The sequence below is a fragment of the Orbicella franksi genome, chromosome 15 (assembly GCF_964199315.1).
Source record: "Orbicella franksi chromosome 15, jaOrbFran1.1, whole genome shotgun sequence".
NCBI classification, from domain to species: domain Eukaryota; kingdom Metazoa; phylum Cnidaria; class Anthozoa; order Scleractinia; family Merulinidae; genus Orbicella; species Orbicella franksi.
Genome location: NC_138159.1, coordinates 58,046 through 130,134, shown reverse-complemented (window position 1 = coordinate 130,134; position 72,089 = coordinate 58,046). Strand labels below are relative to the sequence as shown.

Here is a 72,089-nt window from a genome sequence, read left to right as displayed (position 1 = left end):
TCGCGAGTTCCTGAGTGAACAGAAAATTAGAAAGGTAGGTTGAAAGGAGAGCGTCAACTATGCAACAGTTTTACTTCTTGTTTCCTCTGATAACGAAGCGAAGAAGTGCAATCAAAGGTGTCGTCTAATGATGTTAAAAGGACATGTGCAAGTTATTGTGTCTGAACCACATGTACTTCGCCAATCACAGTTTATAATTTGTGGAAGCAGATTTTTAAGTGATGCCAAAATTTCGCCGGGCGACCAACTTGTTTATGCAGAGGATGTTGAATTATTAATCGATAAACAACTGAACTGAGTGGTGGATGGCAACGTACCTAACAATTTTGAGATATATCTCTTACAACGCCGCGTTTCGCGATTGCCTTCGAAATTTTCCAAGGAAAATTCCTGTTGAAAGTTACCAATTTGCTTTCGATTGTTTCATAAAACAGTGGAATGAAATGGGTAACTTTATAGCTTGCACATGCGCTGAGCCGTGAATCCAGTCTCTCGATTTGTCTCATATTCTGTAACAGATGCTGCTATGGTTCGCACGGCTGCGATAAAGTTGATACGTGTATCCATTTTATCCGCGCTGGCCATGTTAGTAGGTGTAGGTAAAGCAATAAAAGGGAAGAAATTCAACGTAACAATTTAACAGCAGTAAGTAAATTCATTTTAGATTTTAAGGGCAATTTTAGAACTCGAAGGAGATCATGACAGTTTCTTTAGGAATTAGCCAGTTTGACCTCTGGTTTAAGATTTTAATTTTAGTGAAGTGCTGGTTTTAACTTCATCGCAGATAAACTTGACGGCATCCGACCACTGAAGGGCAAGAGGAGGAGAGAGGAGTCGCCCCCATTCCCTCTCAGCGATGATGATGACCCATACGACGAACGCGAAGAAGACATGCGCATTGGCAAGAAGAGGGTGAGCAGTCAGAATATTATTTTTACGGGCCTTCTTTCTGTGGTTATGTGATACGGTGGAGAGGGTAACAACGCATATATACGTAGTAACAGGCTAAAAGCATGTGTAAATGTAGCAAAGACCAGTAAAAGATCGACATTACCAGTGAATGATTTACTCAATACTTGTGAGTGCATGCGTGTGAGCGCACGAGGCTACATTCGTACGTAGGGGCATTTTGTGGGTGGGTGTGTCAGGGCCTTTGAAGATGTGACCTTCTTATATTCCTCAGGTTCGGTGGGCGGACCTCGAGGAGAAGAAAGAGTTAGAGCATAGAAGAAGAATCGGCTTTTGCATAGGTACCGACTGGAGCTTGTTAACGGATCCTCACGCTGAAATCCCCCGTATGTAGGGAATTAGTATGGTGAGTTTAATATTCCTGAGCTGCGTCTGTGGCCAGGAAGAGATGGGTTTGTTTGGAATCCTGCGAGTATTTTAATACCGTATGGGGTATTTTCGCGTAAGTTTAATTCATGTTACTCCCTTGTTGTGGGAGCAGGTTTCATGACCATGTTTCGAAGGCCTATTCATCATGCAGTGAACAAATCGTGCAAAATAAATGAAGTTGCTTGCCATGACGTGACAAGGAAATGTCCCTCAGGGCCGGTGTTTTCTCACGATCAATTCAGTGAGTTTGCGAGACAACGAGTTTATGAAAGTACTACGTAACGCAACAGTATTGCGTGAAACGTACGTCATAATCAAGTGGTGTGACATGGTCGCCTTAAGGCGGCGAAATAGGAGATACAAAAACCCTCAACTTGTCGCGCAACATTGTTTCGTCGCAAGTTTGGGTTGATGTTTCGTGATTTTCACCTTGCGTGATCAACTTGACGCGCAACAAAAACATTTGTTGCGGGTTGAAATGCAGCGCGCTGATTGGTTGATTTGCTTGAGCGTGAGCAAATTTGTTGCGTGACAAGTTGTGAGTTTGATGAAAAACGAGCAACTCTACTTTTCGCAGCAATTTTCTTCGACAAGTTGATCACGCAAGGTGAAAAACGCGAAACATCGACCCGAAACTTGCAACGAAACAATGTTGGGCGACAAGTTGAGGGGTTTTGTATTTCGTATTTCGCCGCCCTTAGGAAAGCTTCCTTGCTTTTTTTGCGAGAATCACGTAGCTAAAATATCACTGCACTTAAATAAGCAAATTTCTAAAGCAAAGTTTACGTGAAAAGTTCACATCTTGCAAGTCACTGTAACCTTCTGCACCTTGAGCGCTGTTGTTGTTAGTAATACTCGAATGTGATATTTTTTTCATTTTTTTGTAACACCTTCAGGTACCTTTGAAGAACCGCCCAAGACAGAGCATTCGTCCGAAGAACAAGACAAAAAATCAGAGAAACCGCTTCGTTGGGACTTTTTCATTTAACCGTTTGACCCCTGGGTTGAAAACTGTGCCAAGATGATAATATAATTTTGAACGACTCTCATCCACGCGCAGTGAAGGTTTTCCTGTACACTCCCTTCTACAGCATGAAAATAGTACAACAGCGTTCGCTTGAAAACGGCCACAGTCCACTTACTTGTTTTAATGTATTGAAAAAATGAGTCTTTTTTACACAGTATTAAGAAATTTAAAGAAAACCATTGTCATGCAAATTTAATAACCGAGTTACGCCAGTCTCACATAAATTGTTCGCAAATCTTTCATAGGATTTTTTTTTAATAAATGTAGAAAATGTGTTGTGTGTACTGCTGCGGCGGTAATGTTCATCGGTGAAGATGCTGCGCGCTTTCAGACCACAAGTTTGTACGGTGTGAGCTTTTTTTTTTCATACAAAGACGATAATTAATATTGATGAGGAAAACGAAAATACCGCTTGCACCTGCTTGGTTTGTAGCGACAATGTATTGAAGCAAATAAAGTCAAACTTTCTTCCACTGTTATTCACAACAATCTTCAAAACTAAACACAGCAAAACGTCGTTTGAACAGTGTAATAAACCGAATAACATACTGTGTTACGAAGTTACATCCTGTCCGAATTATTGGAATCAAAATTCGAAATTAATTCCTCGTGTTTCTTTGCGATTTAATAATTTAAACATTTTACTAACAGATACATACAGAACTTGGTTCCCAAATGTTTTACCGTATTGCTACCCGGCTCAGGGAAATTTTCCCACCGTTTTTGTGGTATTCTGTAGAACGATGAGTAAATAATCGTGCTCTGGTGCCAGCATTATTTCGTATTTCTTTGTTCGTATCCGGAAGAACTGTATATCATCCGTTGGATCAGTCTCTCTTATCGTACTTCTAGCGATAGCTGTCAACGCAGTACAGTGCTGGATATAGTAACTTGTTTCCATTGCATCCAAAGTACTGTGAAGTGCTTGTCCGTCTCTATCCGCAATGATTACCCCGACAACGTTCTGGTGATCTTCGATGCGCTTCAGCACGTCTCTGACTTCCTTGGTACTATGTTCAGCCATTGTTAAAATAACTGACCTATTTATATGCAAGCAAAATCAAATTATTACTGTAATCTTTTTACATGAAAGAGTCTTATATAATGTGCTCACCTTTCTTTGGCGTTTGTTTCCGATCACTTCTCAAGATGCTGTCCAGTTCGTTTTGTATGGTTCGGCGTAACAGTAAAATTCCACCTGATTTTATATCGCGATCGTAAACTTCACCGAATGAAAATTATTCACACAAACGGGACCGCCTGTGTGTTATCTGGAGTAAGTGCTTAAGCTGTTGATTGGCGGAGTGTCCTCATATCTCCTTGTATTCAACAATTTAAGACAAGCTCTTGCTCGCAGTCCGGCCGAAGATATGGTGCTTTTACTTACGTTTCCATGGTTTGAATATATTAAGATTGTTATGATCAAAGGTGTGAAAGGTTTTTACGATTAATCGTCAACTAACGCTTTCCTCAAAACGAAAAATTCTTCGGTAATCACATACCCTAATTACCCATTCGAAAGAAAAAGAGTGATTTAGTTTTTCGTTTCGTTCAAGTTCTCCAAACATCATTTGCGTATACTGGAAGTTATGCTAATCCGTACAATTTGTACATTTAGACAATTTTAAAGGTACTTGTATAAGTAAGTTTACGTTATTCAATTTTTATTTTGAAAAAAAATGGAAGCTGCTGTATTGCAGATTTTTTTGAAATATACTTGATGTTATGAAAATGTTCCCCCAAATTACTAACGATGTAATGTTTGTTATTGGAGGTCGTTGAATTGAAGAACGAAGTGCCTTTTCTGCCAAACAAGTTGTGTGTACAGGTGGCTCAATATCGTCCAAGGCAGTTACCGTTTCCCGGCAATTTTGAAGTTTTTCTCTCATGCGTGTTTTTGTTTTGTTTTGTTGTTGTACAATTATTTGTAGCGACGGTTTATTGCTGTCAAGCTTAACCCAAAGTAACCCAGAAAACAAAAAGCGAAATGGACCAATGTTAAATCACCAGTATTCACGACTTGAACTGAGCGAATGGGTGCCGCACGCAAGAAAAGATGCAGATGCCAAGTTAACTTCACCTGATTGGCGAAGAATAAAACCAGGAACATGGCGGGTTTCCTTGGGTAAAGCTCTGAAGATAAAGCTCATTATAGAAAATGCCTCCCGCCCCCTCCGAAAAAACAAAGAGCCAATAAAAGCTCAACTCATCGTGGTCAGTGCTCCGTTTAAAGCACTCCCTCACAAAGAAAATCACTTCCTAAATAACAAGCAATGCCGGGAATACAGATGTAATAATAAAGGTTACTAAGTTGTTTATAAGTTGGCATTATAAACTTACAACCCTCCCCACCAAAGAAAATTGTTTCCGAAAATGACACCAATAACATTTTGCAGGCAAATAATTCAACAAGAATAAAATAAGAGAAATTTTAAAAAGATGCTAAAAATGCATCTCATTGTTCATGAGTCCTTGTAAATTTTCTTTCATTTCCTGTAGTTCTTATGACTTGTCATGAGCTGACTAAACTGATGGCTTATGTGAACATAACGAGGGATACATCAGAAATAAAACACGCGAGGTGAGAGCGTGACAAACGCCGCATTTTGTCCTGTCCATAGAAAGGGAAGCGGTCCCAAGAGAAAGGAAACATTTTCCTCGCCAAACGAGAATTTTTACCCAAATGTTGAAATGGGAAAATGACGAAAAGAAGCTATTGTATGACGATATATACCGTGATCAAACCGGTCGGAAAGTGGAGATACCAAAATAGTCAAGCAACACTCGAAATCTGATGTCATTTGTTATTATGTTCAATGTTGAATCTTTCGTGAAAATCACAGAACGCATGGTATAAAAGGAAATTCACACGTTTTGACAGAAATGGGGAGCATTGAAGTACGCCAATTTTATGCCGCCTCTCTCTCTCTCCGTTAAATCATTTCCCTACTGAAAGAGTTTGCCAGCTGGTAAGGAGACGTGAAACTGTACTTCAGAAACCGTTTGATCGAAATTGTCATTGCAACTGGAAGATTTCGTGGCACGGTTCGGAAACTTATCATCCTGAATATTGAAATGTCCATCTCGTAGACTCGCTGTGTATTTCGTGTCCATTAAATCAATAAATCCGAGCTAGACGTTTGGTGGGTTATCACTCCTCTGAGAAACCGCCGTGCCTATTGCCTCGCAGCTTTCTAAGCCGCACAGTCGTTATCTCCTCGGCTTGTATATAAATATAAAATTGAACTTGTATTATTGGTCTTATTCGGAGGGGAACACGGGCTGTCTCACAGCCAAGCGCTTGGGCGCAATGCTCAGGTTTTGTGAAAAGCAAAACTACAAAACTCCGACTTTATTTTGAAAGGAATAAACTCGTGCGCAACTCGTGCGCATTCACGAGCTAAAACCTGTGTCTGATCTGTCTTTCAATACGGCAGCAATACAACCCTCTCTTGTACTGTTGTCACACTCGCGCGAACAGAACCAACACGGAAGCGACACGCTCATATTACTTCAAAGAGAGACGACTGGGAAATATCTAACTAAATTACCAAAAAGGCGAGGCGGCAAAGCAAGGTGGAAGCGCCAAAGGAGGATCAAGGAACGTGGTTTATCATGCACATTTCCTATGTTGCAAAGAGAACTACACTGACCATTTACAGAAATCGTTGCCGAGAAATCCCACAGTGTTATAAACAAAGCCAAACCATCTAAAGGAAGTTATGTGCAAATAACCACACCCACATTAACAACCAAACCCATCCAGGCGAGCCTTTCTTTCTTACATGCTTAGGCTCCGTCGGCTAACACACACATGGGCTCCGGGAACAATGATGGTCACAGCTCTAGTTCCAGAGCCTTTGGTTCTCTTAGTCTGGAGACCATCTGCTAAAAGAATCGTAAGACAAAAGGTGGTTTGACATTTCTTGAATCTCACAGGAGATTTGAATTCTCTGTCTGCCTTTGTCCTTGCTGATCTTTTCTAGCTGGCCCCAATCTCGGAAAATAAATTGACAGACACGTCATCAAAATCTTGCTCAAGCCTGGTTAAAAACGATAGATAACACTGTTCGTGCTCTGGTCTTAAGCCCTGGTCGCGCGTGTCTCACGTTCGCGTGGCGCTCTTGTTGGACAGATACCCGGTCTCTATTCTAATGAGAAAACTCTAAACCCTAATGTTGTGATGACAGCATTATCTTTCCTTAACCAAGTGACCCCGGAGAAACTTGATTAAACTTAATTAATCCATTTCTAAGAGAGAATCGCATCCAAACGCGAGCTTCGAATAGTCGGGAGCTCTATTCACCAATTAGAGCAACCCTGTGAGTTGTTTCAATGCGAAACAAAAAGTTAAGGATCCTCTTGCATTATATCTTAAACTTTATTTGTGGAGTACAGTTTGAAGATGACAATATTCTTAAGCGCTGATTTGTTTTAACCACGCCCTTTTTTTTTTGCTTGCCAATTAAACTCGTTATATAGACAGTCGGGAATGATTGGGTAAGTATAGATCGAAGGTTGTAAGGCCAAACGTCGTGCTAATGCCGTGCCAAACTCAAATGAATTTGGCCCAGCAGTGACATGACAAAAGAGCGGCAGTAGTTTCAAACGTCGAATTTCGTCCAGTCGCGGAAGATCGGAAGAAGTTTGCTTTGCTGAAGGCCATTTGAAATGGTAGAAAGCAGCGGCAGCCGATGCAGTAAGCTGTGAATTCAGTTGGGCACGGCAAGAGCACGCCGTTTGAGGCCAAGTCGTGCTAATACCGCGCGGCATGGACAAGGCCTGCCGTGCTACGTAATCGTGCTGAACATAATTCAGCCTACTTTGACCCTTGTGAATGTTTTTTATTACCATTTTTTGTCACGGTCTAGGGAATTGATTCCGCGACACCAACAAATTTCTAACGCGACGAAAAATAACGCCATCTAAGAAAGATTTCAAAACCAGACTTCAAAATTCCTCCGTCACGTGTGATCGTGTTCAATCTTATGGCATGATGAAGGAAAGGAGAGCAGTCTCGAGCCCAGAACCTTACTTTTTGTGATGCGAGGGCTCTGGGAAATCGAGGCCATGAATGTAAGTAAGAAACTTTATTTTATGAGGGTAACACTCAACAGTAATTAAAATTACATACAAACTTGTGGCCCTCTAAAAGTAAAATACAATTCAATCAAAAACCTACACCTAATAATAAGGCCGAGGTCTCAAAAGAGATCAGTTAGCCTCTGGGAAACGTAAACGTAACCAAACATTCCAGTCCATAAACAAAATGGTATCCGGAGGTTCTGGATCTGTAAAGTCGTAGATTTGGTAGAAACTTCGACGTTTTAATAAAAAAGCAGTCACGGTTTTGATATTCCTCCATAATGAAAGCATATACTTAGGAAACCCTGCGACTGTCGTAAAGTTGTTATTTCGATGTACTTCCCCTTTCCTTGGATTGTTCCGGATATTTTAAACTCTTTTTCTCCCGTTCTTTTGAATGTAATGACAAGATTATGTCGTCACATGTGTGCCTTTTTCGTGCTTTCTTTTATCGCTGCTTTTCTGTCAACGTTTTTCATTTTCTACCCAGGGTTTGTATTTGCCAATCGCCGGTCCCCAGGAAAGGTTGCGCCTTAAATTCATTTTTTTTTCGCTTAATGATCGGAAACGTTGACAATTGTTTCAATCGAAAATCAAAGCCATACTCGTACTGCCTTGCGTGTCAAGTATGCATTCTCTTCTTGAATTTTCTTTCTTACCTACTAGCTTGGTGCCACCCAGTTTGTATCAACTATTATGTGACATAAGTCTTCAATGCCATCCTTTTATCTATATTTTACAAGATTTTATTTCCGTCCATATTCTCAGAGGTCACTAGGTTTTGTGCCCGTTGCCTTCAAAACATTTTTTGAGTTCTTTTTCAGGTTACACGACATCTTACGTCCTTACCTCGGTTAGGAACAATTTTGCGTTTATTTAAAGAACATATAAGGGAACGCTTTACTTCTTCACTGAACATATTCTTGCGCTATACTGATAAACTTATCCTACTTGTATTTAACTCCGCCTAGACGTTCCTTAGGAACATCTAGCCGGTCCCAAGCCCGGATAAAGGAGGAGGGTTGGACGTGTGGTTGACGACCCCACCCCGTAAAATACGACCTTTATTTAGAAACAGTACATTCAAGTCAAGCAACTGTGGGGAAACAAGGTACTCCGAGTAGAAGGTAGCACCCCGTACAAAGGGTGTTGACTGGCGGACGGAACACTATCTGATTCTTGTATTCTTTGACGTTATCAATAAATAAACAAGGCCTAGTGGTTTAATGGCGGCTGTGCAGATTATATTTGACTTCCTAGCCCCTTCTCTTCAGTTATAGGATCAGTCAGACGGGGAACTTCCTACGGCATCGACAACGAGAACGTAGCAGAGAAAACGTTAAATGAGCAGTGCAACGGCCCTGAAAATGAACTAGGCATATTTGAACATTTTCCTAGCAGTGATCGGCGAGACGACAAGCAAAAGGTCAGAAATTCCACCTTCAGGGCAAAAAGGGGTTATGTCTGGAATGGATATTTAATTTAGCGGCGCTTATCAGAGTAACTCAACAGCGTTTCAACCCCCTGTTACAGAAGAAGAATTTTCCAAGAGACATAGCACATTTCGAAGCTAGTCCACCTAATAATTTTTTCTAGCTCGCGGGAAACCTTGCGGGAATTCTGTGGAAAGAATCCCTAGGGTGACCCTTTAATTAGCCTCAGTTTCTTTCTTACCCAGTTACCGGCTCATAACATTCCGTTTTCTAAGCTCGCTTTCAATACCCGAGTATAAGATTTCCCGTTTATAAGTCCAGTTAAAAGAAATTGATTTGTATTCCCAACGCTTCTAACCAACAGGAAAGCACTAGTAAAAAGGCAAAAACGTCCCTTACAGTCAGAAAAATACAACACTGGTCAGGTTGTTGGCCATCAGAAAGTTCTTTTCCGCTTCGGATAGGCTGCTAACCCAGACGGATTACTAACATTCTCATGACGTAACATTGTTTTACGCAAAACACCTTCAACGGGAATCGCAGCACAAATGTTTTTGTGGAAGACTTTACGGTTAGAATTGATACTGCTACAACCATTGGTAAACTGGTTTTATTTTCTCAGCAGACTCGGTAAATACAGAAACCAGAAGTAACATCAGACGTGGAAATAAGTTATCAGCGCGAAACTTCTACTTGGCCGCGGCAATTATCCCAGCAACACCTGAAAAATAACGACATTAAACTCGGTTTGTGAGACGAGACTCTACAGAACACTTACACGCGGTAAGCGGCTTTTTTTGTAGTCGCAACCGTTGAGTGAGTGGACATAACTGGGCAACAGGACTGTAAAACCCCACCCATCTCTCCCCTCATGCATAAGATTGCAGTTTTGTTGAGCGCATAGTGTCTTGAAATGTGCAAATGAGAACTCGGCACATCAAAACAATATCCCCAAATTGACGAGTTTCCTCAAAATTTCTTATTTCCTCTGCTTTATGTGTTGATCAAGGAAAAATAGTGTCATTCATAATTTGTTCATTTAATTGGTCAGTAGAACTTACTCTCAAAGTCAATTTTCTCTGCAATATTCTTGGACTTGATATGAGCTTCCTGGTTGCAAACATATACTTTTCCGTCGTCCTTGATTGTCCAGTTTTGAGCTTTTATCCAGTCATCAAGTTCTTCACCTGAAAATTGTTAACATAAACCACATGTAACAGAACCACTTCATAGATTGCTCTGAAATAAACTATGCTTTTTCAGCTCCATCCAGCCTGATGTAATTTTGTAATTTTATCTCTTGTAATTTTTTAATTTCAATTTTCTTTCGTTTAAAGTTATTTTTCTCGGTAAATTAGCATAATCTTGCTAGAGGCCTAATCAGCCTCATCATCCCGAGTTGAAATAAAGTTTATCTATCGATCTGTCTGTCTGTCTGTCTGTCTGTCTGTCTGTCTCTGTCTGTCTGTCTGTCTGTCTGTCTGTCTGTCTCTCTGTCTCTATCTATCTATCTGTCTATCTATCTATCTATCTATCTATCTATCTATCTATCTATCTATCTACCAATATGTGGAAAAGGAACACTATGATGGCGACACTAAACCATGAACTGGCCTGCATGTTTAATCAACAGTCCAAGAACACTCGTTACTCATCACTGTGAATGAAAACCACTTCAACAATGGCCAGTTTACAGTTCTGTGAAATGTGTAACTGAGCCTCTGCATGAAAGTGAGGCCATGGTTGACGAGATTAGAAACTACAATAGCTAGCATGAGAACTGGATAAATTACATTTGAAAAGTTACAAATTTTGTATCATAACAATGTCAACTCTAGCCTTGCTTCTACTCAAAGGCCTGATCACCAAACACAGACCTGAAAAATGGGGCATTGCATTGTCAATAGACAATAGTCCTGGGGAAAATTAAGAACATACCCTGAAAGTGAAATGACGGCAAAATAGACAAACAAAAATTGTACAAAATATGTAAACTGGTCTCAACACAAACACTTCTGTCAGTGAAATGTTAATCTGTTGACAGTGATGAAACATACCTTGCAACCCTCCAAGAAGTTCTGATATAAGGTTTTTATCTATTGTTTGATATGTTATTCCTATGACATAACTGGCATCTATCAAAAAAAAAAAAGTTGTGAGCTAAAAATTAATACTACAAAAGGTAAGAAAGAGGTTCCTACTTGATCTAAACAAATGCAAACAATTAACTCTTTGGGAACCATTTAGAAAGCTCCTTTTCTCCATGGAACTGTTAGCCAGTATACTACAAATTGTAATGCTCATTCTACGTGGCATTGTTCCAGGTGGGATATCCAGAAAAAGTTATGATTTGATCTTAATTGTAACATTTATCTCAAAGTAACAAAATACGTAATTGGTAGCCACTGAAGTCCAGAAGAATTGGTGTTATTTGACTAAACCTGGCTTAGTTGGAATGAACATCTGGCTACCACACTGATCAGCCTCTTGTTTTCATTTGTGGCAATCCAATAGTGAGCTGTTGCACTTGTTAATCCAGTTACCATCATCTACATGTAGTGTTTCAGGGGAGCTACCTGATAAGCATTTCCTAATTTGTTTGACATTATGAAGACAACAGAATAACTTGTTTGTAATATGCTTATAATCAACAACATACCACTACAGTGGAATCCCGATTTCTCAAACTTTCGATTTTTTGAACCTCCTGATAACTCAAACCAAAAGTCTCCCTCTCCTCAGTCAAACACTGTAATTTTACCCCTGATTTCATGAACTATCTGATTTTTCGAACCAGTTCTTGTTTCCCTTGGAGGTTCGAAAATCAGGAATCCACTGTACTTTCATCACAATACTCACATTTTCTTATTGCATCATGAAATCCTACAATGCCATCCACAAGTGAACTCTCTTCCTCTAAGTATTTCTGAAAAAAAGACCTAATTCTTACTTGCAACAACAGTTTGACCTCCCCTTGAAAGAAAGATTGAATTACTTTACTCATTAGTGCCCTGTACATGATTATTGTTTGTATAAAACTCCTACCCAGGCCTCCAAAAAATTACATGTTTCCAGTAGCTCTGCGAGTCTAATGACACGTGCTATAGCTGGATCTTGTTGCTGAAATTCAATGTCAAGGATATTAACAGTGATTTGCATTCCAGGAAGTGGTTATTAAAAACTCAGATACACACTGGTCACCAGAACCTAGTTTTCTTAATGCCCAATGGGATTAGAGTCAGCTTAAATTCAAAGTCAATCAAAACAGTGAACACTGCTATTATTTTGTTAGCTTAAATCATACCCAACAAGGGCTTTTCAGTTACAGTACTAGATAAATTATTATGAAATAAGCATTAATATTAGTAAAATACAATCATGAATATTACTTGCTTATTCATTCATTAAGTGATCATACTTTTACCGAATTCTAAATTTAATGGACCCTAATGTTGCTCTGACAACAAAGGATACGTTGGCATCATCAATTAAACATCTGCACATGATGAAGTCGGCATTTGGTAATGTCATGAGAGCTTTCAGCAGGATCTGCATGGTGACTGTAGTTTGGTGATAGGCAGGGTTAAATTGATACCTAACATCAAAAAAAAAATCAATTTGTTAACCTGTTATTTGCAAAGTTTGTCTGTGAACACAGGCAAATTTCCAGCTGTTACATTCACCAAATTACTGCATTTGCAAACTACCCGAAAAAGTGCTTAATATGTGCTTAGTTTATAAAATATATCCAAAACTTTTAAAAACCAACACAACACAAAAATAATGCTCCATAACTTTCATTTCAGAAATGGCCACACTTCAGGATTTTGTGCCCACAGAAAAGATAGAATTACATTTCATGTCTCAAGGTTTCACTATAGCCTAACTCTGTGAGGTTTCAACACAACTTAAATCAAACAATGTTGGTCTGTGGTTCATGTTTCCACAGCTTATTCTCTCAGCTTTCAAAACATTTCAATTTATAACTCTAGAAACAACCACAGAAATCATATGTTACTCACAATTTTAATACTGCTAAATTTGCATCCACATCATATGCATTATTATAAACCTAACAAAGACAATACGTGAAATAATGTGAAACACAATGTACCTTATAAAGACTCCACACAAGGGGATATTTTGTTGACCTTTATGCTACGTTTTGACTCAGAACTACTGGCATTAGCGACATTCAACTTCAGTTAACTACAAGTTAGTTTACCTAGGTCTTTAGATATTCATACCTGCAGATGAACATAGCTTTCAAGAGTTGTAAGATTTTCAGGGTTGTACCTAAAAATGTGACAAAATTGCCATTGTTAATTTAAGATTGAAATTTATAACTAGAGTGTAATCCCACTCTATGGACAACACACACTTAAAATACAGACACAATCTTATTTCAGGGAGCTTTGTTTATCCCAATGGAAAGCTCATACATGTTCTCTTACATTAGCCCCCTAAATACGGACACCATATCATATAGACAACCGACACTTTTCTGTGACCCTGAGTGACACACTCTTGCATAAACTCAGTTTAACTGATACTGATTATCTGTTCACTGAATAAAATCCGCTTACTGAACTCTTAAATGAAAGCTTTCTACAGGTTAATGTATTTTGTTCCTAAAAAAAGGTTACAAAATAGCCTTACAGTGTGACATGTTTGATGACTGTATCTTTCAGTCTGGTGTTTGACCCCTGTAGACCCTGGTGCAAAACAGCTGACTATTTCAATAGGCATATGTTTCATTCAGTTTGAATCTAAATTACAGTTAGGACATTGAAAATTGTTCTCTTTCTTGCTTTAGTCTTTGAATAGATATAACAAGTGACTATTAATAACTCTCATGTCGATGCTGAGAGCCTAGTTAATACAGACACTCAGGTAACCCTAAAGTAACTGTTCTTTAGCTTTAAGATGTAGCCTTTACTTCCAGTTGTGATACGCTTTTTTATGTTATTGTTATTATATTTAAGCTTATTAATTTTCAGTTGTAACATGATGAATGATCACAGTTGTTAGAAGGCAATCACTTAACTGTAAGAGGTTAAGGCTGCGCTGTCTTGAAATTGAAGGAGCCATTTTAAGCTCACAAGCATAAAAATAAACTTGTCGACAAATGGACGATCGAGGGGAATCGGGAAGGGCATCTGTAACAGTTAACACATGAGTGACTGTCGTCGTTGTAAAGCTTATCGACAACCATAAATGGTCACGTACATTTTTCCCTCATATAACTAAAAGGGTTTGATCAGGACGTAACATGTCGATTATTTCGATAGTCGATAAAAATCAATCATTGTTGATCGTTGTCGATACTAATCAATTGACAAATATCGGAAATCGATAAAAGTCAATCACACAATTTATTGTGATTATCGACTTTGTTCGATTATGATTGATTTTGATCAATTTTGATCGATTTTGTTCGATTTCAATCAACAAGTATCCGAAATACAAAAAACGATGTATGGCATAGGCATATGTAGGTTGTGGACTGGTACAACAGTCACAGGCACAAGGAGAAGCAAGAGGCATACAAACTGGGAAAATTTAGCCAACCTAGCGGAGAGGGAGGAGAGTCGTAGCAGCTTGTATTTGTCACATGTTGAACTGAGTAAAAACACCGATGAAATAAAATATCAATTTACTTTACTTTACTTCTTAATTACTTTGCTTGCCTCGATTTTATCCCACATCTAGTCTAAACTTTGGCCCGTTCTGTTCCCCCGAAGAACCACGACTTCGAGTTCCCAGGATCTCTCATCTCCTCCGCCTAGAGAGACCCTGGGAATTAGGTTGGTTCGAGTTATGTTATAGATCGCGATTTAGTTCAGCTGAAACTGTTAATCGATCATTTCTCAAGGTAATTTAAACATTCAATTCTGTAATGAATAACAGACCACTTGGTTGTTCAGGTTTTTATTTAGGTTTATTGCCATACAGATTCACTTTCAAGCTGTTTACACTCGGCATAAAAAAAGTCATTGGAGCTATTATTGCTTTGGTCACTTGAATTTCGTAGCTGATTGAAACATTTGTCTGCATTTTTGTCGATAAAATCGATAATCAGTTGAAAATCTTGTGATTATCAACTTTTATCGACAAATTTAACTTGTCGATTGACAATTATCGACAAATATCGAGTACTATCGACTTATCGACTACGTTTTCGATGATCGACTTTGATCGACATGTTACGTCCTGGTTTGATCCACGCGGATCGAGAGAATCATTGGGCTCCTAAGATGGGTCCCTAAACAGAAGATTGTTACACTAATCTATAAAATGTACACTTATTCGTTTTTCTACAAATTAATGGATACCGTTCCACTTTTTCTTACCTGTCTATTCCTTTCAAAAGTTGTGCCACTTTCGCTCGCATGTCTTCCGCCATCTTGGATGTCGAAAGATCAAAAACGGTTGTCCTGGGCTCTAAACAGCCTCACTTTCACTCCTACGAGCAACGCGCGCGAGTTTGAAGAAATGGTTTGTGCGTGCCGCGGGCGGAGGATGGCGGCGAGATCTTGGTTTAGTTCGCTGATGGTTTTTGTTCGCTGATGGTTTCTTCAGTTCGTTGAGTTCGATAACTCTGTCGAAGACTGGAGCTGGAGGCAATGTGGCCGGGAAAAGCAAACGATGCACTAGACAGAAGACACTCCCACTCGAAGTCTGTCAAGTCTGTGCTCAAATGGCGCTGAGTACTGCTAGTGGACCTGGTCTTCGCTGTCATTTTAACGATACAGGTAAAAGAACGATATAAGGTGAAGAAAAAGAGAAAAGCGAAATCGTTCGACAATCAATCGTACACCAAAGCTTACGAATATCTGGTAGTGATATAGTTACAAACATGATCCCTAAGTAAAGATCGTGTCAATAATTAACCTACCCACTCTACGGACAACGCAACGTGAGGTTGAAATGGTTTGTGTTCAGAACTCTTCACTTCTTTATTTACACAAATTTACTGAGCGTAAAATCATAGCAGTGGCGATGTAGTGGCTGTTACTCTTCGTCAAGAGAAGATTCAGTACGCCGAGTGGTATAAAATCCAGCTCAAACTAAATATGTAACGCTAGCGATCAAATCCAGAACAAAATACAGCCCAGTCAAACCTCTCCACAATGAGAGGTGGCCCTTATGAGGAGGTCGAGAGTGGTCGAGAGGTGGCCCTTATGAGGAGGTAGGGGTGTAATATGACACCCGTCTTTTTTTTTTTTTTTTCAGGGGTTGGATATTTAAAAAAAAATGCTTATTGTAGCATATAAATTTCTAACACAATAAAACAGAAACTAACGTCGCGCGGTGGGATCAAGTTTCGTGACCTTTTACAATATCATGGGTTTTGTAGACACCATTCCTCAGTCGTTGTTGAGAGGTTATTAAGGAGCTTAAGAAACCACGACGGCGACGCCGAGGACAACGTCGATAAAAAAATGATTTTATATTTTATCTACGAATTTCGCGACACCCTAATTTACTTTGTTTATCACTGTCAAAGCTATCACGAAACTGAATCTAGGACACCGATAAATTCTAAATAAAAATTTAAAAAATTAGCCATCGTAGTTCACGTTCTCCAGACAATGCAGAACTCGGTCATTTCACGTTCTTGTTTTGCAGAGGACGGCAAAGAAATGTACCAAAAATTATAACGCACGTGCAAAGCCATTGTTCTGCTCATTAAGCCTTTTGTTTAGCACGTTGCCGTTGAAACATCTTTCCGAAGTCAAAACACATAAATCGTCTGAGGTACATTGTTGTAGTTGCGAGAACGTCGCTTGGGCTGTCCACGCATCACGCGACTAACACCCTCCAAGAACTGGTTACCATGTCTAAAAATAACTTAAGGAAAAGCACTTTTTTTTCCCGAAACTTTCTTTTTTTCTCCATAATTCTGTCCAATTGACCTATCTAAGTTTCTAACGAGCAACATTTGGGCCGATAAACGATCTTATGCATTTTAGGTTAAGAGGGATTACCTTGGGTATAAGGCCTCTATCAGTTGGGATTTACTCTCTGGCTTATCTTGATCTTCTCTTGTCTTCGCACAATACAAATATTCAGCGATACAAAGGGGATTCGCTTCTCAACGAACCAGTTATATCACTTGACCCACAAAAGTGCATTCGTGACCGACCTTTTCGCAAACTACTTAAACTTAATACAAACAAGAGTAGAAAGAAAGCAACCCAAATTACAAGACATGCTTTTTTATTGCAATGGAGAGAGCTTTAGAGGATTTTTATAGAATTTTCTGCACATTTCGGCTTAAATTTTTCCCAAACACTGCATGAAGGCATGAATGACAAAGCAACTTTTCGTTGAAGCTCAACTGATGCAGTAGGCTTCATCTGAATCATTGGACGTCCGGTCTAAACCATCACCGCAAGTTTATGAAATGAAGTAAGGCTTGAGTCAGGGCACCCAGCGACGGGTTTTTCTCAAATGCTTTCAAACGCTGTTCAGTTTAGGCTATCTGGAGTGCTTCAGTTATAGCTCTATATGTTTATTTTAAGGACCCTTTGCTATAAAAATTTTATCCGTTCGGTCATTTTAGGGGAACTTGAGTCTTCTCGAATTTATTAGGGCTTTTTTTGTCTATTTCCCGAAAACCTTATCGTTAGGTATTGCCTTTCCTAAAATCATAGCTGACCTATTTCGGTACCCAAAACGACATTTTTATCACTTCACTTGACTTTAATTTACAACTGTAATCGCGTATCCAACAAGGGCGAATGGATTAGCTGCCTCAATCGACTGAATAATGTGGACATTTCAGTGAGATCTAAACGACGAGATAGTATGGAAAGGCGGGAAAGTTTGTCGCGCGTTGTTCAGTTTTTGAGTTGATGATTGCAGCTTGTCATGGAGGAAAGCGAGCGAGACAATTTCCTTCCGAAGTATTCTTCGCATAATCACCTCCAAAGGTGTCTACATTCCGGACATTTTGGCAAACGACAAAAAGTTAACGGGAAAATCCGATGAAGAGGCGTCGCTGAAAATTATACGCCTTTTCAAGTCAAACAAAGTAAGATCTTACTTGTTTACGCGACCGTCATAATCAAGAATTGACATTGTGTTGTTCACACAGGTGGTTCAGAATCGGTCAAGTTTACTGAAGTATAAAAACTACAAGACCCATATGTAAGGTAACAAACTTTACCCAAACTTTACAGGAATGCTTAGCTTAATTTTATGCCTAAAGATTAATTTGTTTTCACTAATTTGGATCCTCCCTTCGCCTTGGTTGTACTGCATTTAAGAACTCTTTCAATTAATCATTTCTGTCAAACTCTGAGTAGTTGAGTCAACTGTGAAGCCAAAGGTGCTGTTTTCAGCAATTTCTCCGTTCAGAAATCTAAATCAGAAAGCTGGAAATGTATTATCCGAGGTTTAGAATTTAATGTAAGATTTTGCATGGAGAATCTTTAGGAGCTGAAATATAAGAGTTTGTGTGGATATTAGTACTGAGACAAACTTGAAATCAATCAATGTGTGGATATTAAATTAACCAAAAAAGACTATAAGATTTGAGCCAATTTTGGTTATTTACGCCATAGTCTTATTATAACACCGTAAGGTAAATAACCAAAATACGCTGAAGTTCAAGTTGACAGAGTGAAATGAACCGCAATTTTTAATGTACTGAAGGGGTTAAATCTCAAAACTGATAGCTGAGGCCCTGGGTTAATGACGCAAAGCTCATCAACCAAGTGAAAACTCGTGAATCTTCAAGGAAACCAGTTAACAGACAAACTTTCAATGGTGTATGCTGTGAAGGAAAAACGAATCGATTTAGCAGAGAATCAAAAAATGTCAATCAAGAAATGTTGGACGTTGGTTCTCTCGCAATGCACAGAAAATCCCCAGAAAGTGAATGTGGTCACTCAGTGTAAATTTTCCCAGTCAGCAGACTCCCACACACCCCTAGAGGTGGGCTAGCTGACCATTCCTACAACTCTTAGCAAAGTATTTCTCGGTAAATGATGAGTTATTTTGTAATCTACTCCCGTTTTTATCAAAGTTCATATACTAAGAACACAAATTTCGTTCGGTAGACGAAATGAGATGATCTATTCACGAATCTAATATGATTCGTGAAATGTTAGGTTATTGAAGGTCAGCTAGACTAAAACGTTGACATTTTGAGTCCCGCCTCCAAATAACTTGAAGTTGATAATAGTAAATTAACTAACTTAGCGCGCTTGTGAAACTTTTTTGAGCACTTTGTAGGAGCATTTTAGTACTTTATCAGAGGTGCTAAGGTTCAAATGTCAATTTCACAAACTCGCTATGGCAGTAAATTTATCATTATTAGTTAATTAGAAAACTGATTATTTTGCTCATTCAATTTGGGTCATGGAGTTCTTTTCTTTGATACCAGGGAGCTTATTAAAACGAGAAGTGACTGTGGAATAAATCGGGTGATAACTGGTAAGTTAGAACTTGTTTTGACTAGTTAACTTAGATTTAAATAGTTCAATTCCTCCATCCTTAGTGATGCATATATTCTTACATAGTACGTTATAAGAGACGTTAAGAAATACCCCGATTGGAATGTGGACTCACATAATGTCTTGCCTTCATAATGATACGTCCACAAACAATGATAACGATTCATGCAACGAGCGTCAATACTCGTTCCGGGGCCCCGGCCCACTTCTGTACTCGGTTAAAGAAGGGTTAAAGAAGTAAGGTTACTTTTCCGTTGTTTTCTGTTCTGGATTTTCGGTGGCTTCTGTCCACCTTCATCAAAATAGCAATGTTAAGGTTCGTTACTACCCGCACCACAAGCCCGTGTGCCGCCGGTTTATTGGTTTTTAAAATCAACAGTATGTAAGCCCGAGGGAACGGTGATGTCAAAAGTCTAGTGCCACGACTCCAAGGAAAGCCTCTTGTACTAGTTTGTAACACAGCGTTCTAGCCCGCGTGAGCTCCACGAGCGCTTGCTTTCCCCGACGTAGGTGAATGTATAGTCATGGCAGCTTACTTTGTAGACGATCCCTTGGACTCGGTCGAACTTTTGTCGGTCCTGGGGCTTTTTAAATATGTGACCCAGTGTTCTCACTGGCCTCAAGGCTGCCATGCCGAACGTGAGATTTTCGGACGACGCCGCCCACGCGATCAGATGCGCCTTTTACGTAAAGAAGGATCACAAACCCCAGTGGCCTCTCAGCCTTGTTGTTAGGATATTTCCTTAACAGACTACCAGGATAACCACTCGCTTTTAAATCGTTTAAAACGCATTCCCGCTCTTCCGTTCTTAGTACAGGACGCGGAGGGAAGAAGAGGCTGGCTCCCGTTGAAGAGTGTTTCCACCGCGGCAGCTTCCTTGTGTTGCCTGTGTTGCGGGTTTGGGTTGATTTTCTGTTAACATCAGTCGCTATGGAACCATCGCTCAACACGGTTATTCGTGAGTCCAAAAAGGAAATACTCTGACCCTTGTTAGTCTGACATGCGCACTCTATTGTGAATTGGATGTTACCGTCAATAGAGTTCAGATGCTGGTGGAGAAGGTCTGCGTCTGTTCTCATCAAACGTACGTTGCAGTTGTCCACATACCTTAGCTCCACCACCGACGTGGAGCAACTGGAGACTGAGGCAGACGCTGCTCGTTCCTCTACGTTGGCCATGACAAGATCTGCGGCCATTGCGCTGACTGGTAACCCGATTGCGCAACCAAACACTTGCTGGTATTGCATCCCCTGATAAGTGAAGAAGCTATTTCCCAGTAATAATTCCAGAAAGTCTATAACTGCCTGCGACTCACTGAAGACACGTGTTTCTTTCTATCCATCGGAGCTTCGGTTTTACAACGTCAATTGCCAACTTTACAGGGATGGAAGTGAAAAGTAAAACGACATCAAAGAATACGAGTTCCTCATCGTCAGTGACCCGTTGGCTAAGCACGAACTCTGCAAATTCAGTTGAGTTGCGCACGGTATACTGGTCATCCACTTGTAAGGTTCTGAGTATCTTCGCCACGTACTTAGATACCTGGAATATAGGTGCAGCAATGCAACTGTTTCTTGGTCTCAGGGAGACGCAATTCAACTCCGCTGGGATCAGTTATGAAATGGTCGTTATCTGGTTGAGGCTCCTCGTTATGAAATTTTGGAAGTCCATAAAAAGATGCAGAGTTTGGACCGGAAACTTGAAGTTTCTTATACTCCTCGGAAAAGTTGCCTGACTTGTTAAGGTCTTGCAGCTTCCTCTGCAGATCTGATACACTTCTTGTAGTGGGGTTCCGTCGTTTGTCCGTAATTGGCTGGTCAGTCTTGGAGCATTGTATTGATTTACTCTCGTTAATCGGACTTGTTCATCACCACGACACACTATATCTCTCGCTGGACTCTGTTGCATTCATAATTGTGTAACTACTGAAAAATAAGGCCTCTTAGAAAAAGAAAGAAAAAAAGAAAAAAGAATGGGGAAGCCGAGTTACCAGTAGAACTTTGAATTGGTTTAGTTTCCATTCCATTTTCGGGACGGACCGTGTTACGTAACTTACCGTACTGATTAAAAAATATTCTGTCGGCCGTTTTGTAGTTTTTGAAGTATCTTAGATTTTAGGTTCTTTTTACTCAGCTTTGGCGCCAGAGATTGTAAATGTTGTTGATGTGACAAGGACTGGTGACGATGACGCTGTACTCAGGGTACATTGCTTAGCCGTTTTTCTTATATAGTTTTGAAATATTTTCGTGTTTACTATTCTTAGGAAGTAGATCAGGTAATGTGAGCTCAAAATCCCTTTTGTTTCTTTGACCAGAAATTTCTTCATCGGAAGTTGCCTTTTCAATGTAAGGGTCCGGACAGTGAGATCTTTCAAATAAAAGAAAACAAAAGAAAAAAAAAACACATTGTGGTCAAAAATGGAGTGAGTGGGGATATGCTGCAAGAAAACATTGCTAATACTACCCAGCATGTCACTGCTCCATGCATTTCTTCCTTTTTTCGCTATATTCACTTCATAATTCTGCCATTAAATTGTAATAAATAATTTTCTTTTTAATCTAAAAAAAAAAAGATTAATAAAGATGCTAAGCAAAAGTGCCTATATAGGCTCCCCTTTTTTCTGTCCCATATCGGAACCAAAGCCCCCTTTCATTTCTCCTTTACCTAAAAACGTTGTTCTTTTAATGTGGTGAAGTAAGATGGTAGCCACCGGCTTTATCACTTAGTAATCGTTATTTTAGATGCTTACTTGTGCAAAATTTGTCCAGTAATGGTAAAAATTCGATTAAGCACCAGAGGTGTTTGTTAAATTTTGTGTTTAAAATGGTACTTTACATCGGAAATATTGGGGTGTCGTTTGTTAGAATAGCGTTGATATTAAGACTTGATTTAGTAACGACCCTGATTACCATCCATTATGGTAGAGGCGGAGGGGGGGAGGGGTTCAGCATGATAGTACGGTTAGTACGTAGCTCGCATTACAACATGTATTTACAAGACTCGTCTAAGGCGACAAAACGATCAGGTTTTACTCATGCACAATTTCTTATCTGACGGAGGCTTCTAGAATCATTTTCACCCTCAATGAAATATTTGCCTTGGCTGAAGAAATATTACAAAACTTAATGGAAATGAATGTTTGAGTACATCAGATGAGTTATGGAGAGGATGTCAGTGTCGGTGACCAAAATGTGATTCAAGACAGATACAAAGTTGTATAAAATTCCAATTCAGAAATTAATTCTTCTTTAAAACAAATGTGAAAATTAAGCTCTTTCTGCCCAAACAACATTTCGAGAGTCGTTAAATGATATTAAATCTAAAAATATATAGCTCGCGGTTTCAACAAAGCAATTTTCGCGGTGATCTAGTCTATTTATGCAACCTTCCAATGATAGCAACATAATAATAAAGTAAACAGAACATCGACCATAGAATTCTTGCCGTTCGCCACGGCTCTAGGGAAAAACCAACAAAGAAAGCAATTAAAGAAACAAGCCAACTGCTTTAATATGACAACGTCCTTCAAAATAATATTATATCATTTTCATAAGAAATGGATTTTTAAATTCTCATCTCCTATTCTCATTTTCTTTGCGGAATCATTCTCAGGCGTAACAAGACAAATCAAGCTGGCTATACCGGGCAACACAACGTTGCCCAAATGTTCAGTTTTTATCATAATCTTTGTGTCAGTGAAGGGTACTAGTATTTCAGCAAGACTCTGCTATTCATAGGAGCGGAGATTCACTAAAAAGAATTATTTGCCCTGTCACCAAATGAAAACAAAAGAAGCAGTCATTTATTTCAATTTTCCTTCACAAATAGATTCATGGGTTGCTTGGATATAAGTTCAAAAGCCCATTTTCAATTTAGTTGTGCGGTACCACAGGAAATATTTACGAACCGCCTCGGTCAATTTTTACCTCACTTTTTTAAATGCATTTTTGTTCTCATAATTTTTTTTCCGGTTGTGAGATGTCTTCTGACATCACTGAAGTAACATATGATTTTAACACTGACAATTTCCTTGTTCATTTGTCAGCTGTGCGGCGGAGCTTTCTGCAAACATTTCACAACGCTTGTTTGTTCCATTAGAACAGAAACTTTGCAAGATCTTCCATTGTTGAAAATGTCTATTGCACAAAAAAGCCGGTGACGAGCTGTCATTTGAAGCATGATCAATCCACGTAAGTCTATTCATGACATACGCAAGCAGAAAGGGAGACTTTTGCCCTTGAATAAAGAGTTATTTTATCATATTGTGAAGCTGAATACACTCGCAGATGCACTGGAATAATTATAATATTATCGAAAAAGGCAAAGAAAAAAAAAGGAAAGGAGTGCACATAAATTGACGAGAGCAGGAAAGAAATTGAAGCAAACAAAGCACTGAACTGCTTCTCTTGCACTCAGACTTTGAAATGAATAATAACAATCTTACGGCCAAGTAAATCGACAATGAACAAAATTAAAGCATTTTAAGCTGCTTCTTGATGTAATTTACAAAACGATGTTTAGGGTAAAGAAGAATCTTGAAAATAAGCGATACTAAAAAAGAAAGAAAACAGAACACCAAATGGCAAACTGCCTACGAACTGAAGCACCATATCTACCTTGTGATCTTTACGTTCACTACTAAACCAACTGTGAACTAAAATATTGGTATGGAGTAGACATCATGGATAATTCATGAACAGCCTGCTATATGCTGTGATACAGGGCGAGAATAACATGTCGGTCGTCTAGACGCGTCAAATGCCTTTTAGATGTAGCAAACATGGTTTCCTTTCGAACAGAGCGGTGAAGTTAGTCAAGGGTTTTCTCGCATCTTGTTCCAAGATTGTGTGCGTCATTATGATTAGTTTACGCTTATTTACATTCACGACATGAATACAATTTTACCATCACTTTTCGCTCGAAGAAAACAACCACAAAAAATGGAATTCACGAAAAAAGACGGCAGATGTTCTTAATTTCTGCAGTAAATACACTTGCAGTTACTAGGACGTTCTACTCACTGATTTCTGACTTGACTTCAAGTTTGCCCGAAGGACAATATTTTCGGAGAATGTTTGTCCTAGGAGTCTTCCATAGCCCAATATTTGTAATTCCACTCAAACGTTGGTCATTCTATCACTTTATGAATACTCTACGGATTACTTGTTAAATTAGAACCCCCGATTTTCTCAGTGTCACGATGCTCTCGCGCTGAACGCGAATGGACCGAGCTCATTCGAAAGAAACCTTGGAATTTCCCAGTAACAAAATTAAGCGTTGCAGTTATTACGCTAGTTGTTTTGTCTCGCTTGACTTTCAAGACAATAACCTTTTCTTGATTTCGTAACCCAAGATCGTGCTCCCAAACAAGTTGAAATAATGTGGCGAAGAACCTAACTGCCCAGTTATATCCGACATTTCTTTCTTTGTAAGTGTTCATCACAGTAGTCATATTGCGCTTTAGAGCCCCGGGTTTAGAGCATAGAACCGTAGCCCTAAATTCAGCCTCCTTTGCCTTTACTTTTGTTTTCACCGAGTAAATGTTTTGGACAATCTTAGTTACATGTTCAAACTTTTGGATTTGATCACAGCTTTAGCATGCAGCAGAATTGAAGCAGCAGTTTGCTGTTGTGTGGTTTGTGAGTAAGGAGTTGTTTGGTATTGCCGGCTGCCGTCAAAATCATGAAAGCTGACTCCCAGGTTATATATGCTTTTCACTTCTGGTGAAGAGGAGAGACACAATGAGTAGCTTTAGCGCAAGAAACTTGATTAACGTTTCCTCGACAACAATATAGGACAGTTGTTTCCAATGTTATACTAGGTTTTACAAGCGGAGCGAAGTCCTCGAGGGAAAGGCATGACATTGCTTAACTGCTTACGATCGGTGGCTAATGTGAAGTTCCTATTCATGAGATGTTTTCTCTTCTAAAACAAATTCATTATTCAGTGAAATGTTTTCTCTTCGCTGAGCCTTGAAGTCCACAAAATATTTAACTCACTAACAGCAAACCAAACCGCCCCAGTTCTAAGTCAACAGAATTCAAAATTTATAAGTTTATTTTTCTAACTTGTTTGAATTCGTTTTTTTTGTACATCGAGCGAAATCAAACAATTACAATAATCTATTGCACGATCCAGATTACGAAAATGGCGGACTTTGGCATTAGTTGGGCCAGACCTACCCAGGGCTTAAGCAAGAAAGATAATTAAAATTCACGGCTACCTTATCAACCGAGTCCCCAGTTTGGAATTTTGCTTCACATTTATTAAAGTACACTAGCAAAATTGGCTGTCAAGTTTTTTGAGACGCCTACATAAAATTCAAACGACGGTGATGATGGCTTTGTTTTAGGGGGAACATGCTAAAGTGAAAATTGTTTTTGCCATTCAATTAGACGCCGTGGAATACAATTGGTATTAAAAGACAAGCGAGAAATATCTCTTATTTTAAAAAAATGGAAAGAGATGACGATAAACATTATTTCTTTGACTAATAACATGCCGTAAGACAAAGGATTTGAATGAGTGTCAACCCCTGAACAAACGACTCGATTGATCTGGGAAGGTGTGTAAACGGAGGTCCGAGTCTACTTTTAATTGCGACGAATTACTTTTATGCAAAAATCGATGAGGTTTGCCTATGACGAACATAGGGTCATTTCTAATCCCGAGAAGCGACAGTTTGGCTGTCACTTTTTCCCACGCAAAAAAATCAATTTACTTCTAAACAAACAAACGGCTAAAACAAAGGGCTTTTCACAGCTTCCCACTTCATGAAAAACTGAAGTAATGCTACCAAGCTAAAACAGCATACCTCTATTCATTTGAAAAATATCAATGTGAGGGGTATCAGTTGAAAGAGCTTAAAAAGTTAGCGTTTGCAACACACAATTTCAACAACTAATATTCGAGAACAAATATTTTTGTGCCGTGTTTGTGTACGATATGTCTATGTACAGCAAAATCCTCTTTTGAGGGGTAATACATGTTATATGTTTGCTTCCCAACAAACCGCTCCCAAATATTTTTTCTAGCGTTTCTCCGCGTGCGTTTTGAAATTTGGAGCAAAAATGCCTCTCCCGCACGCAAAAACATTGCCCTGCTAATATGTCAATCTGCGGAAGTTAGGAAAGCCCTCCTCGAAGCCTGTGATTATGCAAAAATGTACCTCTCTAATAAATAAAGAATCATGCGTGAAAGAACTGTTCATAAATTCAACGGACTTTTTGATAAAGAGTTGACAACATGTGTCACACAAGCCTTAATGTGTTTATTAAGAAAAAATAGAATTTGTTCTACGCAGTGGATAAGATTTGCAAAGGTGGCGTGAAATTAAATGTTAGCTCAGAAAGGTACCACAGCGCCGTTTTTTGTGTTGAGTACCTTACCAGAAGAAATTTAATCAAAGATAAAAGAGTTGCATGTCCATGGTAGTGGAAGATTCTTCCGTAACTGATCCCTTCATTGTCTCTATTGTGTTTTTGTGTCGGAAATTATTAAGTTTTGCAAAAACTTCGACTGTCTTCAAGAAAAAAAAACATCCCTGTTCATAATCGCAGCGAAATTTGCTTTTATACAATTTCAAGTGTTTTTAGGTAAGTAATATATCAAACATCACTTATACGAAACTCCCAGTGTTTCATCCTAACGATGAGTAGCCTGGATTCATTATCATTTAAACGAGAGAATAATTATTTTGATCGGTATTTCCATTTCATTTCAAGCAGAAATGTAAAACAAACCATTTGCTTTAAGATTGCTACATCGTGGTGAGATCTCAGTTGTTTTATTTGATCACGTTTTCTGTTTGTACCGACAAAGACTCTACTGCAAATTAATTGACAGAAAGCGCCCATTGTGTAGCGAATTTACCAATAATCAGAACATCACCGCGAATATTAGGCTCCGATTCAAAGGCTTTTGAAAAGGCATAATAGGACAATTTTGTAATTAAAACCGACCTCACACCTCTATATGACAACAGAAATCGAAAAGTTCCGGGTTTAAGGGACGGAGAAGCAGTGTACGCCTCACTGAATGATCGCTGGATATTGCTAGAAACTTGGCTGTAATGTATGATTGAAAATCGGTCTACTTTTCTTTGGAGAAATAGCGTTTTAACTGATATTAATACAAAGAAAGTAATGTACTAACAATAAAGAGACAAAGAACAACCAACGGCTGTAAGATAAATTGTGGTTTATTACAATTTCATTGCTTCAACTAGTTCTTTACAACGATGGGATTAGCGTTGTAAAGACAATTTTGTAAAACAAAGCGGCAAACACGTGAAATACAAAAGGAAAACTTTTAACTACAGTGGTGAGGCTTAAGTTAGCTTAACTTTCTCTCTTGTCTTTCTTGAACGTGGGAACTCTGTTAGCTAGTTTTGGCTTGCTCTAGCAAGCAGGAAATTGAAAACTCATTTTTTTGCGCTGACTACCAAATTAGTTAAGTGCCTGGAGACTGACCTATTGTCACAGCTGCGGTCTTGGGTCGAGTCTATTTTTTTGTAGCAAGTTCCCGCATACAGATAGAGTTGTGGCCAAATTACAATGAAGAAAAGACAGTTTAAAGTCAAAACAAAGTAGTAGGGATCGAAAGTCTTCCTTTTACTAACTTTCTGCGAATTCGTTTAAGTTTAAACAGATAAGAAGAAATGTTTATCAGCCACAACAAAGGAAAAGCTTTTAAGGTCTTCCTCCGTGGAACAATGGGCGAACCACATTGAAAGGCGGGAAGCATGGGATCATTTTACACATCCATACACATCCTTCCTACTAGCTATTAAGCAATCGTTTTCGGAGAATAAGTTTCTGAAGAGACGTGGCAATTTTAAACTGTTCTCTAAGTGCCTTATCTTGGCTTGTATAAGACACTGCCAGTAAACGGGCCCTCTTTAATACCCCGTTCTTAAGGGAAAGGGCAAACTGAAAATTTTTAGAGTTCTGAAATCTATGTTTTATAATAGATATTTTTCGTCAGTCAAAAGCGTCTTTTATTCGATATCATCCTAAAAGATTTTACATATTCATTTTTTGCTGTATAATTTGGCCTTCTTTAGTATACAACTGTGCCCTTTACTTCCATTTATTGAATTGGCAAAAAAGAACAACAACAACAAAAAATGCTCAGATACGCACCTTTTGTAACAGGATATTTTCGTGAGACATTTGATTTTCCCTTGTATATTACGGAGTTCAGAAAATGTAATTTTACGCTGTCATTTAATATCTTGGTTCATCCGTTGTAAGGCTACATCTTATTTTCAATAAATTGGGCTTATGACGCAGATTAAAATGTTTAAACTATGTTAATTGTGTTCGGAAATTAGTTTTCGTAAGAGAAGAGGACTTAGCAATTCTGTCTGCCAGTAGGGCAGTTCTAATAGCATGGGAAATACGAAACACATCTTACTGAGAACAAACACAATCCTAAAAATTACTTGTTTTCACTTTGCTTGAGTAGCAATACCTTGTTTTATTTTCTCGTAATTTTTATCGTACATGACTTTTCAGGTTTCCAAAATTTTTTTGAAATGGCTCGCAAAAAAAAAAACGATTTTGCAAATATAAGATTTCAAGCTATAGCGATTTGTCTAAGATTCTTGCCCGGAAATATTGTTATCTGTTGTTTTTTGGCTAAAGCAGAAACGAACTTAAAAAGATTATCTATTTCGGTTCTTAAGCTGATTATTCAAGACATTCTAAGTATACATCATCACTGGGAATATCAGGAAAAATCTTATCTAGTGCTGGCATTAAAGTAATACACTTGGCAAATGAAATCCATTAAATTCAAGACAGGTGCTGGTTAAATGAAAAACAGAAATGAACATCTCCCAGAGAGCACCTCAGCAAATAAGTTTTATAATTGAAAATGCAATTAGAAAAGAACGAATTTTTCATCACTCGACACCAAACACACAAATTAAAAATGCCATTTCTAGGGAAATATTGTGTGCACACAAATATATTGATCTTGAAGGTTAATAAAAACAAACTATGAGACTATAAAAGGCGGCTTGGCCTTCCAAAAAATATGAACTTTCTGAAAAGAATTTTTGTTGAAAACTGAAACTTGACATCAAAATAGCCTTATATGTTTCTTTACTTGATATAGTTTTAACTCTCAGGTTAAAATAATGAGTGAACTTAATGTTTTCCTCTCTTCTTGGCAATGTCTCCTTTTAATTTTAAGGCTGTCAAAGACAAGGCCAAACATTTTAGCTTACTTTAGACCATTCAACACTCTTCTCTCTGCTTGATATTACACTTTCAACTTTTACTGCTGACGCTCATAGCCCGGATTAAGGTACTGCTTGAGCTCTAATGGGACTTTAAAATGGGTATTTCGTAACATTTATAGGAAAAAACCGTGGACGAAACTTGCAGGAGCCAGCTAATATTCACATCCCAAATAAACTGCAGAAACTAAAACAATTTTTGCTTGCTCAGTCAGTTGGTTTAGCTAATTCGCCATATATATCAATGTTTATTAACTTATTTCACATTCATACGTCTACATATCCATACAACATATATTGTTACTCAAATACATACACAAAACAATCTCGGACATATTTTTGTTTTAGTACTTTAATGGGTACGAGATTTTTCCACGGTGAACGAATTGTACCACGGCAATGATTTAGATCCCAAAAGCTGCTGACATTGTTTCAATCGGTGCAATTGGTGTGTTGCCACTGTCTTCCTCATAGAAAACAAATTCTTTAAATTCGATATCATGTTTACTTGGTGACTTTACCTTCTACCTTCACTTTTCCGTGCGAACATAACTGCTCTGAGAACAAATAGAATGAACAAATCTTTGTATTGTGGAGTGACGAAAACCTTTTCAAAATGTTGTCATTATTATAACCTGCTTGGCATGAAAGCAACGTGTGTATTCATGACGGTTTAGCCTGCTGACCGTTACTACCAGAGATGTCTAGAAAATAAATGGAAAACGAAGGCAAAATTGCGACAATCTTGATACACCCACTTGCAGGTCATGTTTAGCGGAGGATGCATTGCTTAAGATTCCATCACAGCTGTTTTTACTTTCGGTTGTCTTGTAGAACATAGAGCAAAACTACAGAAATATATCTCGCTTAGAAACCACTACGAGGTTTTAAAAAATCTCAGTTAGTTCCGTGACGCCTTCGCGTTCAATGCCGCCTCGTCAAAGAGATGTCAAAGAAGTCATGTTCAATTAAAATTTCAATGGGACAGCTGCGTATTTCTTTGGGCCTATTTCTGTATTTTCCTATATTCTCTTAGATATTTTCTCCAAATATTCTCACGACACTACAGAAAAAAAAAAAAAAATAAGCCACATAAATTATTCTAGTAAAACAAAACTTGTCGCAAGGTTGTTTCTTAAAGGAAGGAAAGAGTTCATCTCTTTGCTTTGGAGTATCCCTTTTTGAAAACTGAAAAGAAAACTGAATTACAACCAAGTCATATTCCTGCAAGCTCAACTGAATGATCTACCGAGAACACAAAAACAAAGTCAACATAAACTAACCTAGCTTGTTAGGCGAGAAAATATTTTCCTAACTATTTATCGAAGGGAAATTTGAGTCAACTGTTTCACGTTTCACTGTTTGTATTCGAGAGGTTAACTCGACAGAAAACAACTGAGTTTAAAGTACTTTATACTCTCACACAAACGATTTATTTAGTTTTTTCATCTGGGTGGGTCACAAAGGTTTTCTCTCTCCGCCGCGTCGCGCACAAGACCTGAAGCACATCACGCTAGAAACGAAAGTACGAACCTTCTGATTACGTCCATAAGAATTTCAATGATTTCCTTTACTTCTGGTACTTATTTGAGAAAAAAAAAGCCTTCATGGTTTTACTGCGAAAATTGGAGGTTAAACTACGCAGGAAGTTCAACAGCTAGGACAACTGTAAACAAGGCGAGTTGATATGGTTTGAATTGAAGGAAACACGATGCGAAAGACTCCTACAAATAAAAGACAACAAGTAGATGGGTTCTGTCACAAATTTCCCCCAAACAGTTCTGTACAAACGTAATGCGAAAAATTTCGAATTGTATAAATGGAATCACTATCAAATAAATGAGGGTTATTTTTCATCGATGCAACGTCTAAACCCTGAATTAAACTTTGCTATTTTAATCTCATGGAGTTGACTCTAGGATTTACGGATTAGAAAACTCTCTTTCTCGATCACATAATCCAGAGAGGCTTGCCTTGAGGCGAATATTTGGCGCACTACGAAATAACTTAATACAATTATCTGCCTGTTATTTTCAGATGACGGACGTGCATAGATTCATCGGGATTGCACGACATCTCTCTTTAAGTTTCGATTTTGTCTAGCGTCTTGTCTTTTACTTTTCTTATTTTTCTACTCAGTTGTATATTTCCTGCATTTGTTCGATGTTAATACCGTCACTAAGCACAGACCACATATCGTATCACTTGTTAACTGCTTTCTCCTGTAGGCCCCGAAAGCTCTTTAAACCTGAAAGGTAACAAAATGGATTAGCTCAAATTAAACGTATTGAAAATACTCCGAGAAACAACAATAACAACATTATGTTAAAAAGTTCTTAAACACTTGGTAGAAGGAACTTACCACTGAATTTCATTTAGAAACGCTCAGGGGAAAACTAAATTTCCTTTTTAGCAGCAGAATATTACGCGAACCATTTTAAGGTCATCTTTCGCGCCTGTAATATCGCGGTTGCCAAGCAAGTTTTTATCCGCTTTAAGCCTCTACAAACACCCGCCAAATGCATAAGACTTGGCTTGTTTTTCAAACATCCAACCCTGTGAAATACTGCAGATTTCTTACATTAAAAATTGCCAAATAACAAATGAGTAGATTATAGGGTATGGGCATGCTAAAAGAATTGAAAAAGGTCTTTAATCCAAGGCAAAATTTAAAATGAGCGCAGAATAATATGGGTTAGAAACTCATCTCTTGAAAGACACTGTGTAAACATGTCATTCGCGTGGAATAGCCCTTTCTTTAGAAAGAAAAAAATTTGTTCTCTTGCAAATATTATTACCAAAACTGACTGTGTAATCTTTTTAAAGATACCACTCACAATTTTTCACTGTCGAACGAAACTTTTCCTGAAATCTGACATCGCAGAAAAAAAAGTTTCGAGTGAAAAGGAAATTGCGATTTTACGGCGACAGCTGGGAAAACAGTTTAATTCTTGCGAGACAGATCTTCTTAGCTCATAATGTTTTGAGAATTAAAACAAAAAGTTTCATCGCTAAGGTCAACACCATTGCAGCCGTATAAATTTCTCTATGTAATACTGAGTTACAGTTCTTAAAATTTCAGCTAGAAAAAGTATTAAGAGCTGTTCAGATAGAATCCTACCTTTCTCGGAGTTTCAAAACCCACGCCCAAAGATAATGCCCATGTGCTCACATAATTTCCTCCATCTAATCTGCTACTCTCAAAGAAAACAGCCGAATTTTTTCCAAAATTTTCCCAAAACGTTTTCCAGATTAATTTGACTTTTTTCTTGACTAAAGCTTGTTTGGTCTCATCTTTAACGCTGTCATCTTTAGCAATTGTAACCATGTCTTCAACCTTGCCCAATGATCAAACAGACATGTTCGGCCATGTTTATTTGTTTGCTATACGTTCTGCCAGATAAATAATTACTGCCCTTCTTCAAAGCACAGATGACATTTTCAAAAGATCAGAAGAAAATTTACTCTGGGGCTAAAAGATGTTCTCCTAGACAGGGCAAATTTGACCGTTCAGAGACGGCTATGGAACAACTGTGTCGGTAATAACCTACAAAAGCTGTTGCATGTCAAGACTGTTTTACAGCTCCTTCGGTTTACAGTTGTACCCCAAATCTAAGCATTTTCAGTAATTAGACAGGTCCAACATTGAATTTACTATTACCTTATTCCCCAAAAAGAATTATAAGAGGCCACTGAATTTTAAGCCCGTGGAAATGTAAAATCTGCCTGAAAATACCGATTCTCGTAAGTAATTAGTTGATGTAATATGACAAATCTTGTTACGAGCAATACCAAATTCAGGATAATTTTACTGCAGCACAAAACCAACTTTCACGTAACATAACAGGACTCTGTTTCAATTTATCGGGTTTAACGTTGTCTTCCTGCTAAAACCCAGCATGAACCTTAGAATTTCACCGAAGCAAAAGATGAGTGCAATTTAACAACGAGTAACATTTAACACGATTATTATAAACGAGAGAGATTTCTGCTGGTTCGCTTCCTCTTAAGCAGATATTACCATGATAACAACAAGCTTCGCCGCAGTCAGGGAAGCAGTTTATAAACAGCTAAGGGTATGAGATTAAGCTCGATTAGGTTTCTATAGACTGTGCACAGAACTTGATAAATATCAAAACACCATTTGCCATACCTTTTAGGTTCTTTTGTGCTTCTTGTTCCCACGTGTACTACCAGTATCCATTAAGCATATCGCTTTCACAGCATCTCAAGTTTACTTTCGATCACCAACAAGAATTCTCCGCCATTTAGACGCTAAACCGCAAAAAAAAGGAAGACTTGAGAAATCCATAATTGTGGTAGTAAAAACCTAGTAACTGAGAAGCTGGCTCTCAGCTTCTGAGACTTTCTTCGCTTCATACTTGTTTGGAATCGAGTCACAAAGAGCGGAAATGTCTTGCTAGTCTTTAGATTTGAATAAAACAACACCGGGCTCCTTGACAGAGACCCTGCTTGTAGTGAACATTTATAGTTTAGTCAGTTAACTGAGTTGTGTACTTAACAATATTTTCCCTTTGCCAGCAGTTAACTATATAACATGCAAATATTTAACTCATCAAGTTGAATCACTGGTTTATACTGTAAACTTTTATACTTCGTCTGTGTCGTGACTGTTTACTAGCATCGTGGAACGTAATGATAACATCCCTAGTTTTTAAGCTGAACTTAAGAAAATTCTCTTGAGTCGCCGAATAGAAGAGTTTAGATGTCAGAGTCCGTCTGAATTCAGAGCCGCGCATATGTTCAGCCTACAGCTCCTTTTACTGTACACCCTCAGTTTAATCCTTGTTATTTTGTGCAAAGGCTAAATACGTTCATGTTTACGTTGGCGATGGGAAAATCTGGGGTATTGTTATCAGAAATACTTTCTGATATCTCAAGGACCTTGCTGACAGCGGTCCGAGTGTTTAACCCGGCACCGCACCTCTTTTACATTCCCCTCCCTGTAGCCGCTAATGTCGCCATTTCCTCAGCTCATTTTCGAAACTTCCTTCCTGAACGCTAATCTCGTCGAGTCGAAAAAACACGAGTCCAAACAACAGATGCTACCGGGAAGGTTTTCACTTTTCAGACACACCTATTATTTCAGGTTTGGAAGCTAAACACGCCTTTGACCTCAAAGAAAATACGTTTGGAAGCAAAGACAAGCTGCATGGTTTCGCTTTAACCGATATGGGTGGCCGTGATGTTTGTTCACTAAAACGATTGATAATCATTCACTCGCCCTCTACTCAAGTCGGGCGCGTGTCTCTAACCTCTTTGAGAAAATATCGATTTAGTTTCAAGTTTCGTTTATTAAACCAATGTTTCAATGAATATTACGAAGGCTTAAATTGCAACCTCACCGGATGAATTTGCACGCCATTTTGGCGAGGCCATCTTCAAGCTGACCTCAAAACATCTTGGTGCCATCTTCGAAATTAATCTGTCTAAGTCTGCCCTTGATGAAAGCAATCATCTTCTAACGTCAATTCCTAAGTTTGCACACAATTCCCATCGTAAATGAATTAATGCAGCAACGAACTTAGATAAGATCAAAAGGAAATTTAGGTCGACTGCGACGGACGACAGCCGAACTACCTGCCCGCCGCATTTTCCATGACAATCACGCGCTGAATTTTATCGCGAAGCAGCTTTTACAGATGCTTCAAAAGCGACACTTTCATTTTCACTAGAGTGAAGTCAGATACTGAATTATGCCCTACACTAAAGACGAAAGCTGCCTGAATAAATTGCGCCCTTATCGCTTAAACCTTTTGGCAAGACAAAACTCATGAAATTCAAGATGAACTATAAAAAGCCACTTAACCAACAAAGATATTTTCCGTGTTTCGTCTCATTGGGCTTATTTTTCGCGTTTCAAGACCAAATGAAAACCATTGTAAACCACTTGTAAACTAAGAGAATTTAAAGCGAGTTAAATCGATCAGGTCACGAAACCCTAAAGGCATGAAACACGACGGATTCTCCTATGTTTGAAAATGTATCATCTTGAATAGTGTTTTCATCTTCGCATTTAGTTATCTCGTTACTTCTTCGATCGAGAGATTTTGGTGGCAATAAATACGTGATTCATTATATCATTTCTCTGTTGCTCTTCATAAACTCTTTGCTGATGGATTCAATAGGAGAAGCTTGCTTTTGCCGTCGTGTACCGATAGAAAAAGGAAACACATAAACATGGCTATTCAATACAGTTTTACTCGAACGTTAATAACAATTACAAGTCAGTAAAGACGATTGAAAATGCCGCTGAAAATCTGGCATTTTCATCCGATATGAAAACACGAAATAACTTGACCCAGCTTTGAACATAACGTGCTCCATAATTATAACTCATGTACCCTAATACGAACAGAACAAAAGCCCATTGTTTCCAAATCAACATACAACCATCGCTTCTTCCCGACATTTTAAAATTCGATTGAATTCCTTTAAAACTAAGAAAGAAATGCCGCCAGCTCACAGGCCGGGGCGTATGATAGTTTGATTAAAAGATTTCGGGGCCTTTGATATTCGACTGTGGGATAAAGCGAGTTTAAATTAGTTACTTAGCTAAACTCGTTTAAACTTTTCTTCACCGCATCACTCCTCCACCAAAACGCCTGAGGCAAATTTTTGAAGATAATTTCTGTAAAGCCCGATCGAGATTCGTAAAGCTCTTTTTCTTTTCTCTTTGAGATGAAGGCGGAGGAGAACAATTGCTGAATAGCACCTTCCGGCTTCCCTAAACGTTCATTTTGCCGACCTTAGGTGATAAACATATTACACTTTTAATGATGCTATGATTCCCTTTTCTCTGGTCCTTTTTGAATCGATCCTTGAAAATACTCCTCGAGAAAGAAGCGACTCTGACACGAAACTTATTTCACAGGTTTGAGCAAAATATCGGGTTTACTGTTTAACGCACGGCGAGCAGTACGGACCTACCATTAATACGAGTGATAAACGTACCTGAACAGATGTGTTCATGCGGGAGCTCTCCAGACGACTTAACCTAGTAATCTCTCGGCTTCGATGTAAAGCGCATCATAAAAGTCGATGGCCGGCGGATAGCGTTTTGCGAGCAGGGTAGAATCTCGGCACGATGGCGGAATTGACATTCATCTGCGGCGAATAGACTGCCACCTCATCATGACTTCACCACTCACAAAATTCAGGAGCAATTTGAATTCGAAAAAAGCATGTCTTGATATTCTTACGTCGATTCTCATTGCCAAGTTTCCCTTCAGCAGCTTTTAATCCGCTTACGTGACGAAATAGAGCCGCGCAAGAGCTGTGCAAAGCGCACTAAAACGCGGACAGTAAAACCGATCGAGCGTTTACCCAGGTGAAGAGTGTCCGAAAGTCAGAAACAATAGAAGTAGGTGATTAACATGTTGCGAATTAGCAAAACTGAGTAAAACGGTCGCCGACCGCTTACTAAACTCAAAAGAGAAGACCGCTTTTTCCCACGGAAATTCACTTGAGCCAGAAGAACAGCGAAGACCTACACGAGTAATAGCAAAATGTATTTACTTTACCTTGAACTCAGCCTCATTCCTCTATAACTCCTTGGAATGTCTCACAAGGTTCCATCTAACCTTTGTCTTAAGCTTCGCGACGAAATAACAAGAAGAAAACTTAGTTTGGGCGGCCGACACGAACTGCCCTACAGTCATCAATCACTGAATGTATTTTTTGATCTAATAATGCATGCCTCAGCTCTGTGTATACAGGTTGGTGTTTAAACTAACAACTCAGTCGACTTTGGGCAGTTAAGAACCCTTTCAAGAAATTTGATCTCCTGAAAGAGGACTTCTCCAAACACAAGTTCCAAAGTTTGCAAAAGATTGGCGTGTTGACTGTTAGAATCATTCAAGAAGATCTATGTTTAGAATGTTTTGAAAGCTAGAGCTGACTTGACGCAGGTACGCGCTATAGACCCTAATCTATCATCACATCGTTGAAGACCAAGCCGCTATAGGCTATTTTCTGTAAGCAAAAGGCAAGCTGTTTTAAGATATCAATGTTGTAAAAGAAAGAAAAAACAAACTTGGGCCGAATATTAGAGAAAGGGATACAGATGATGCAGAGAGGAATTTCAAAGGGACCGCTAGTCATCGGTGAGCTATTTTAACACCTTTACTACATGTTTTATCCAGGAAAAAGTCTCTCAAATTCGATTACTGAGAGTAAAGTGGTTTTCACACTTCGTAATGTTACCGCCACACTTTTCAGTTGGCTTGAACCGGGCCCATACTGAGATCATTTCACGGCGGGCGCGGGAATTGTACTACAACCCTCGCGCGCAACAGTTCATTCAGTCAGGCTTGATAATCGTGTTCTTAAATGTTATAGCTAGGTTTGCCAAGTATTTGTCAAAACTGTTACGAGAAATGTCGAACTGTTGATTACTTTTAATTAAAAAAGCTGGCATTTGGAAGGCTGTTGGCTTCGCTGCCAGCCGATAAATAATTAATTTGACTCGCTTCTCAACAACCTCAAGTTACTGCAATGGCGACAGGGAAAACAATGAATACGTCAAGAAAACTCTTCGTTAAAAATTTATTTCGTTGAACTAACAAACTGCTATTTGGGCAAGACTGTAAATTTACAAAACCTCTCCCTGCTTGTATAAATAATGGTAAATGTAGTGTTAAATACACAGTTGACATGCGAACCGCTAACCACAAGAGCAGTCTTTACCGAATAACTCGGTAGTTTAGAAAAAATTCTTGCTATTCTTTGCCCAGCAGCAAAACAACACTAAACTATAACGTATCGACTTCACAGCATATGCTCTTAATTCTCAATTGCACCAAACATAACTTAAAACGATCATGGCTTCTTATTAATTCAGTTTCAAAATATTTTGATTTACACATTTACTCTCGTCAAAATACTCAATAATCACGCTGAGCACGGCGACTGAATGGAATAGTACAAGCTATATTACACTTTCTATAATTTTCTTTAACTTTGATAAAATTCTCCGATTTTACGCTAATGTTATGGTTCTCTTTAGTCGAGAGAAAACGTCTATTTGACATGTAATCATCGAAATCACCTTGGAATTTAAGTATTAATTCGTATACACTGGCAAAATGTATCTTAACAGATAACTCAATTTACAGGCAGCTCAGTCCTGAGGCCCACATAACATAATTAAAACGTACGAAGTCCCGAGTAAGGATAAATATGTGTAGTTTATGAAAGGTTTGAAAATCCAGCAATTCCCGCGCAACTGGACGGTGTAAACACACAACCTTGGTAGTAAGGACTAGGCTCTGTTGTAATGGGGTTTGTGTCGTAAGGTTTTGGCAGTCCTAGAGATGTCATAGATGAAGACATTCCCGCTGGATGATAAGGGCTGAAATGCATGGGATCAAAGCCTCTGAGGTCGGCTTCATGGTCGGACGCGATGATATTCTTGATGGCGAATGGATGATTAAATGATTTGTTCATAGACATTGAGCCCATAGCTCCCATACCCATTGCACCCATAGCTCCCATGGCACTCATAGCACTGTAAGGAGACGGCGCAAGAAAGCTTGGCGCTCCTAAACTCTTGGGTCCCTGAACTTTTTGATGGTGCATCGAAGATACGACCGGGCTCAGCAATCCGGGCTTTGGAAGGTCACTCAGGCTAGGCTTTTTATCCGCCTTGAAGCGTTTCTGTCTGCGGAGGTAGCAGCCGTTCTCAAACATATTGCCACAGTCTGGGTGCAGCGTCCAGTAGCTTCCTTTACCAGGTCTGTCGGGTGAACGAGGCACTTTGACGAAGCAGTCGTTAAACGAGAGGCTGTGTCGTATGGAGTTCTGCCACCGCTGTTGGTTTTGTCTGTAAAACGGAAACAGGTCCATGATAAACTGATAAATTTCGCTGAGTGTCAGCATCTTGTTCGGCGACTGTTGAATGGCCATGGTGATGAGCGAAATATAAGAGTAAGGTGGCTTAGCGTGCGTGTAACTGCGGCGGTAAACTTTCTCTTTCGCCTGCTTGCTTTTGCCGTCGTCCATAGGATGGCCTTGTGTTTGCGGGTTTCCAACTCCCATAGCGGCTGCAGGATTTCCAGGATTCATAGCTTCCATCATGATGCTGCCTTTTCTCTATTCTATAAGCAGGTAGATTCTTTTAACTGTTTCGTAACCAACTGAACGTAGCTTTCGTACCGTCCCGTCACGTCCTTCTGCCGCGGAGACCAGCGTAGATTACTCTTTCCTCCTAGCAATAAAGAAGTTTTATTTTTAGTGACAGTACGTAAACAGGCTTAACGTGACATGTCGGTTAGCTCCTCCCTCGCTATTGTTCCATGGGAAAGCCCTTTGGAGCCTTGCTACGTTTATTGACATAGGGGCCTTTGCGACCACCCGTGGGGAGACATTTTATTAAAAGTTGTGGGGTCCATTATCGCTTGTCCATCACGAAGGCCCACAAACAAATTGCCGTTTCATAATTTATGAGCAAATACAATTATTTCGATAGGACACTTTATGGTTCGGTCCTATCTCGTATCCTTAATGTCAACACTACACAAAGATCACCGTTCGCACAGGATAAACTAAACATTAACGGCAAAAGATTCAAAGGTGCTGATATCTTTGAAAGGACAGGAAGAAGGGATAGATTGAAGCGGTAAAAGGCCTCCGTCATCACACAACACCTTAAAAGCCATGCAATTTGGCGTTTGAGTGATCAAATCATTCACGTCAAAAACTGACCGCTCTAAAACCGGGATCGTTTAACATTCTTTTGGAGCCTAGCTGTAACCTAGGTCCTGTCAGTGCTATTGGCTTCACAATTAGCATAACAACTGCGAACATAAATTCCACAAACAAAAGCAATTACCGCTGGAAACCTCCTCGTTGCAATAACTTTTTCAACTTCTTAGGGACCGGTTTTTTGGTATACGGCGACCAATAGCCTTGTGAACATTTGTCTTTCGTGTAGAAAAGAACTTCTCCCAAATCACCTGCTACACGTTTGGGATTATTGCCAGGATCTGCCCCGATCCTGTATCATAGTTTGGTATTATTTTAAGCTCTCGTTATATGTTTTGTGCTGAGTTTACTTGACTTATTATGATCGGTCCGGGAGAAACGCTCTGTGAGTGAAACACAAAAACCTGAGTTTTATTTAATAAGTTTTGCTAACTGCTGTCAAATTCGACCAATCGTTCGGTTGAATTGTTTGAATTGATAATTCACGATCATTATGCCGCGGCTCCAAGCGATTTACATGCAGTAAATTTGCCAAGGATCCTCTTGTTTTTTTCTCTGGAATGCTAGCACGCGCCTTTGAGCTCGCGATAAAATCTGCGACTTCTTGTGGCCAAATGGGCGCGTGGGACGGAAAGAAAAATGCAGAATTTTTAGAATCCAATTTCTCATTTCCGGAAACTGAGGCAATTAATTAACAAATTTGGCTCGCGTCAATCATTTCACAAAAGCCATTTCCAGGTGCCTCGAAAGACAGCTGTAGATGTAGTGTGATTATAATGGTAAGAATTTCAAATGACCTACATGTATTGCTAGCCGCCAACGTTGAATGAATGTGCCAAACGCTGATATCACCCTTATTTCATGAGGCAGAATAGGACCTCAAAAAGCTCAAACGCAATTAAAACTTCCTTAAGACTAGACGCGTTCTGCTACGAGCAAGATTTATCTTCATGAAATGAGCAATCGAACGAGATGAATTATTGACCGACCAACTTAACACTGCTCGCCCTTGCAAACATACATTATTTGGTTGTTTCCGACTCTTAGTGTTTAAGGATTCTTTTTCTAAATGTTTGCCCCCCAGGATCTCTATCAATATGCGAGCATTAAGGAACTTTATTCTGGTAAAGAGACTTTACAACATTTCGCAAAACAGTGGAGTAGTTTCAATTATGCTCAATTTGTGGTGTTTGCTTAGTGCCGGCAACATTATCTCTGTGTCGAAATGGCTTGTATTGTATAGTGTTTGCCGCAATTTAGTTTTTATTACCCTATCTGGGTTGTGAAAAAGTGCCTTTGTTTAGTCTAAAGCAGATTTTTTGATCAGGCATCGCCCAGCGTAAAGAGCTACGAAAGCAACAGCCTTGCGCGAACGAGTGGAGTCTGAACGGTGTCGCAAAAGGATTATAAAAGACTTTAGCGCGACAATTCCTTTAATACCAAGGAATCGAAGGGACGCGCTAAACTTAAAATAATTCAAGTCTGTCGAGGCTTTTCAAACATCACGATTCTTCTTTTAATTTGCCACGCTATAAGTCGGCGCAATTTCTTCCATTATATTGAGCCGTTATTTTAGCCAAGCCTTTTCAATGTAAAAAAACACCCCAATTAAGCGCGCTTTTCTTAACTGTCGGCTTTCTTTAGAAATTTTAAGTGATGGTTACAACTCTTGCAATTTCACGCAATAAAAAGTGTCCTAGGTTTGAAAAACGTTTATCGGTGATTAGGAAATTTTTTGCCATCATTCTATTCTTGACTAGTTTGGCCCTACATTAGGAAGGAATCGAATTTTGCGGTTAAATTTAATTTACTTGGTACACCTGTCAGCGAGAAGTCGTGTGTTATAACCTTGCTTATGTTGGTTTTTCGCTAATCTCGCTAAACTCTTAGTCTTCATTCAATAAGTAAAGGAAGTACTCGACAGCCGACTAGCAATTGATGCGCGACCCTAATTGCAATCATTTCGTTTCCAATTGCCCGAGTTTCTGCAAAGTGTTCATTAATTTTTACGTCCTTCAATGGTAATGCGTTTGTCCCCACCAGAGTTATATACCGTTGACTTTCGCGAGCTAGACTTCGTTCTTCAAAAGAATTTTGTCTATTTCTCGTTTAGTTTGGCCCGAAATAAATAAGACATTTCGTTTTCGTAATAAGGAAGAAAACTGTCAACTTTGGAAAGTGCTCTTTCTGTTTGGAAAATGAGCTTAAATTTTAATATGTCTTGTGTGACTTCTCAAAGGTAAACAATCGACAATTGTAGACAGAGAGAGAGTTTCATTATTAAACTTTCGTCGAAATTTCAGTAGGATTTTTTGCCTCCTCGAGAACTATTTGACGTTTAATTCAATAATCGGTTAACAACCCAGAATTATCTTATCTCACCCTCCAAACTCCGAAAAAATCGAGTAACGGTGTAGGAAGTCATACAAGGAACTGATATCTGTTGTTGTGAATACACTGAACGAAAACTTTTGGCTGCTGAGTGAATAATTATGGTGGAAGATTCTTCTGAGACACCGCTAGACCTTGATAAAAAGACTATTGACTGAATTGTTCTGTAGTTTATTTTGGATAATGTTAACATCGTATTTGGAGACAACTGACAGGCTTTCAGTACAACCCAAGAAAAGCAAAACCGCATGAATTCTATGGTAGCTAATTTAACTCTACATGCGTGCTGACAGATAAAGATTCGCAAGATATACACTGTTTTCTAAATATTTGAGGGATTTGGAAAAAATGTCAGCGAGCTTATTCAATACACGAGATTAGATAAAAAGTGTACCTTGAGAACTAAAACATAATGGCCGAACTTCGAGTGAGATTCCATGTTTCCGAGTCATGTCCGTTTGGCGCGCAAATCGGCAGCAGACCCACGGCTGAACCGTAACTTATGAACGATGTATATTTAGACACATAACTAGAACTCTATCGGCTTTTGATCTTCAGCTTCGATGACAAAAGGTAAAGATAGCTGTTTGCCCTAGGGCGCTTAATTATCAAACACTTAACTGCCTCTTTTAGCTTTAATCCCCTTACCGACTTCCATGAGCAGGAACTTTGCAGCTAAAACTTTCAACGCGTTCACCACAAGCTTCCAGTTTAAAGCTCATTGGCACTAAATGGAATCAGGCCACATTAACTGAACTGACTTTCAGTGGGCTTACGGTGCTTGAGGTTAACTGTTGTTCAGTTAGCTTTCTTCGGCACACAATCATATCAAATTTACAAACACGACTCAACAAAACAGTCCAAATATTGGACCGAGTGAAAAATTACAACACAACAGGTTATGTAAAATTGCTTGCTTAAACATCACAAATATATCTACCAAACGAAAACGTATTTCGCCGTGAGAAAATCGATAGACTTGTTTACCTTTGAAACCTTAGTTTATCCAGTAACTGGAAAGAACATAACCATCGTCAATTATCGTTCTGCATCGCTGTGTTACGCACTAGTTACAGCAAAAATAATCTTAGGTTTCTGTCGCCACAAAAAACCAAGTCAAACGCTCACTAAGATTTACTTTAAGAGGTGCTTTAGTTTCTTAACTGTTCAAACTTAAACGGCAGTAAGCTTATAAACGTTCAACAACCAACACAACCCATGTTTACTCTATCGATTGCTAACGTACTAGCTCTTGGAGAAAGAATCCTTGGCGAGAGCTTTCGCGATGGCTCTATTGGGTCTTTCTTCCCCGAGTTCTTCCTACGGCAGTTTTAAAACTAGGGTATTTGCCCTCCAATAATTTGAGTCGCGGAAAATATTTCAAGAAATTTCCACGGAAATAGCTTACCTCTACAGCATTCAGTTCAGTTGAACTTTGTAATTTTCAGTAAAGGACGTCACTTTTTCAGGTTTCTGTGCGTTTTGATTGAGAAGTCTTATACTCCTTGTAAGTTGCTAAATTACAACTAAGTTGGGAGACGTATATGATTCGCTTTTTATAGCAACGTCTTTGTGTATTATACTGACTTCCTATGTCCTCCTCCAATTAAAATTCACAAGCGCCTTAAGCAAACTTCCTATGCTCACAAACGATTGGTTAATCAAAATCGTATTTTCATGCTAAACATTTCGCTTTTCTTGACGCTCGGTAAATGTTTGATTTGTCTCGTCCTTTTACGCATTGTTCCGTCTCTCAGATTTAGCAGTTTGGTCGTTTTCCTGTCAATGTCTAGCTCGGTCGCTTTGTCGTTTATTTGTCACGTAATGATTTTCCCTTTGTCGGCAAAAATTATTTTTGTTTTCAATGAAACACTGGCATATTTGCGGCTCAAACATATTCAAGTATACTAACAAAGAAAACCGACGTCGAATATTTTCTCCAGATTAGCCAAATAGAACCTTTTTTTTTGCTGTCAGTAACTGTACCTCGTGCCTGTAATTCGCAAAAGATTAATCTTCAATTTTAACTCGACACCATTAAAAAGTGAAGTACAAACTGAAAAATATTCGCGAATCTTCATTTAACTCGCAAAATATTTCTTTGTCGAATCTTTCCTCTTTTCTTTTTCCTTTCCAAATGCGTAATATAACGAGTTAGAATTGTGTGACGGTGGCTTTGTTAAACAAACAGATTTATTAAGCATAGTGGTAGTTTGGGATACACTGCGTCGCTGATACTATTTCATTATTCTTTTCATAAACTCTTTTATGTGTGGTTACCACGATGAGGTGAAAGCAAAATGGCTTTTAATGAACCTTTAGCCCCAGGTGAATAAGCCATTAAAAGAGTCCTAAATGCAAAATGTGTACTAGCGAAAAGGAAAAAAAAAATAAGCAGCATTTGGCTTGTGAAATTTCGTCCCAAAATTATTTGAAGAAGATGCAACGTGTCTGTTTGTTTACTTAAATCAGAACCTTTTATGACGCTCGTGAGTGACAGGCCACAAACGCGTGAGAGAAATGTCGAAATAAACCTCCAAAACTTTCATTATCACAGATTTTATCAGCACTGTAACAGTTCCTGAACCGTTGCCCTTGGAAACAGATTTTCTCCAATCTTCAAGTTCACTTCTTTTAAACTTATTTTGTAGTATGAAGAGAGTTTTCCTCAATTATACGTGTGAATGCTGAAACGCTTAATATTTTTTTTGTTACTCCTGCATTTTTCCTTCAAGTATAAATTTTCGCTTGTTTTTAATTTTGCTAGGCAGTAAGTGATTATTTGTAGGACGTTGTGAGAGCTATCTATTTTGTTATTATCAGGCTCGTGACCGACCTAATCAGGTAGATTGTAAATTTCAACTATTTGCCTGTAAGCCTGGGAAGACTTTAGTTTGGTCCGAGTTCGCGGTGTAAAGGTGTTGTCGTGTTATCTTTATTCGCCGCGTGGCGAGACAAAAACGTGCGCTCGGTATAATCTTCTTTGACACCTGCTGAAGACAGCTTGAGAGAGTAACATTGCCTTTAAAAAACACTTCATTTGCGAGGCAAAGGTTTGCACGGAATGAATTTCTTAAAAAGAAATGGTTTCAGTTGCCAATAATTCATGGATTCAGCGCAATGATCAAACATAACTTTCTTCTTTAAAAAAATCCCATATGAACAATTTCATAAGTTCTTTTGTAACAGTGTAAATGACTAAAATTTCTGGGGCAATAGTCTAATTTCAGCAGCTTTGTTTCCCACACCGTTTTACATGTTTTACCGCGTTTCATTATTAGGGCCTTAGCCAAGTCATTGTAATTCCGCCTTGTTCGTTGCAAACAAAAGCTTGTTTACTCAGCCTTTCACTTGAAAAGACGTACAACTAATACTTTGGCGATCGCCTGTGGTAACCACCATTCCTGACTGAGTAACATGAGAATTTTGTTCAGTAGAACAGCTTGTACTTTAGCACGCAATGCAGCCTCTACCCTGTGAAGTTCGCAGAAACAACGCCTCCAGAGAAGAATGCCTTAACACTTGAAATACTTGACCTGAGTGGTTATACAGTGTCGCTATAAGTCGTGAGAAAATTTCAGTCACAATGAAGAACTTGGCAAAGAGGCAAAAACAGAAGTACGCTCAAGTTATCTGCGACTGTTGGTGCGTTGCTTTTTCCTCTAAGACCACCTTTGTATAATAATATAAATCTATGCACGTGTGAAATCGCATGATCTTTAGGACTAAACGTGAGAGGAATCTCTCAAAAAGCGATCAGGTGGCTACGTTTATACGACGTTTTGCGACTAGGCGAATAATCAAAATAATTTCGTCAATCTTTACTCCTTTCAGAGAGTACCAAAGGAATTGTCAAACCATAGATCGACAGCAAAGATAGAGGAATATATTGAAACTGCAAAGTTCAGTCGTCAATGCAGGTTGAGAATACTAAACACGAACGAGTTAAATCTTGACTTACTATGAGCGAGTAAAGGAGAACCAAGGGGTATTTAGAGAACACGAATAAGGAAATCTGACAATGCTACATACAGAGTGGAATTAATATAAAGCTCCTTATGGTTAATTCTCTTCTCCGTTCTGCTCGCCCGACCGGCAGGCACCGATTTTAAGTCTTTTTATACAACTTAAGTCTTTAAGTTTTAATTTCTGCCAGGGCTGCCTCGTGCATAAACATCAATTCTTTATTTTGCAAATCAAGGGATTTTCAACAGGTGCCAAAACCATTTGAATACCTGAACCACGGTGAAGGAAACTTCAACGGCCCATGCTCAAAGCCATGTTGAATTCTTATCGCACAACTGATATGTTATAAATCAGTTATATAACAGTATACAATAGATTTCAGCCAAAAGTTTGTCCATCTTCAAAGATGCAGTGTAGAGTGTATCAGGACAGTTATTCTCTGACAAATATGATGACAAGTAAAAGCTGAAGAAACAGCACGGAAGTAAGTTCTCTGACATTAACTTTAATGCACATTAACAAACAACATTCCTCTGCCTCCAATTCAAGTGAACTTCTTTTCATCCGAGGACGATCGTGATTATTTGTTTAATCGGCGTTTTGCTAAGTCCTTTCCTAATTAAACTTTAATTGTGTAGTAATAACTTCATTATCAAGCACTGTGTTAAGTTTCCCATTATTCTTTGGGCTAAAAAAAAAAAAAAATCAGTTCGTGATTCATCCCGAACTCATCTCAGTCAGTGCAAAGTTCCCAGTGATTTGGTGACTCACCCGAGTACAATATTGCAAACCTTGCCAAATTTTTTTAAAGGACACATTATTAGCTGATATCAAGCAGGGAAACGAATTACTGTATAGGTAGGGCGACAGAAATTTTCCTAGAGCCCCATGTTCCAGTCAAGTTTATGCAAACGACCAAAAATAATCGTTACTGAGGATCAACATTATCATTGTATTTTAAAACATATTTCTTACATGCTAAGTTCTGTGCTCAGTTGAATAGCGCCCTTATAAAAGGCACATTCAAATATTTCTCTGGTAAGTTATTTTATTCTAACACTTCAAGGATAATTTGGATAAGGTATTGACGAATTATAGGGCGTAGTAACATGCGCAGTAAGAGTCTGATAGCAGCACAGAAATGAAGAAACCCTTCGTGCCAGTTTGTTAAATGTGGTTGATGATTTTTGCAGGTATTAATGTACCGTATTGTGATTGAATGTTAACTTCAGCTCAAGATAACTTGCGTATTCAGTTGCCCCGTGTCGCTGTGAAGAACATTGTATCCAATTAGTTCTTAACAAAAAAGAGAATTCAAAGCAAGATCCACGATATTGATCTCTTTCAGTGCGGCACACGCTGTAACACGTCCAATTTGTAAAACAATTAGCTCCTTAGTTGAAGTTGGTGTTTAATGAAAACTGATTAAGAAAGACAATTGCCTTCGGCAGTAAAAAGTTTCCTGACTTATTAAAATGCCTGGAGGGCTCCAGACAGTCACTTTTTTAACGGTTTAAAAAAATAAAGCGGAAAGTAGAAGACTTGATTTTAACCTAACTTGTATGTTTTTAAATCGTTTTGTGGGATTTCTGACTAAATTGAGGCAAATATAGTTTTCAAATCAGACCCTTTGGTCTAACTTGTGATTGATTACCAAATTTCAACTAGACAGCAAAAATGATTGATTTTATTTGTTAGTCTCAACACCCATCTACGTGACAGTAAATTGTAAGGAGACTAAAGATATGTTTGCAATCGTTTACGTAATTTCAACATATTTAAAGAATAGGAATAGCACGAAATCGCGATGGTTTGCATGAGATGTAACGAAACGTGCGAGGTAAAATCTACAGTAACTGCGATAAGCGTCCCAGATGAAAATGTGCAAAGACGGAAGTGTTCTGTCGTGTTTGAAATCTTTTGCCAGGGATCATAATTTTAAACACGGTAAATGTTACAGAAATCAAATTTTACTGAAATTGATTGACATTTCATTCTAATCGCAAACATTGAATTTCCCGCATGTTTGCATCTCCATAATGGTGGAAGAAACTGCCGACTGATCTCAGTAGGAGATGTTCATCACTCAGAATCACTTTGCAAAAACTTAGGGAAGGAAACTCATCACACGTAATTAAGCAGTCAATAGGGTCAGCAAATTCGTTCGCCCTGTTGACTGATCAGACACTGAACAGGTGAAAAGCAAGCAAACGGAAGAAGTTTTTGTTGAAATTATCTAGTGTGCAGTGTCTGATCAAGTTTCAACGCCACTTTGTTAAAAGTGAGTCTAAAAGCTAACTCAGCTCTCTTTTGCTTACTAAAGATGATCGCCGTAAATTATGGCACTTATTCTGCAGCAACCCAGGCTGACAATTTTGTCGTGGATAAGATCAATTAAGGTGAACATCACTTGGTTCCTGATTCGTCTCACTTCAATATAAGCGATCAAGCATTTTAATACGAAGATCTCCATTTTCCCAGTAGTAATAATCAAAAACGCACGAAGGAACTTCTCCATCTTGGGATGTGAAATAAAGTAAATGTAAACTTGACCGAAAAACGATCATTTATCTTTTTCATTGGTGTTCGTGAGTAAAATATAATGTAGCGTTGAAGGTCAGCGAAAATAGGTCAGATTCGGTTCCCGTGTCTCCTGCGAACAAGTAAACACAAATATTTACACTGTATAGATACAAATCAACATAACTTAAATACTAAGTAAAGATTTTGAAACATCAAAAAAGTCAGGTTTTCAAACATTTTGCGCTTAAATTTTATTTCTTTGAAGCTCAAATCGCTACTGACGAACTCTGAAACTTTTGATTTGATATGTAACTTGAAAACGTAGCAACGATATATGAATTAGCATTTTAAGCTGTTTTGTTAGGGGAGAGTTTATGTTTACCATTAAGTATTTAAACCTGAGAGCAAGAGTTTGCTGAAATTATTATAATTATACAAGGTATATATTTGTGATTATTTCTAAATATATAAGGCAAGCAAAAACATATTTGCTATAATTGATGTATTTGTTGGTTAAACTATATTTTTGCCGATCGTAGAGCGAAATGTCTAATCACTAACCTTCCAAATTTTGAATGAGACCTGCCCCGCCGTTTGTCTTTGTGCTTCGTTTTATGAAATCGCGCGATAAACAGTAAATAGTTTGAAGACGGCCCGCTCAGTAACCAAGTGCTGCCAGCGCCATACCAGCTCTAGAGGCGCGCTGTTTGCTCTTTTGTTACCAGAAAGTCAACAAAGATTAAGCCTATTAGCTGTTCCAGTCACGGTCCAAGCCTTTCCAAAGTGTGGCTTCTCAACGAATTTTGAGTTGTATCTTGACAACTTCCGAGCAGAACTGATTTGTACTAATTATGTCTTCACAGCAAACCCATGAAAACTGACACACAGCTTTAATTTCTTTCCCCCCGTCATTTTCACGCCAATGAATTGGGCGGAGAAAGAAAACAAAAGATAGGCGATTTTAATCACCATTGAATATTTAAAACTTCACCAGCAACCTGTCACGACTTTCAAAGCCTCCATCTGTCCGTTTAATGACAATACTGGGAGCTCATTTCAGAGAACAATTCTTCATTTAGCTTTTCATGTCACTGGCGGGTGTTTAAACTGGTTGCAACTTGTAAATCAAAAACTTGAATTCGCTCAGAAAAGCAGGTGACAACTGAATCACAGCAAAAGTGATTCGCTTGGACGTGTGAACCTACATGGTACTTCCCATTGCAGCGTTTTAACATTATTGCTCATTAAATACTTTTTGAAAATAACAGACAAAACATCGTGTGACAAAATTCCATCGTTACGCTATCGTAACCTCAAGCGATAGCACTTAACCACACGCAAGTTAATTTCAAAGCAGTCTTACTCACTATTTGTCCTTCCAAGACAATAGATGTTTTTGTCAGCGCGTTTCTATATCATCTTTGATGAGAAGACGACGATAAACAGGAACCAAGCTACTCAGTTAGGTCAATAAAATCTGAATGATAATCCGAGTAAACATAAGCTGTTGAAAACAGCAGGGAAAAATAAATAACGTGAACAACACTGCTGTAAAGTAAACAGATCACTGACAATTGGCCTAGATAAAAACTTTCCAAAATAACAGATCTATTTCCTTGTACGTAAAACATTCCCTCCGGGAACTTAAGTAATCTTTTATTTGTAATTTTTCTTTGTTGTGATGTCTTAGACGAGGACAAAAGATGTTTATGGGCGAAGTATCCATAAATAACGCTAATGCCTAAAAGGGAATATCATTTCCTTCAATGCATTATGTCTGCTGTATTTTATGTGGTGGTTTTTCCATTAGTATTAATATCGCTACCATTTGCAAAAGATATTATTGGAATTTCAACAGAGTTACAAATTCAACCAATATTTTAAAGACAGAAAATGTCTTTCAGGGATTACGAATGCAGTTTGGATTGAATTTAGTTAAAACTTTAAAAAGTTTATTTTCAGGTCAATACACTCCATATAAAACTCTGTAAAATATAGCAAGGCGCAGATACCTACGAGCTTCAAAGCTTAACAACAAGGTCAAGGATAAGTTTTCAATCACAAAGTAAACATTGGTTCACCAGCAAAAAAAAAAAAAACAGTGTCGAAGAGTTTGTTTCCTTAGCATTTAGTAGGATGTACAATAAGATGAACGACAAATACAATATTGTGAACAAAATTGAAGCTCTAGCGTCAGCGATGTTACCGACGTTTCGTTAACTAACAAGTTGCACCGAGGAACAACCTGCCCTTGGCAATTCACCTGACACGCGCCAATAACCGGTTCATATGCTTGCTTAAATTTCACCTGCTGCTAAAATGGATCTCTCCTTTGTGTTTAGACCTTTCTTAACTTACTAAGAATCCTGAAAATTTGTACTTACAAACACAAAGAGCCAGACCGTGTCCCTTTAATCCAAAAAGCACTATGACTGGTTACTCTCTCTGCGTTGAGTTCAAAGTGGAGCTCGCTGAGTTACGAGTGAAGATCTCCCTGCAGTGAATTCGTTTAATGAGGTCTCTGCCCCTTTACCTCCCTTTTATCTTGTCAGTTTAACGTAGCTAACACATTTTGACACACCTCATTAAGAAAATTATCCTCAGCCATGCTAAATAGGTCGTTACGTTAACGTGTCCCTTAGTGTAAGAAGCAAAAAGGTGAAATACAAGTTTTAATTTTTTTCAAAAAAACTTTGTGAGGCAAATACAATTCCTCTATTAAATGGCCCATACACTTTGGTTCCATACACTTTTTATAATGCTAGATGAGAGAATCTTCTTGATAATCATTCTCCTTAATTATTTGAGACCTGGAATCCTGTGCCAAGGGGAGATCAAAATCAAAATGCCAATTACGTTTTGGCCGAGGAAGAAAATTTGTATTTTCGTTTGCAGTTGTGGAGACGTCGATATCTGAATCAATGCAAAAAATTTGCAAAATGATTAAACCACGCTGGCTTTTTCACTAGTCTTTCTTTGCTGAACACAATCGAGCCGTGGCGCAAAAAAAAAAAAAAAAAAAAACATTAGCAGAAATCTAGCACTTTACTCCGGGTGCCTCGACCACGTGTTTTGCAAGTCAGATTCTATTCACAAGCAGTGCCATTGACACGACCATAGTGAATGAATAAATATAGCCACCAAGGTTGGGATAAAAGAAAAATTAGTGCAAGTCTGTTGACCAAATAAGTAATCGTTTTTCGAGAAGACTTCTTAATGTAGACACCAAATGCACAGGTCAAAGAAAAATAAATGAAGTTATATTTGAAAAAAAAACATTCAACCCTGTCTGTTCCAGAACTCCCTTGGGCAAAAGAGGAATCACCCGAGGGTTTGAACGTATAAGCTGACTGAGATATCAGTCTGTAAGAAATAAAAATGGCGTCGACGATGTGTTAACGGACCACACTCCATAGAAAACGGTTGAACTGGACTCTTACCAATCATGACGAATAGTTCGTATTTTGACACGGTTCACGTACAAATCAAGATGTTATTCTTTCCCTTAACTGTGTTTCAGAGATCACTGAATAGTAGCTCGATTTTCTGCAAGATTTGCATTATTTGTTTAGTTTTTATGGAACAACGAAAAGCTAATAGTTCTTGTTCTAACAAATTACTGTGCAAAGACAGCTTATCTGAACCATTAAATGATGTTTACCTTGCCAAGTAAACTAGAAGTCCAATTTTCTTGTACAAACACCCCTTCATTAATTGCTTTCTTACCCTCAACTAAATGACTTCTACAGTTAACCTAACGGTCTTAAACCAGATAAATAATTCAAACATTCATTATTCCGATGCCCGAAAAAGTCATTCTTAAAACGAATTTGTGTGCACAAAGCATCCAATTTCCAGCTACACATCTTAAATAAAATCACCCAGATATTCAAGTTGCGTATTGAAAACAATTTTCATTTTTACACATGATCCCTTTGCCTTTATTTCCTACGCCATAGCTTTATCTTCGTATGTTGTTCAATTATAATTCATTTATAAGTCATGGGTAAACGTCTAAACCAAAGTAACTGACTGGAGGTTCACTAAAACCACGGAGAAAATAAAATTGAGTTGCGCGTATAGAGAGTTTCCCTTCGTGTCTCAGCGTAAACCTCAATCTGAGATTTCCAACTAATATGCGTTTTATAGGCTGTCTATCCGTCCTAGATACCAGAGAGCTGACTAGGGAAAGGAGAAAGGTTAAAATAAGGTTATAATATCTGGGATATTCTAAATTTCGGACGCACTTTATGTTTTGTACGTGCTTGCATCTATATGCTGCCTTTTAATAAAACGAAAAATGACATTTGAATTTGAACGCTTGATATGCTTACAACTGGAAAACTCAGATTTAATCTTGTCCTTCCTGTCAGTCAAGATTAGTTAGCATGAGAAACTCTATATCAAGTATATCAACTGACTAATACTAATCTCCCTACAGTTCTTCGAATATTATTTGTTCTAAGAATTTGGGCTTCATTGATGTTCTGCTTTATTTTCCTCGCTTTTCTTTTTGACAAGAAGAAATTTGAAGTTGATCGGCTATAGTTGGAATAATGGCCCTAAGTACAGCGCGTCAATAGTCAGGACATTTGGTCAGCTTGAGAAACATAATTAACTGTATTAGTAAGCAACTTTAAAATTTTACTTTTTCAATGCTATTTACTGTAAAGTAAAATAATATTGTTTGCTCACACTTATGTTTTATTTATTTTCGGTCACGGCCCTGTTTACACTTGTTATTTGTCACGTTTCATGCACGGTTAATGGACGATCAAATAAAAGAATGCCAGGTCAAGAAAAATAGGCAATGGTCCTTGAAAAATATCAAACACATTTTTTTGTGTCATGATTTTATCCGCTGCTGATCAAAATCCATTAGAAGTTACCTTCATTAAGAATGTTTACTGAATTAAGCGTTGCTTTCTGTTAACGTTTTTAATTGTCTTTGTCTCATCCTGTCCAAAGGATTGTCTACCGTTTGTACGTTTGAACATTTTCTTTTCCATTCCAACGATAATGTATTTCTTTTTGCTCGAGAATACGTCAGTCATACCATAATAATAACATTCAAGAAGATTTTAGATGAATAAGAAAGAGATATGTCGTATGTGTCATTTTTCTATGAATATGAAGTGATAGCTTTCCTAGTTAAAGTAAATACGCTAGGTTAGTCTTACCAGCAAAAGATGTCAGTTATCACTTCTTTCGCCTTCTTGGGCGTTAAATACCAGTTTTATTTTACAGTTACAGTCATACTTAATAAAGGACGTCGAAAATAACTTGTCTTACACCTAATAGTGAACTGTCGATATTACAAAAAATAAATCGTCTCAGAAAATCAAGGTGCTATAAAACACTGAAAAATCTATTTGAAACTTGTTTTTTGTTCCGGACAACTCATGAGCTTAATTGTCTGACTCCACAACACAACTGAGGAAACCCAGAAATAAACGAAGAAATGAACAAATTCATTATTTATTACTACAAAAAGTAAAACATGTTTTACAATGAAACTGCTGTTATTACTAATCCAACATCGTCCAATTTATTACAAAAAACTACTCTGTTGGTTTCGTAAAACATTGTTATTACTAAAAACCGAGAACTCAAAGTACTAAGGATACACATAAAAGTTTGCTCCAAATCTGACCAAAAGGAGAAGTTCTCCCGGTAGCTGCTGCCTCAGCACGGATTCATTGTTGCGGCGACTTAAATGAAGCAAGACTATTAATTTAACGGAAAACAATTTAAAACAATATCCTGTGTTTTGGAGCACTTTGACAATACTCTTTGAATTTGCATGTTTACCTTTTAAACACAATCTCGTTGCCATCCTCACCCGCGGGCAAACATGTCTTTCCGACCAAGGCTTCCTATTTTGATAACACAAATAGTTTAGACTGCCTTATTCCGTGTTTTTTAATAGCTTTATTTCTGATCCAATTTCTAGCTCAACTTAACTGATCTTTAGCTCACGTCTACCAAGTAAATGAGATCTTCCTTGACGCATTTTTGTTTTTGTTCAATGACAGAAAACAGTTGAAGTGTTTTACTGTGTAATCTTCATCCTCTGGCAACTGAAATTCAGTTTAACAAGTATTCCAGAATTAATTTCAGCACTTCTCACCCGCTTGAACAAAATAAATTACATGGTTAATTTATCAAAGACAAAACGTTCCAGTGTATTTTCGGTGTCGATAGATGTTTTAAGTAATGTGACAATTGGCGCCAAAATATCACGCGGCGATCAGCCAAAGAAAATCCTCACCCGTCAAGAAATTCATTTGCTTCTTCTATCAGCGATCACAAACACCATCAACAAACCCTAGTTATCAAAGACTAATTTATTTCTCTTTGTATTAAGCCTGAACATAAAACGTGAAACCTAAACGTTTAAAGTTTTATCTTCGCCTCCTATTTGCCATCCGTGAATTTAAACCATCCTCGAGCAAACGTTCCTCGTCGCCTAAAGGCGACACCTTGTCCGAGAGAAAACTTTGGCTTTACAAGATGTTGGAAAGATCTAGTTTCTTAAAGATAATGGAAAAAGGAAAGCTTTTGACGTATTTTTGTAATTACAAGTAAAACGCCGGGAAGTTTAACTAATTACCCGCCATAATTACGTCACTCTCGGAACTCAGTAGTTTTCTTATCTTTAATTGTGGTTGTTTCAAGGATGCAGCCGCATTTAATCCAATATTGATCCTATCGAAGCTTCAATTTCAAAATTTGATCAAATGGGGGGGTTACCATCTTGTTAGTTTTCAATATGATAACCTAACAATTTGACGGTGGACCTCGTCTGTTTCCGTCGATTTCTTGGAATTCCGCGAGCAAACAGCCTTGACAGCCGATCACTGCTTACCCGAAAGTAAAATTTGAAATGTCATGTGGATTTCATGTTCATTACTTTGAAACTTTTGATGGATTTTGACTCTTTCTCAAGGACTCTTCAACTCAAACAGAACAGAATTCTAACTATTGGCCGGCCTTGTCGGAGATTTCACTGAATGAAATTCACGTCGGCTTGTAAACAACTGAAATTGACACGACCTAACTTTCAGCGTATAGTCACGCGAAGACTTACTATGAACTGTTATCAAAAGTCCGGGAATTATCGTTATTTCCTGGATATTGTTTTCACGAGGCTCTTAAGTCAGTTTTACTCAGCTTCCGAAATATTGAAAGCCTTCATTTAGTCCACTTATAATCTTCCGTGTGAAATGATTAAATTGAATAAAGGAAGCAGTGAAAAGAGAGATATAGAATTTCCCAAAACACTCGCGCTTTCAAACACAGAAGGCGGAATTTAACTTAGTAGTGACAACGCCAAGACTTTGCGAAAACGATTCTGACCGTATTGACTCTTCTTAGGGCGATTGAGTGAGTGCTAACCAAATCATTAAGTTAAAATAAATATAACGTTGGAAAAGATCTCCCAGAATCTATGTACGTTGTTCGATGAATTTTCAAATGCAGTGGAATACAAAATTAAAACATTGCACCATTATGTCATTTGACAGCTTTGTTCTCTATTCTGTCATTTCATAGACATGAAAAGCGAAATTTAAATACGCAAAATTTTCATAGAATAAATAAGCCTTTCAACTATCGGGTTACAGTAACACATGGGCCAAATGCGTTTCGATATCACTGACGTGTTTCGAGAAAAAAACATTTTTTTCCTTTTCACGAACTTTTACATTCGAGTCCTTTTCAACAATGTTATCTCCCACTGTAAAAAATAACTTCCTCTTCGTCTATTTGAGGGCGAAAGCTAGTTAAGGTCCTAACAACTGCCTTTAATTTAAGCTGCGCATAATGGTAGCCTAATAGAAATATAACTTCACGATAATGGTCTCAACTTATCTTCTGACGATGAATTTCCCCGTGGTATCCAAAACACATCTCTTTCGCTCAAATATCAAATAACAATGAGAAGTTGCGAACTTTCTCCAACATGACTTTGTCGTTTTCCGTCTATTGATTCACTAACATAACAAGTTTTCTTAGCTGGACGTTTGAATCAAAACAACGAAACTACAAACATGTCATGAGTTGGTAGCGACAAACAAACAAAAAATATTAAGACGAGTAAAGGTAAAGAAAGATAAATATTTGTCGTGCAGTACTCGAATGGAATTTATATGGCCAAACTGTGTAAACAAGAATGTTCCGTCTCACCTCTCAAACGATCAAGGTTGACAAACAATTTGAACAGCTTGAAAATATTTGATCTTGAATCCAAGAAGCCTGTGGAAGAAAGAATACATCTAGGCTGAGTTTCGTAAACAAAAGGATATAAAACGCCGTTCAGATAATTCAATCCATAAAAACCTGTCTGATACGCACTCGATCATATATAAGGATGGAAGTACTTGTTTCTCTATTTGCATGACATATTTACAACGCATTTTCGCGGGGATCATGGGAACGAACGGGGGGAATTGTGGGTAGAATTTAGCCCACCACCCTTACGTATGTTTGTGATAAGAAATAATGCTATATTGTTAAAAAAAAAAAGAAAAAAAAAAAAAAAGAAAAAAGCCGGGAGGTTTACGGAAGAAATAAATTCTCTAAGAATTTTACAAACAGGGTAACAGGGTAAACTGAATGCTGTTACCTGTAAAGGAAATCACTGGTGATGAACTACTACAATGCACAAGAAGACAGGAGGAATCAAATCAGCTGAACGTTCAGAAGTCACCGGCGTAACTTTCTGGGAGGTTTTATTTAAGAATTTAATAAGAAGAAAGAAAATCAACTTCGTACTAGAGCTTGCATTTCCATTTCAGAGAAAAATATTAGTTTGAAGAACAGAACAAAAAAGTACCTCTCCAACTGCTTGGAAGTCAGAATGCGTCATAAAATTGTGCAGTGGGCATACCGTTTTCGTGGAAGAACCAACCTGCAGCAAAGTCTTCTCTTAGATTTACTGTTTCCACACATTTTAGAAGAGCCTCGTTTGTTTCAGGTATAATCAAGAATTAAATCAATAAATAATGATAAGAGATTTTCTTCGTTTGATCTTACAAGTTTGAATTAGAGAAGCATTAACTCGAAGTTTGTGGAATTCGCTCGCTCCTCGTTTTAGCTCTGTAGAAGGATAGTCACGAAAAATAAGCACTCTTTTACCAAAACAATAACGATGTACCAGTTTTAGATACCGCCAAACTAGCAAGATTTCCTTTCAGATCTACGTCAAACATAACAATAAAGAAGGCATATAATCTTTAGCTGAATGCTGTCAAGGCAAAGAACCTCAATCGATTCGAAATGTAGTTCGCTTTCTTAATAAACCGCACCCGCGGCTTAGGTAAACGAAAATACACGCATTTACCGTTTTCCTTGTTTATATTAGGTCCATAACATAAAAAGTACTTTTAAGGAAAAGGAAAATGTCAATCGATTCAGAAACTTTCTCTTTACGAGGTTGTCATTTATTGTGAAGTCAGGCGAGGGTTTTCTTGTAGTTGTATATAACACTATCTTTTGGTCGAGGAGGTGAGGATGTAGTTTCGGTTGCAGCTGGTGTTTTTGTAAAGATATCCAGTGCGGAAGCTAAACTGTCCATTTTTATGTTAGGAGAATTTCTCTCGTGTGACTAATTTCCTCCTTGTCTTTGCTAGGTTTAATTAGCAACAATTATGGCAATTTATGGCTCATGATTTTCAACCAATGATTTGTGAGTAAAATTCGCCAGGAAAAGACATGCCTGAAGAAAATGTGTTCCTTATGATAAATTTCAGTATATATTTAAATTCAATAGAGAAAAACGTTTACAAAACGTACGATTTTGATTTTTCGAAAGTGAAAACCAACTATTGTCGTTGACACCAGCAATAATCTTACAATCCGAAAATGCTTGCTAGTATTCGGGAGTCCCAAAATAGTCGTCCCTCGCAGAATTTCAGAGTCAGCTACTGCTTTAAGCATATACAAAGGGACGAAAAATTAAGTTCACTTGTATATTTCATAATAAAATTTCTGTATATTTCAGTCGCACACTCTGCCTCAACCCAGTTAAATAACTGAGTAAGCATTTTTCTTAATTCTCAAAACCATTTCAATACCAACAGCTATATAGTGAGCATAAAATAAAACCTAAACATAAACGCTTTGGCTCTGATTTTGGAGGAGTCTTATATCAGGCATCTTTCATTTCATTGACCACATCTAAGCTAACACAAAAGAAATAGAGCGAACTCTTTCAATAAACATCACAAATGTTTGCCAGTTGATGTCAGATCGGAACAGTAAGATTCTGAAACTCAAACCGAGAAATTTTCCAACGTTTTGGGTAAACCACTGTCTATCTTTAACCCATATTAAAAGATTGTTATCTTCTTAAAAGGCGCAGCTCAAACATTGTAGGAGTTTTTTTCTTTCTCGTATTTGACTCGTTCGCGTCTGCTGCGAGACGTCGATTGTCCATATTATACTTTTTATGGGCCGTTGTTAACAATACCCTACCCCGATTCCGACAAATCTTGCTTCATTACTTTACCACGTACAACGCGGCGAGTTAATTTAGAATTAACTCAGCTAATCATGTTTATCAACAACAACCTTTTATGGACAAGAAATATTTGTCATAGCAAAGTTTAAATTTCTGTTTGTCGGAGTTTCCAGAGTAGTGTAAATATTTTCTTCGAAAGTGTACACTAAATGACACAGCGAAAGGGTTTTGTCTGAGATCAATATTGACCCTCTTACTAAATGGTGATAAACTGAAGGCAAACATTGACCTGTAAAAGCCCAGTAATACAAGCAGAACTCAAAAGAGTGTCGCTTGGCTTGACTTCCACTAGCCAGATTTTAACGCTAAATAAGTTGAATTTAGTTTGGTATTTTATAGGTTGCGAATTCAAAATGCGGATGGCATCGATGCCTGGTCTCATTCCGCGAAGAGGCTTTCTTTATCTGCGCAGACTGTTGTACGTAGAGTCGGCTTCTGATCTCTGAACATTCGTTCTGTATGCTGAGCAATGGTACTTCTTGAAAACCCAGGCTTCCTTCAGAAGTCTATACGGCACAAAAGCGAGCTCATAAGAGGTGATGTTATTGTATTCAAACAAAAGCGATGAGAAACCTTTTGAACTAATCTTTTGTCTGACGGAATCACAGCATTTTACCTAGATCTTTGTGAAAAAGTTCCAACGGCTTTTATGCATTAAGAACTGGAAGAGTTTTTATTTTGCGATAAATGATGCCTCGGAGCTGAACCTCTTGAATTTTTAAAACTTAATTTAGAGTGTTGAGGTTAAAGATGGAAATTCGGTCATAGGCTGAAAAGGAACCCTTACCTCACAAGTAAAGAAAACTTGATCCGAGGAAGATCTGCTTTGAATGAAACTGATAGATTGGTGACAGTGCGAAAACCTGATCTCCGAATGGCTCCGCGACTTTTCAAAATGACATACTCAAGAATTTTTGAATAACTTGGCGAAAATAAAAAATTACAAAGGCGGCAAATGTCTTTGATGTCTTATTCAATAATTTCATCACTTGTGAATGATTGTCGCTTGTGACATGAATACCGGTATTGAGTTAACGGCTTATTATATACCGAATTACTTAGAAATATCCCAATGAAATAAGCCGGCGTTAATTTTACCATATCCTGTTTTTGACTTGAGAAGACTCTTCCCGGTATGTGACATAAAAATCGATCCTGTGAAAATCGAACTTCAAGCAATTCACTTTCCATTGTCTTGTTTTTGAAAGATATTTTTGTTACCGCAAATTGAAATGTGTTTCAATAATAGTCCTAAAACAAAGCTATATGACAACAATTCCGCCAAATATAGCGGAATTAAATAAAAGAATATTAATAAAAGACTGTTTGCAATCTTAAATATGGGTTTTGTAGAGCGGACAGATTATACATAAACAAAGCAATATACTATCATTAATAGAACTTCTGTCGAGTAAAATCATGTTTGGCATTTGAACAGAATTTCATGCGTCTATCTTATTAATCTTTTAATCAGGCGGGCACTTTGAAATACTTCACAGGAGTAAAGCGAATAGGAAATACATATGAAATTGTTAATTTGCGGAAATAAGTACTCGTTCTGAGTGGCAAAACTTAGAAGGCGTGACGTGTTATTAAAAGAGTATTTGTCAATGGTTCGAGCCACTATTCATTACAATAGATCACCATTGTCCGTATTAAAATTTGTTAACGTGAAAGAAATGCTAAATGCCGGGTTATTTTGAGACAAAGCACGGTCAACGAAAGTTATGAAGCGGCCAAATATGCGTCCTAACAGCCTTTGTTGCTATTGTTCTAGACTAAATAAGGAAAACACAAATGCTACTGTCGTACTTTGCCAGCCAATTCACTTTCTTTTCATGAGACATTCAAATGATGAGGACAGGTTGCTTTTTAACAAAGCCATTTCTGATTTTATCGTTTTCTCTACCAATTATATAAACTTGGCTATATGTGGCTGATAATTTTCCTGGAATAACTGTTATGAAAATTAAATTCGAGGCTATGACAAAATGTTCAATTACATTTTGTTTCTCAGCGTAGGCTAGAAAAATTTCCAAGTTACGTGAAAAATATCTTTGATGATTTTGTTTTATGATCATCTCATGGTCTCACTTATTCTCACGCACAGTGTAAGTTAGTTGGTAACTGTCTCAGCAAAGCAACTTAAGCAAGTATTAATGCTACTGATATGACTTGTCTTTTTATCGTTGTGGCATTACGTTCTTTGTTGAACAGACTTTTCAAATAAGTCCTTACGAGAACGGCAAAAGGGCGAGATATCTGTTAGTAAAACAGCCCGCTTGCCGCCATTTACTTTGTGGAGAATATACCGCTATTGGATTGTTTAATGAGGTACTAAGAAGTGAACAGCCATGAACAAAGCGGTAAGCTTGCAAGTGGTTCGATTTGAAAACACCTGCTTTCTGCTCATTCTTAGCTTCTCAATATCCATTAACTCTTGCGTTTAATCTGTTCGCTGTCTGTAATCACGAAAGAACGTCAGACACTCTATCCTGGAAACCTGAGCAGATCACGCAAGGGCAGTCAGTTTGTACTCGTTAAAACGAGCAATAATTTCACGTCCTTCACGGATGGAGAATAATTAATTAAATCACTGCTACTTTCAGGTAAATAAGAGGCTAACACCACCATATCGGTTTTCTTCGACCTTGGTATAAATTAGATGATTAAAAGAAGGCTTTCCAAGTTTGCAATATGACGAGTATTAATCATTTTCTATTCGCTCCTTCGCTACAATGCTGCTGTCCCGCCTGGATACGTGCTGCGCACCCCTTTTGGCGGTAAACATCTTTTGACGGCAATCCTTCAAAAATAGACGGGTTATCGAACCATGAAAAACATTTATCCGATCAATTCAACTGTAAACGGGTTCTTTTAAAGTTGTCGAACGAACGAGCGTCTCTTGGATTGATGAAGAGTGAGCCTAAAGTGTAAATAGAAACAATGCTAGGCCGGATTTTGTTTCGAGACTTTCAGTGCAAATGAGAACTTCTACTACTTTGTTATTTGACCATTTTTCATATTTTATCTCGCACGGCAAGCCTTTGTTTCTGGTTTCTCGCGATCCTTGGCAGGAAGGCAATAAAAATTAGGAACAACCTACATGAGTCCTTGCCTCCTGTAGATGCACAGTTCTGTTCCCTTGTAGACCGCTTCAGATCATGCAGGAAGCTTTGATAGATCGTATTCGTCAATTTGTCTGATAAGAATAATCATTTATATTATCTACAAAAAGCCTCGTCCTTCAGCAAAAGTGCATCAGTTATTTCTCCTAGAAAACTACGTAAAAGCTCAAAACAGTATTTTGCTGTTGCCTCTGTTTGCAAGACGATTTCCTTCATCCATTCAGACCCAAATTTCAAATGTATATTCTCTATTTTACTGCCGTATATTTCTCAGAAAGTTAGTTCTAAGAATTTAGTGATATACACATCAAACAATCTCCGATCTCTATCTGATCGTTTGTCTCTTTGACAAATTAGTTTGATATTTGTCAGGAGAAGTTATCTATATACCGCCTTAGGATTAGAACCCACTGATCATCACAAGAATAATAATGACTAAGACATAAGCACCGCACCGTAAAACCGAGATGTTGGAGATGTGTAAATCGGTAAAAGGAACGTTGTAAAATAACTTGTAAAATCTAAATACCTGTAGAGGGGACTCAGCATTAAACGGACAGCAGCCAAGGTCCCAACATACATTTCCCCTATATACTGTAAACTATACAGAAACCAAGAAAGCAGCTGAAATATAGTCGTTTCTATGATGTAAACCTGTAATAACGGATATTTAGAGCGCTTTTTATGCGACCTAAAATTCCGGAACTGTCAAAGTGGGGCATATGGTACCGACATTTCCTTGAAGGTTTCCTGAAAATTCTACAATTTATGAATTTCCAAGATGCGAACGTTCCGGAAAACGCTGGAGCAAACGACGACCCCAAATTTCACGGCAGAAACCCTCATAAAATTTGGTAAACGTGACCAGGTGATCCTCTTAACGAAAACAATGTTCCACTCAACATTGTAATTTATAGAAAGTCAGAACGAAATTTTGGGTTCATATTGAAAAGTGCTCTTGTATTCATATTCGACCTCCGGAAAAACCCACGGGGCTTCCAAGGTTGAATAGCCCTGCAGTATTCTTGCTATTGTGGAAAAAAGGATCTCTCGTATAGCCATCAGTTGCTTCAGATTTCAAAAGCTTCAGAAACTCTAGAACTTAAACAATCATACATCGGCAATTTCTTCACAAGATAAAATGTCCTCTTGAAAATTGTAATAACCGTTCAACTAACTTTTTCGCATTATGTGTTTTTCTTATAAAATTTCCTTACGGTTGCATTTTAGATCCCCCTCTTCGGTTCTTAACTGTGTCATGTCTCAGTTGTGTTTGTGTACACAAACTATTTCTCTAATGTAATTAACTGAACCTTGCGGCATAATCTATGGAACTATACATATTACTTTGAACATTTTTCCAGTTTAAACAAAGCAATTGAACGCAAATACATCAGCCTTATGACCCTAATTCCATATATGTATCCAACGTGCCTGATTAGAAATGACATTTGACGCACAATGTTATGTGTTCTTATATCTTGTATAAAGCAGACACTAGAGCATTTCCCGAAAGGGGAAGGGGACGGCGGCGTTATTTTCCTATGATTGGCAAAGACTTACTGACTAAAGTTCTAGCTTTATAAATTCAACGCCAACTTGAACGGGCACATATTATCTGCTGGAACTAACATTAAAATGGGAGTTGTTTGCTTACTGCATCATAACTGCATACGATCAACAGGCAATTTAATGTTACGTTTTAAAAACCTTGATGACAATATTCCATATGTGTAGTGACGGTCTCTCAATGGCCACTCAATGACTTTATTTCATTACTGATCGGTATAACTGTGACTGTGTTCATAGTTTGATGGAAAAGTAAATAAGATCGTTGGAATTTTAAAGCACATAAATCTTTCATAGTACGTGGAAGAAAATGGGACAAAACTGTCTCTTGTGAAAGGTTATAGCAATAATAATAATGATAATGATAATAATGATAATGATAATAATAATAATAATAATAATAATTAAAATAACAAACTTTATGGAGTACTTTTTCATTCAAACTTGAATCTTACATGTATCTGGTAAAAATTCAGAAATTCAGTTGTTCCTTAAGTTTTTTCCCTAAAATTATTCCTGTAAACATTTCAATAGCCTACCTACATAATTATACTCTGTAAGCATTGACAAGCATTAAGTAGCTATGTACACAAGTAATGGCAAATTAATGTGAAATGATAGAAATGTGTATACTCTAGGCAATTCCTACCCTACATGTCCTTCTTTTTAACAGAGGAAAGAATAAACGTTGCAGAAATGTTAAAGAAAAAAAAGCTAAAGGCTAAAATAAATAAAACCAGTATTAAAAATCAGAGTTTCGCCCAAAAAAAGAAAGGAGCTAATAGATGGTTCCCTCTGCAGTTTCGACGTCAAAGTCCGCATCCTTGAAATCACAGGGGACTCTTCTGGTTGTCCTAGAACCTCTCAAACAGATTAGGGCAGATCTCAAGAGTGCAAACGACGTTTTTGCTCTGATCCAGGACATCGTCTTCGCGTACTGCTCCCCCTTCTTTAGCGCTATCAACTCGGCAAGGCGACTGTGGTACCTCAAGCATTCCTGACCCAGTCCTCCGGTTGTAGTGAATACTAAGGGCGTGAATGTTCCGTGTTCAACGTCGAGAACTCTGCTTGAGTACTGACGCTTCTGCTCATGTTCATGCGTTCTGTAAATCTTTTGTGTCTCTAGGTCCCTGTACGATTCGGCATTTGGGTGGCAAACCCTGACATCAAAGAAAGCCGATCGTTGGTGTTCCCAGGAACCACGTGCGTGAATATTCAGGAGTTCAGCTTCCAGGTCTCTCGCTTACAAATCGTATGCATGGCGTGGTCTACCATAAAGATTTCTCCACAAACACAGGTAGAGGGAATATCATCAACTGGTCAGCATCACGGAACTCCCGTTTATTTAGGTTGAAGCCCATTTCTCTGAGGGAAAGCACTGTCAGCCAGACCGATGACCCTTTTTCTGCTACCAGGCCTAGTGTTCGTTTGCACTCACGATGTACTCTCCCTGAGCCTCTCCACCGTGTCCTTAGTTCTTCTGCTCTTTCGCTCTTAACTGTCTGCTTTGCCGACTTAACTCGTCTGGCAGCTTATGTGTTTAAGACATAATATGCTCAACGAGGGGCGTCGTCACTTTGACACATGAAGGATACTCCCGACGTGCTTCCCGGCTTGGATTTCCAAGGCACAAGCTGCTCCCAGACGGACTGGAAGCGCTAGGATGTCTCTATCTATATGTTCACAGTTACGTTCCGTTATCGCTGGAATAAGGATTTGAGATATTGCATTCTCCAGTAATAATAATGATAATGAACAGGCATCCCCTCCGTATACACCCTTCTTCGCCAGAGACGTCTGCGGTGGATTGGCCATGTACATCGAATGGATGAGGGCCGCATTCCCAAGCAACTCTTGTACGGAGAACTAGTACAAGGAAAACGGCTGGTAGGACGACCGAAGCTCCGTTTCAAGGACGTGGCGAAGAGGGACATGCAGGCCATTGGTCTTCCAATCGATTCGTGGGAGACTCTTGCCAGTGACAGCAGTGCGTGGATAACAAATTGCACCGAAGCCCTACGAGAGGGAGAAAAGCTTTTGCACATTACAGTGGATACCAGGAGAGAATGTCAGAAGGCCAGGACCCTTGCTCCACCCACTGATTCCACTTATGTCTGTGGTTCTTGTCACTGCATCTGCCGATCAAGAATCGGACTCCAAAGCCATCTCAGGAAATGTTTAAGGAAATGTACAATTACTAACACACGCTAAAATTATGGACTAGATTGTCCGATAATGCCAATACATACATACATACATACATAATAATAATAATTTTTTATTTTTTAATAATAATAATAATGTTTATTAGTGGCTTATAAAAAATTACAACTGTAAAAATTCTAATAGTAATAATAATAAAAGTATCAATAGTAACAGTAGTATTAGTAGTAATAATAATTATATAGAAAAACATTTGAATCGTAGTTTGGCCTTTATTCTATTTTTTTTTTCTGGCAAGAGTACACGAGTTTCAGTTCTGTCAGGCAAACAATCGATTAATTCTGTCAACCTTAACAGCTACAACATGCAAGAGGACTACTGCATTAATGTAATGCGATATCGACCAGCTGTTTTTCCGTAAGTTTCTTTGAGACAAGGTTATCAATAAAAATAACTTTTGAGAATTTCTTTCCATCTAGTTCAAAGAAATGAAGGCACTAGATCATCAAATATGAGTTGTAACTTGAAGTGATCAAATGAGTATCCGCTTTATAAATCGAAAATAAGAAGTTCATAACTACCAAAGAATCAGATTTGACAACTTAAAATAAAGGTGTCCTTTAATCTTACTACGACATTTAGTTCTTATACCATTTAAGAAACAATAAGGATTTATGTAATGGAGACTAATCTTAAGAGCCATGTTTTTAATTGTTTTTGTTTTTTCATTATTACCATTCTAACATTCAACGCTCCTTACAGTTTTATTACTTAAACAAACTAGTTTGTTCACCTGTTCCTCCATAGATAGATAGACAATTTTATAAATCACAATATTTTTCCTTCAAATACCATTTCATACTTTTTTGAAAAAATTCGCGACTAGTAAAGGAACCGATCAAGTAAGCCAGCTGTTTGTCGCTGACTTATTCATTTCGTATTACTTTTTCATTTAGGCGTGTACGAATTTTTATACTAAACACTGGGGTCCGACACTGGACTTGATTTTGTTCCTTGCTTCACAACAGCACTGGCATCTCCATTCTAAACTGTTCGACAGTATGTGCCACTTCCTGCGTTAGCGGGGAACACTTACAGTTCTAGTGAAAATAAATCTTTCATGATCCTCTTACTCCAGTTCATGTGCAATAACCAGAACACTGCGCCTGCCCTAACCAAAGAAGTCTTGCATGAAGTGCCTTTGCTCGTACCCGAGATGCTTTTACAGCATCATGACGTAGATATTTTGTGAATTATTGAAGGGGGAACAAATTGCAATTTGTTCTTAGCGAATTTTTCAAGACATGACGACAACATTTGAAAAAGTGTGCCAGACTTTTTCAATTTAATATCACAACCTAGTGCATGCGCAACCATTATAGAAGCCATATTCAGTGCACTGTATTTGCATTGGTTAGGTTTCCATAGCTGTCTGTCGGGTTTTGATTTTCGAAGTCATGTTCATAATAGTGCCCCTGTAATGCCTTAGAGGCAATGAACCTTTAAGAAAATACGTAAAGGATGGCACCCCTTGAAAAAAGGTATTCAAATTGGTTGTGGTGATCAGTTCACCTCACTCTTAACCTATTCCTGATTCTTCCTAGTTACTATTACTCAGTCTTTCTATCTTAGCGCCTTATTGTTTGCTGAACGTTGGTTACCTAGCGATAATACGTTGAGTGCTTTAAGTACATTTGTAACCGTGACGTACAATTCCATGCATAAGATGGTATGTATAATTTAGCTACATTGGATATACATTTCTTAATTATCTTATTTATTTTATGAATCGGAAAAGAGGGGTAACTTTCTTTCCACCGGTAATAATATATACAACTTGTAATAGTTCTACTGTTCTTGTTTGTCGGAAGCTTCCCCGGGACTACCAGTGGCTATTGTCTCTCTTGCTTCTTGCCTCCATTTCATTCGCCTGTTTTGAAACCATACTTTAACCTGGTTGTCAGACAAACCCAACATGGAGGCCAGCTGATGTCGATCTGCTTTTGTTAAATATTTCTGAAGCTGGAAACGCTTTTCCAGTCCCTTTCTTTGAAGATTAGAAAACACTGCCCTGGTCCAAGGCCTCCTTGGTTTTCTCGGTTTTGGTTGGCCGGGTAGGACTTGTCCTGGTATTGTTTTATTGAGTACTGAGGCGCTGTAGTCTCCGTACATTCCTAAAAACAAATTAAAGTGAGTTGAAATATCTATATCGATTACAATCCATTGCAGAAGTGAAGCTCATGTCTTTTTCAATATAAAGATGTAGCATTCTTTATAGTTGGAATGCAGTACTCGTTTACACAGAGAAGGGTATGTTGGTGTCCAGTAAATGGCATAGTTTACCTGTTAATGAGCTGTATGAGTAAGGAGCGTGGCTGTAACAGGCTTCACAGTTGGAATGAAGTAATGATCCACACAGGAATGGTTGTGTGTGTGCCGTCAAGTAAGGTGAAGTCCAATAGGTCGCGTGAAGATGATCACATGTATTGGGAACCATCGAATAAGCGCCTAGCCAAAAAAAAAAACCAGCAATGTTAACTTGGAGCATGTACTACTCTGTCGTTTTGTTTTTACCGGGAGGAACATTATTATATATTTAATACATGAAGGAAAATTAGATTGGCTAATAACCTTATGCTTTGTACAGCAATCCACAAAGTGTGCAATGTGACCACGATGTTGCCATGTTCAAGACATTTTGTTAGCGTTTTTGTTCATGCTATAATGTTGTATGATGCTGTAATAAATCAGTTTAGAGTGCGGACTTTAAACTACCTCTGGATAACTATATTTCCTTGTGAGTCTTAGAGGGTTAACCCGAAAGAGAATCAAAATGATTGACCGACTTATCAATTTCATTCATAAAAAGAAACAGTTGCACCCAGAACAATACTTTGGAATGCAAATGACCTGAAAACGCGTTCCCATTCAAATTGTTTACAACTTTTTGGTTGGTGCATGAAAATCTCCAATATGACCATTCAAATGAAATTTGTTCACGATTTTATTAATTTGTCTAGTCAATAAAAATTACACTGAGTGCAATTCTTATCTAGGCCAAAATGGGTCATCTCTTGTCGAGACTGATAGTTAGTGATATGTTTGCGCTGTTTTTTCTCTTCGTTTAATCAAGATGAACTATTAGGGAGTCCTTCCTAAAGTGGAGTAAATTTGAACCAACTTCTTACAAATGCATTTAATCACTTAAATTCGGTTAGCAGAGTAGCAGCCAAAACACAATAAACCTGGCATAAAAAACTTTTTTTTACGTAGTTATTGTTGTTTTCCCATTATCAATCATAGCAATCACATTTGTTTCGAAAAAGGCGGCAATATTATCTTTCTATTAAAAGAATAAATTAGGACAATACATAACCGAATATTGTACTGTTATTTCCTTTTTGCTTGTCTGGAGAGACTTGGTGGTAAAAATAACTTGTAACAGATAACGAAAAGTTGGTCCAGGTGTACATGAATATTAGAGAAACGAAAATAACATTTTATAGTGATGTTTTGGGTATTGGTCTGCACGAATGAAAACAAACTAAGATAATACAAGGTTTGCCTACGATGATACATTGCGAAACTGTTAGGATTCGTCTAATGCAATGAAAATAAACAAGTTGAGGTCAATATCAGTAGCTAATTGCAGCCTTATTGTTTTAATATAATTGTGTTAATTGACCTGAGTGTGCCATGTTACGTTTATTGCAAAAGAGTTGGTGATCTATTCTCGCTTAAGGAAACAAGAGTAAAATATAACTACAAGCCAAACAGTTATCAAAGGATCTTTCATTGGTTATTTTCTTATTTTTTCCTAATGATAAGAACGGTGGACAATACATTGTTTAGTAGTGCATTAGTGTCATAATACATGCTACTCACTAAAATAGGGCTTAATTTTCAAAAGTTCTTAAAAAACGTGTCTTTAGTCTCAAAAACACGTGCACTTATTCACATGAAAAGCGTTCTCTCAAGGTTAATGACAACCTTTCAAACTTTTACGTATGCCTTTAGTAAGGTCTGAAACTAAAAGTTTTGTTCTAATTGGGTGGTCATTCACCGCAACAGGAGATCAGACGGGTTTGACACAAGATCCCTGTCAACGTCATTTGCGCAAACTTTCTCACGCTAGCCAAAACGATCTCGTGAGTAAGGTCGCCTCTATAAATAGTTTTTTGTGACTTTTGAAAGCCAGAATAGTTTTTGTTATGCAGTAAAAATATTTGTCTTTCCGATCTGCTGACGAATGATGTCCATTTCAGCTTTTATCGCATTCATAAAACAAAGCAACACAAACAAGTAAATGGATTTTAGAAAACTGATTCAATCTATTGCCGCGCCTCTATTGTGAAGCCTTTGTTGATCTGTCTTTCTTGATTTAATTCATCTTGAACTTCATTCTCTGAGACTTTTTTCGACAAGGTGATGTTCACTCTCGACTACAAAGGAATTAGCGTCTAATCCATTTCTAGCTGGTAGCATTAGATGATTTGTGTATTTAAGTTTTGTTTGAAGGCAGTGCGAGGCGTGGCGCTTTGTTTAATGTGTGACAGCTATTACAAGAAATGAATCCTTAGCGTTTGGTTAGAAATGCAATACACCGCCAACAGAAATGTCTTGCGTGTAGGTGCCACTTGAATATGTCAGTTCAAAACTCCGGAGCATTTTTCGTCTCCAACACCACAAAAAACCCTTTACTTTTGAGAGAGAAACGTTTTGCTTTCTCAGGCACATGACCCAGTGAGTGCACGGCTGTCGTCAGCTCTTTATTAGTAACATTATTTTTGTATATGTGTTCGTTTTTAGTAACCGCAGTAATGACAATAAAGTGATAAATTAAAATGAGACCCAAACCAGCTGCTTCGGCTGAGTGCAAAAGGAAATGAAAGGTGATAATCTTGTGTTTTCGACCCTTTTGTCTGTGTGGATTACAATACACGGGGTATTCAAGTTCTCATGTCCGATACATGTTTCTTTTCTCTTGATGAAAAGTGCTCAAAAAGCATTTTCAAAATTTGAACGGATTAACAAACTCAGTATAAACTGAAGCTAATTTTCTTTTGAAAGAAGATTACGGAGATTAGCATCCGTTCTTAAGCTGGCCACATGTTAATTCGTTCTTGGTTGTATTTGAGCCTCAGGCGAGTCTTTACAGACTTTACATCATCACGACTAAAACTTCTGAACGCACATTCCTATTTAGATATGACTGATGTAGTGTTGCCTTAACCTATCTCACATTTATTACAACAAAATCCCTCTGCACCATAACGAATCTTGTGATTTGTTCCCAGTCAAATAGAATTGTAATTATTCGTGTTAGTTTCAAGGTATACTCAGCCAAAGGAAAATCGTCTATATACTGCTCTTTGGCAAAGCCAAGGTAACACCAAATGCTTACTATCAAACAGTCTCAGCTTAGCGTCTAATTTTCTGTGCCAATGGATGATGACACACTGTGCATTACGTTCAAGTCAATGGAGTTTGCCGTCAATTGTATAAT

At 38.1% G+C, this 72,089-nt stretch overlaps 4 protein-coding genes across 10 annotated transcripts in view; 1 reads left to right on the top strand and 3 right to left on the bottom strand.

Annotated features, from left to right (window-relative positions):
- LOC145469459 (uncharacterized) overlaps positions 1 to 2,844 on the top strand; it is a 16,719-nt gene extending 13,875 nt beyond the window's left edge. For 3 of the 5 annotated variants that reach the window (XM_081453183.1, XM_081453182.1, XM_081453181.1), the window contains exons 19-21: positions 785 to 912; positions 1,184 to 1,295; positions 2,235 to 2,844. In XM_081453183.1, the coding sequence (XP_081309309.1) occupies positions 785 to 912; positions 1,184 to 1,295; positions 2,235 to 2,326 (332 nt within the window). In that variant the 3' untranslated portion in view covers positions 2,327 to 2,844. Of the gene's footprint in view, positions 1 to 784; positions 913 to 1,183; positions 1,316 to 2,234 lie in introns of all 5 variants that reach the window. The other 2 variants (XM_081453184.1, XM_081453185.1) reach the window with 2 other exon arrangements.
- Positions 2,845 to 3,384: 540 nt separating this feature from the next.
- LOC145469470 (eukaryotic translation initiation factor 3 subunit K-like) lies at positions 3,385 to 15,730 on the bottom strand. The gene is made up of 9 exons (XM_081453204.1): positions 15,237 to 15,730; positions 13,131 to 13,179; positions 12,906 to 12,955; positions 12,358 to 12,478; positions 11,929 to 12,003; positions 11,743 to 11,809; positions 10,941 to 11,018; positions 9,945 to 10,070; positions 3,385 to 9,604 (listed from the first exon to the last, which is right to left on the bottom strand). The coding sequence occupies exons 1-9, from the start codon at positions 15,287 to 15,289 to the stop codon at positions 9,573 to 9,575; spliced, it is 651 nt and encodes a 216-aa protein (XP_081309330.1). The 5' UTR covers positions 15,290 to 15,730; the 3' UTR covers positions 3,385 to 9,572.
- Positions 15,731 to 29,952: 14,222 nt separating this feature from the next.
- Positions 29,953 to 57,503, bottom strand: LOC145469469 (forkhead box protein A2-A-like). 3 transcript variants are annotated; one of them, XM_081453201.1, is made up of 4 exons: positions 57,389 to 57,503; positions 37,141 to 39,824; positions 33,750 to 33,871; positions 29,953 to 31,844 (listed from the first exon to the last, which is right to left on the bottom strand). In XM_081453201.1, the coding sequence occupies exon 2, from the start codon at positions 39,692 to 39,694 to the stop codon at positions 38,807 to 38,809; it is 888 nt and encodes a 295-aa protein (XP_081309327.1). In that variant the 5' UTR covers positions 39,695 to 39,824; positions 57,389 to 57,503; the 3' UTR covers positions 29,953 to 31,844; positions 33,750 to 33,871; positions 37,141 to 38,806. The 3 variants fall into 3 exon arrangements, with proteins under 3 accessions (XP_081309327.1, XP_081309328.1, XP_081309326.1); XM_081453202.1 differs by lacking the exon at positions 57,389 to 57,503 and adding an exon at positions 44,121 to 44,731 and having other exon boundaries at positions 32,718 to 33,871; XM_081453200.1 differs by lacking the exon at positions 57,389 to 57,503 and adding an exon at positions 44,121 to 44,731.
- Positions 57,504 to 66,782: 9,279 nt separating this feature from the next.
- Positions 66,783 to 72,089, bottom strand: part of LOC145470054 (H2.0-like homeobox protein) — an 8,867-nt gene continuing 3,560 nt past the window's right edge. Inside the window, exons 2-3 of the mRNA XM_081453884.1 lie at positions 68,927 to 69,091; positions 66,783 to 68,757 (exon numbers count right to left, since the gene is read on the bottom strand). Coding sequence (XP_081310010.1) covers positions 68,432 to 68,757; positions 68,927 to 69,091 — 491 coding nt within the window. The 3' untranslated portion in view covers positions 66,783 to 68,431. The remainder of the gene's footprint in view (positions 68,758 to 68,926; positions 69,092 to 72,089) is intronic.

Coding starts and splice junctions, on each gene's coding strand:
- LOC145469470 (XM_081453204.1), bottom strand. CDS start 15,289: ATGGCGGAAGACATGCGAGCGAAAGTGGCACAACTTTTGAAAGGAATA. Junction 12,956..13,130: donor AAAGCTATGTTCATCTGCAG/GTATGAATATCT, acceptor TGTCTTTGTTAG/GTTTATAATAATGCATATGA. Junction 9,605..9,944: donor AGAGAAAATTGACTTTGAGA/GTAAGTTCTACT, acceptor GTTATTTTTCAG/GTGTTGCTGGGATAATTGCC.
- LOC145469469 (XM_081453201.1), bottom strand. CDS start 39,694: ATGATGGAAGCTATGAATCCTGGAAATCCTGCAGCCGCTATGGGAGTT.